Source organism: Carassius carassius, chromosome 10, assembly GCF_963082965.1.
Source record: "Carassius carassius chromosome 10, fCarCar2.1, whole genome shotgun sequence".
Classification (NCBI taxonomy): Eukaryota; Metazoa; Chordata; class Actinopteri; order Cypriniformes; family Cyprinidae; genus Carassius; species Carassius carassius.
This window is the reverse complement of record NC_081764.1, coordinates 24649748-24710695: the sequence shown is the minus strand read 5'-3', so window position 1 is coordinate 24710695 and position 60948 is coordinate 24649748. Positions and strand designations below refer to the sequence as shown.

General features: G+C 36.5%; 3 protein-coding genes across 4 annotated transcripts; 1 reads left to right on the top strand and 2 right to left on the bottom strand.

The window, feature by feature from the left end:
• Positions 1-327: 327 nt before the first annotated feature.
• Positions 328-15785, bottom strand: LOC132151341 (voltage-dependent calcium channel gamma-1 subunit-like). Its single transcript, XM_059559438.1, has 4 exons — positions 15292-15785; positions 8855-8929; positions 912-1049; positions 328-725 (listed from the first exon to the last, which is right to left on the bottom strand). Exons 1-4 carry the CDS (start codon positions 15524-15526, stop codon positions 496-498), a joined length of 678 nt encoding a protein of 225 aa, XP_059415421.1. The 5' UTR covers positions 15527-15785; the 3' UTR covers positions 328-495.
• Positions 15786-19742: 3957 nt separating this feature from the next.
• On the bottom strand, positions 19743-25774 carry LOC132151995 (26S proteasome non-ATPase regulatory subunit 12). The gene is made up of 11 exons (XM_059560597.1): positions 25566-25774; positions 25184-25243; positions 24949-25077; positions 24334-24441; positions 24105-24209; positions 22972-23121; positions 22698-22832; positions 22462-22574; positions 22185-22359; positions 20545-20622; positions 19743-20362 (listed from the first exon to the last, which is right to left on the bottom strand). Exons 1-11 carry the CDS (start codon positions 25671-25673, stop codon positions 20153-20155), a joined length of 1371 nt encoding a protein of 456 aa, XP_059416580.1. The 5' UTR covers positions 25674-25774; the 3' UTR covers positions 19743-20152.
• Positions 25775-29778: 4004 nt separating this feature from the next.
• On the top strand, positions 29779-45476 carry LOC132151993 (MICAL-like protein 1). 2 transcript variants are annotated; one of them, XM_059560596.1, is made up of 16 exons: positions 29779-30335; positions 32900-32948; positions 33654-33795; positions 34705-34805; positions 35552-35676; positions 35808-36361; positions 36492-36555; positions 36965-37356; positions 39147-39439; positions 40149-40283; positions 40543-40669; positions 41524-41614; positions 42877-42950; positions 43074-43188; positions 43330-43376; positions 45187-45476. In XM_059560596.1, exons 1-16 carry the CDS (start codon positions 30193-30195, stop codon positions 45309-45311), a joined length of 2577 nt encoding a protein of 858 aa, XP_059416579.1. In that variant the 5' UTR covers positions 29779-30192; the 3' UTR covers positions 45312-45476. The 2 variants fall into 2 exon arrangements, with proteins under 2 accessions (XP_059416579.1, XP_059416578.1); XM_059560595.1 differs by having other exon boundaries at positions 39105-39439; positions 45187-45475.
• Positions 45477-60948: the final 15472 nt, after the last annotated feature.

Here is a 60948-nt window from a genome sequence, read left to right as displayed (position 1 = left end):
AAATTAGTGCAGATGAACTTATCCAAATACATCATCATCACAATATTAGTTAGATGTTAATAATCTTTTCAATCTTTCAATATGCTCACAATCACAATTCTTCTGCAATCCTTCTCCATTTAAACCATCCCAGTATCGCAAACTTTCACTGTATGTCTGTTAATGAACAGCATAATTACAGAAAAGTTATTGCAACATAAATCCAGCTGCACTCTTTGTATTACATTTCAAAGATTTAATACATTGCGATGTGAAATGTTGCATATATGTAAATAATAATAATATAATGATCAAAAAGCTTGGCTACTTGCTGGCATGGTCTGATGTAAAAGGGTGTGTTACACACCTACATTCTTCAGTGCCAGTTTGCAAGGGAAAAAGGGAAGTTACTGAGCTAATTTTAGACCTCTGCTTGTCAAGCTCTGACATTGCATCAAAGAGGTCTAGATATATTTTCAGACAATGGTTTAGTGGCTGGCATCTGGAATTCCTGCTCTATATCTGTTCGGGCTCAGCATCCATGCAGGTTTCCCAGGGATTTCTAGGCATCTGTGGCATGGAGACTATCAACAGACCTATTCCACTGAGGAAGAGCAGGACAAAAGCTGTACACGCACACGCAAAAGACCAGGAATAGTAATACTCGATCCAGATAGTGTCCTCACTTTCTATCATCCTCTTGACTGACTGACGCATTACCTCTACTGAGATGATAGCACACAGACCTGAGGACAGAAAAGATAAGAAAACATGTACAGTGGCCTCAAAAGTATTTTCTTTTTTCCTTTGTGAAATGCAAAGTGTATTTGTGGTATCTTTCCTTTTTTTTAACACAACATTTCAATAAGGTAATTTTCTAAAATGCAGTGTGTAAATTATTTGTAAGAGAAGGATTAGATGTTCCATCCTACCTGCAAAAGCAAAGAACATGCCAGCAGGCTTGTACAGATAGTCCTTTCCCTTTCTGAGGGAACCCAACACACACAATGTGCCCAGAATCATGAAGACAAGACTGAAGATGGCTATGGCAGCTGCTGAGATGTTGTATTCTGAGTAGAGAAATCAGCAAGAGCTAAATCAAAATGAAAATGATTTTCAAATATATGATAATAAATCATGCTTCAGAACTTGCTCTTAGATGTCTTCATAAACATTTTTATAACAATTTAGTTTGTGGATAAATGTCCACAGGGCCGCTGCTGGCAAAACGGGTGCCCTAAGCAGAATTGTATTGTTGTGCCCCCTCCCCAAATTATTATGGAAGTTAAAAAAAACAGCTACTTTAGGGGTCAGAATATAACTTTAATAAAACATAAAAGTAAACAACTAAATTGTAATTCAATTGTATTTTTTAATAATTACAATTGTAGATATACAGTTTCCTTTGGCTATAATTTTACTAATACAGTTGTCTGATTGATTTTATAGTGTCAAGTATTCAGAAATGACACAAAAGACAATTTAACTTAAATAAAACCAAGGATTAGTCTTTGTAAGGGTTGTGATGTCCATGTTTTTGTTGAAGAAATTATAGAGGCTAGCTTTTCTATCACAAAAAGGTGGCCACAAATTAAAGATAAAGTGGATATTTGAATTAAATGTTTGGTCAATATTAAACAAGTATTTGATCATAAGTGTAAAAAAATTATCAGGCCTTTTAGCACCCTTTGTAGGCATTTGTAATAATAGCCTATTTGATGTACATAAATAGTTTATTTTGTATTACATTATGTATTTTATAGCATTTTAAAAGGTTTTTGTTCGCTTAGGTCTGTTTTTATTACCACAAAAATATTATCTGAATGCTTCATAAATTATTATTTGAAGGGATTTGAAGTATCAAAGCCATTGTTAATTTGTAGTTACCGTTGCAACAAGAACCATGTTTTGTTTAGTTTTTTTCGTAGTAAAATAATTGTTAATTTTCGGAAGGGAACAACATGGAAACTCAGAGAATATTAAGGCAGATGCAGCAGTGATATTACTATTGTAATGGCTACAAACACTATAGTATTTATGGTAGTCCTGTTTGGTAGGGTGAGTACGGTAGTTTCTAGCCTACAGTACGTGTCCTTTATGAATGGGCTGGCATTAGCTTTTGAGTAATGGCAGGTGCATGCTGATTGCCAGATGGGTGGTGGTGATTTCTTTCTTGGAGACTGCAATGATGGTTTGTGCCAGCTTCGGAAAACAGTTGTCGTAGCTGTTGTTAGATGTTAAGGATGGTTTGTGCCAGAGTTGGAAAACTTGTCTAGCTGGTACTAGGAGCTGGCCTGTGTCACTGTTTTGAATGACTGTTTTTGTCTAGTGTAAAATATTGCACATTTACACATGATATATTGGGGGTTGTTGAGTCCTTATGGTATCAACTTGCTACCAGCTAAGCCTATTTGTGTTTTAGAACTTTTGACGAGTTGTTAATAAATATTGGTTACTTAGATGACTTGATTGGAGAAATGTATTGCTAGTCGACGAGTGTGGAACAAGAGACTTTAGTGAAACTGCTTTGGATATAAAGACTGTTGTTGTACAACTGACTTCCAAACGATGGAGCAAGAGCTTGCTGCATTGCGGGAAAGACTGGATATGGAAAAAGCAGCGATGGATGAACTTAAACAACAGAATGAAGCATTGACTGCTCAGTTACAACAAGTAACAACAACCGATCCTATGGAAACTTCACATTCTCCTTCAGATGTAGGCCAGGCTTATTCAGCAGCCTCACCGACCTCCACAAGTAAAGTTACAAAATCTGTTGAAGTGATTTATATGCCTAAAGATAAAAAGATGTTAATATTTTCCGGTGATCCAGGTACTATCTCCTATTATGATTGGATTGACAAAGTGCAGAATTCTATGAATTATTGACAATATAGAGAAAGAGAACAGGCAGCATTTTTGTATGATCATCTGGAGGGGGGAGATAAGATATAGCACACCTGAGGTACGCAGGAGCCCTACATTAATACTAGAGGTTTTAAAGGAGGCATATGGCCATCCCTATTCTCTGACTGCTTCTCAAAAGCGTTTTTTTTTTGACAGAAAACAGAAGGCGGGTGAGGGGTTGCAGAAATTTTCTTATTCACTGTTATCTTTGGCAGGGGATATAAATCGTTGTAATGGAGGAGTGGAGTTGTGTGGGGAGCAGACGATAAGAAATCAGTTAGCAGAGAACGTAAGAGACCCCTCACTTCGTCGAGAATTAAAACGATTAATTAGACAAGATCCAAATATTAAATTCTCAGTGTTGCGGAGAGAGTCTATGCTGTTTTGGGAAGAAGATAATGTGCCTGATAGAGCTTCCTATAATTTAGCACCAGAAGATACAGCAGTTGAATGCTCTGGTATTACTACAGCAAATAAGTCAGTTAACCCTGATTCCTTTCTTCTGGAACTTAGAGATGCAATGAGGAAGCAGGAGGAGAAATTAGAGGGGCTTGCAGGTAGCACGGCTTCAAGTTTCTGAAGGGAGGTGGGGGCGTAGGCCAAGACAAGAACCCAGGTATGATTCAGCAGGAAGACCTATTTGTTTTAGATGTCAGGGAGTAGGGCATATTGCACGTTTTTGCTCAAATGTCTATACTGTTGGTGACGATGGTCACCAAGTAACCCCATCTGAGGTTGCTAGGGGGACAGTTGTCCAAACTACTATGCAACAGGGAAACGAATTCCCTCTGTAGTTAAGAGCCAGACTATGGGAAGGGAACAGTTGGGCTCAGGTGATTTCACCCATTCATGGGAAAAAGTATTCCATGCACTTACAGGACCTACTCCAGTTATGGATGTGTATATGGGGGGAGTATGTGTTCCATCTATGATAGATACAGGCTCTATGGTCACCATCATAACCGAGAGTTTTTTTAAGGAACATTTTGAGTGCAAAGGGGAGGATGTTCTAAAAGAATCTGGGTGGTTGTCTTTAAAAGCAGCAAATAGGCCTTTCTATATCGTATTTGGGTTATTTGGAACTTGATGTTAAAATTATGGATAAGGTCTTGCCACAGCGTGCCATTTTGGTGGTGAGAGATCCAACAGATCCTATTACAAAACTAAAGAGAAAATCTGTTCCAGGATTGGTGGGCATGAACATAATAAAAGATTGCAGTGAAATTCTGTCTGATTCTTTTAATGTAATGTCACCTGGACCATGTGCTCAAGTGTACCAGGGCTTTGCAAAAGTGATGGCCCCTTCACCTGTACTGGTACCGGCAGGTTCTATGTGTTTGGTTCCTGCTACAGGTTTCCAGAATACTCATGGTTCAGATTATATCGCTTTGGTGGGAGGGTTGGAGGTAGATGAAGGGATTTTACCTGGGTCCCTAATGGTATCTCCAGGTTTGGTGAAGGTGCATGGCGGCCAGTTAGCTGTTCCTATTGTAAATGCTGGTGCTTTAGATATCAATTTGGCCCCTCATACACGCCTGGCACGCTTGCATGTAGCTGAGGTAGTAGCAGGATGTTCAAAGTCTATTTCTTTTCAGAATATATGTCCTGGGAGGTTCAGATTTCATTAGGTTCTGAAGAGGCTTTGGTTTTGAGTCAAGAGGCTGGCTCTAGCTTTACACAGGACTTTCAATTTGAATGCCCTTTTTTGGAACATCAGCAGATAGCTCAGGTTAAAGCATTACTGAATAATTATGCTGATGTGTTTGCTTTCAGTGATAATGATTTTGGGCGCACCTCTATTATACAGCATGAGATACCAGTCACTGATGATGTTCCAGTTCATCAGTGTTATCGCCGTCTTCCACCAAGCCAATATGAAGAGGTGAAGGATCATATTAGACTTAGCTTTTGGAGCAAGGTATTATTAGTGAGAGCTGTAGTCCGTATTCCTCACCTTTGGTTATTGTTAAGAAAAAAATGGCAATATGCGGATGTGTATTGACTACCGCCAGTTAAATTTAAAGACAATAAATGATGCATATCCACTCCCTAGGATAGAGGAGTCACTTGATGCACTTAGCGGGGCCAAGTGGTTTTCAACCTTGGACCTAGCTAGTGGTTATAATCAAGTGGAGGTTGCTGAGAAGGAAAGACAAAAGACTGCTTTTTGTACACCATTTAGTCTATATCAGTTTAATCGTATGCCTTTTGGGCTTTGCTACACCCGGAACATTTCAGCGACTTATGGAGAGAATTTTAGGTGATCAGCACTTTCAGTCTTTGCTTCTCTATTTAGATGATGTGGTTGTGTTCTCATCATCTTTTGAACAACATCTTAGTCGTCTCAGGTTAGTTCTTTCACATTTTAGGGAGTGTGGCCTAAAAGTGAAATGGAGTAAATGTTCGCTTTTTCAATGCCAAGTGTCCTATTTAGGACATGTGATATCTGCTGAAGGGGTTGCAACAGATCCTGAGAAAACCTGTGTAGTATCCCAATGGCCACGACCAGGTAAAGTAACAGAATTTGGATCTTTTTTGGGTTTTGCCGGATATTACAGGCGATTTGTAAAAACAAATTCTCAGCTGGCAGCACCCCTGCATGCCCTTGCAGTATTGGCTACACCAAAGGCAGGTAAATCTAAGACCACTAGAGTGCCACTTGGTGAACTGTGGGGTTCTGAGTGTGAATCGGCTTTACAGGTATTAAAAGAGAAGCTAGTTACAGCCCCGGTACTTGGCTATGCAGATTTTACAAAGCCCTTCTATTTGGAAATTGATGCTAGCCATCATGGGTTGGGAGCAATATTTTCCCAAAAAGGGAAAGATGGAAGAAGACCGATTGCATATGCAAGTCGTGGGTTAAGGCCATCCGAGCGGAACATGGAGAATTATAGTGCCATGAAGCTAGAGCTGTTATTATTGAAATGGGCAGTCACAGATAAGTTTCGTGACTATTTGTTAGGCCACAAATGTATAGTGTTTACGGGATAATAATCCGCTGAGTCATCTGCAGACTGCCAAGTTTGGTGCCATTGAGCAGAGGTGGGTTTCAGACCTGGCTAGATTTGATTTTGAAATTCATTATAGGCCAGGGCGTCAAAATGGGGGGGCAGATGCATTGTCACGACAAACCCAGTTAATGGCTAAACCTGCATTTGGGGGGAGTTTTTTTAATCACACTCCTGAGAAGGGTCATACAATGATGATTAATGAGCAGACAACCACATGTAGCTTCCCTGTGTTTTCTCAGGCAGATTGGGCAGCTCAGCAGCATGCCGACCCCATTATTGCAAGGTTTCGTGTGTATTGGAGTCAGAAAGTAAAACCTGGTAGATTAGTGAGGGCTAAAGAGGATGGTAAGGTCTTGGAACTTCTACGACAATGGGAGAAGTTGGTAGAGGAGGAAGGAGTCTTGTATAGCCAATTTGTGGATGCTAAACAAGGCCAGATTACAGGTGCTCCTACTTCAGAGTCTGAAGGAGGAAGTCCTTCTTGGGTTACATGATGAACATGGGCATCAGGGTGTAGAACGCACTTTTAAGCTGGTCAGAGCCAGATGTTATTGGCCAGGAATGTTTCAAGATATTGAAACTTATTGTAAGCAATGTGAGCGATGTATTGTGGCAAAAGCCCCAGTGCCAAAGTTAGTGACTGAAACAGGCAGTTTGTTAGCTACAAGACCCTTTGAAGTGGTAGCTATGGATTTCACTGTTCTAGAACCTTCTAGTGATGGTAAGGAGAATGTCTTGATTTTCACTGATGTGTTTTCAAAATTTGTGGTTGCGGTACCTACCCGGGACCAAAAGGCAGTGACTGTGGCAAAATCCCTTGTTAGGGAGTGGATTCACAAGTATGGGGTCCCCCAACGAATTCATTCGGATCAGGGGAGATGTTTTGAGGCAGAGGTTGTCCGAAACTTGTGTAAAATGTATGGGATTAAGCAGAGTCAAACTACCCCCTTATCATCCGCAGGGCAATGGTCAATGCGAGAGGTTCAATCGAACCCTGCATAATTTGTTAAGAACTCTCTCACCATTGAAGAAAAGAAGATGGGTTGAATATTTACCAGAGGAGGTTTTTGCTTATAATACAAAAGAACATGCAAGTACTGGTTATAGCCCATATTTTTTGGTTTTTGGACAGTCGTCAAAGTTACCAGTTGACATTTTGTTTGGGGTAAGCAAGGCAGATTTTATAGAGACGGTTGATGAATGGATGGTGGGGCATCAGGAGAGATTTAAAGAGGCTTATCAAAAATCAAGGGGGCAGATGGAACATGCTGATGAAGTTAGAAAGAGATATATTGGTCCTCCTTCACTACAGATTTCTTTGCAGGTGGGTCAATTGGTTTATCGTAGGAACCACAATTTTTTAGGAAGGCATAAGATTCAGGATTTGTGGATGCCTACGCCCTATAAAGTGATAGCTCAGCCAGATGACACTAAAGCGGTGTATACAGTTGCTCCTGTGGATGAGTCTTGCCCACCAAAGAATGTTCATAGAACAGAATTGAAGCCGTGTGGCCAGGGGTAGTAGGGGCGGTTCATCAGGATGTCAAGAGTTATAGTGAGGTAGTCTCTGATAGTGAATTGAATGAAGCATGGGTTGTTAGGGAAGAGGCCCCAACTGAATCCTTGCTGAGGGTGGGAAATCAATCAGAACCAGAGTTATGTAGTAAATCAGATGTTGATTCAGTGGAGCAAGTTGGTTCAGAAGAATCTCGAATGTTTGAAGTCACTCAAGTACCTCCAGTTCAATTGCAGCATTCTAGTAGATCAACAGCAGGGAGGCATTCTAACCCATTTAATCTACCCAGATCTGTTGTCTCTAATGGAGAAGATAGGGGGGTTTTAGAGTAGACCATTGCTTATAAAGGACACTAGGCTTTTGACATCATATGAAAAAGTGTGGGGATTGTAGTTTAAGTAGGTGGTTAATAAATAAAATTATAAGATCATCGGGACGATGATCAGTGTTGGGGGTGGTGAATGTAATGGCTACAAACACTATAGTATTTATGGTAGTCCTGTTTGGTAGGGTGAGTATGGTAGTTTCTAGCCTACGTGTCCTTTATGAATGGGCTGGCATTAGCTTTTGAGTAATGGCAGGTGCATGCTGATTGCCAGATGGGTGGTGGTGATTTCTTTCTTGGAGACTGCAATGATGGTTTGTGCCAGCTTTGGAAAACAGTTGTCGTAGCTGTTGTTAGATGGCAAGGATGGTTTGTGCCAGAGTTGGAAAACTTGTCTAGTTGGTACTAGGAGCTGGCCTGTGTCACAGTTGGCCTGTATTGGTTACTTGGATGACTTGATTGGAGAAATGTATTGCTTGACATTGATAGGCTTTACACTATCACTGACATTAAAACACGTTATTAACTTAATGTTATCAAATCCAAAAAAGTTTAACAGGATCATAAACGTAGGCTACCTAAAAGTGACGCAAGGGACTCATCTTGGACTTTTTCTTTTTCTTATCTCGGCGCCGGGCTTCTGTTGTCTTTGCCCAGGTATAGTTGTCCAATGTCCATCAGTTATGATCATTTTCAGTCTACCGCAAACATGAGGTGAGAGTTAGAGCGCGCACGGCTGCAGGAATGGCGTGTCGCGTGTCTTGTCTGTCTTCACCACAAAACACATTTTTTATGATTACGTATATATTTATGTTCATGTTTACATGCTTATTTACGTATACGTATATGTTAATATACATAATAATAATAGCTTTTTTTTTGTTTGTTTTTTTTTCTTTTTTTGAGCAAGTGGGATGGTGCCCCCTTGGGAGCTGGGGCCCTACGCAAACTGCGTAGGAAGCAGCGCTACTGAATGTCTATTATACCTATGATTCTTTCCCATGTCATCACCCAAAGTACATATCACAATAGTAATAGTGCACCACAGCATTCTCCAACCAATAAACTACAATGTAAAGTCAGTTCGGGCTAGTACTGGTTTGACTATGAACTCACCTCTTTGAGTTTTAACTTCAAAGATCTCAGAATCTTCCCCAGGTGTGAAGTGTCTGAAGTAAGAGCAGTTGATTTCTGAAAAAGAAAAAAGAATAAAAAATAAGGTTTTTCCTATTTATTATCATGGAAAACTTCATTTATTTTTAATAATTCAACTCAAATTGTGTGACTCGTGTATTAAATAAATTCAATGCACACAGACTGAAGTTGTTTAAGTCTTTTGAGATAGTGAATTGGTGGGTTTTTGTTAAATGTGAGCCAAAATCATCTTCATGAAACTACTTCAGTCTGTGTGCACTGAATTTATTTAATACACAAGTTTCACAATTTGAGTTGAATTACTGAAATAAATGAACTTTTCCATGACATTCTAATTTATTGAGATACACCTATTTTGAAGAAACATGATTTAAGAATGTTTAAGTTAAAATATATTTTGTATTCTGGAAAAAAAAAATATAGCTAAAAAACTTGCTGATCAGTGTCTAATTATTAGAATGGGGCTATACAGCCCCTCACAAGAATTCTTGTGTGAGTCACCTGTTTCCTTAAGTGTCAACTGCAGAGTATTTTTTTTACAACCCATGTAATTTCACAAGCAGCTAAATATAAAAGCTGAGTTATTTGACAGCTGTTAGTCTCAGAGTTTGCTCCATGGCACTGTCATGTGTGACAAAGAATGAACATATGAGGCAACAGAAGACAAAGATTAAATGCTTTAATGAGACAATCGATGTTTAAAAAGGGAAAACAGGTTTGTAACAAAATCTTCCAGTCTGGTGTTGTTCTCCTGGAATGGTATTGCTTTATTTTAAGAAATGACTAATGAGATGTAGGTCTGGTTTCACAACTATATTTTTCCATGATGACTGACAAAATATGTAATCCACCGTGGCATATTGAGATACTATTTCACGTTGTGCCAAATAAAAAACAAACGGTAGAATCAACTGCCACGTATTGATGTGATGATGGGCACAAAACAGCCTCTCAGGCACATATCACTTGTGTATATAATTTTTTAAATATGACACAGAGCAAAGCTAATTGCAGCCTTATTTTGAATAGTCAGGCACTCCCTGAATCTGTCATAGATCTAAAATGGGATGACTGTAAAAGGTTTTTGTCTTTCAAACCTGCCCGTCAGTTTGTACCACCACATCCTGTCATGTTCAAATAAAATCAATGCCTCTTTTTGATCTGCATTTCAAGGCAGCACCAATAAACTAGAGAGAAGAAGAAGCATTCCCGTCAAGTAATTCATATATATTTACTAATACTACAGGTATAGACCAGAAAAATCTTGATATGTTCTGAAACATATGTCACTGTTAGCATAATATAAGTTTAAATTTTTCCCTATAGAGTTCCCTGATGATTTGGGCCACCGTCAAAAGAGGGCCAATAGGTGTGTCTGTTTTGAGAAAAAGGTGGTAGGCATCTATACTGTTCTCTCAGATGTGACCGTCAGTCACAGTAGTGGAACTGTACCACACTTAAATTCAGAGTGTCTCCCCACTTGAGACAGCTGATTATTTACACAGCCTAATTATAGTTTGTACTGACTACATTTACGAGGGCAGTCACACACGTTCTCACACAGCTGCTATGTTTTAACATATTAAACAAAAATAAATGTAATTTTTAAATTCAAGTTTGGGGCAAATAATACAACCCGAATTCCAGAAAAGTTGGGACGTTTTTTAAATTTTAATAAAATGAAAACTAAAAGACTTTCAAATCACATGAGCCAATATTTTATTCACAATAGAACATAGATAACATAGCAAATGTTTAAACTGAGAAAGTTTTCAATTTTATGCACAAAATGAGCTCATTTCGATTTTGATTTCTGCTACAGGTCTCAAAATAGTTGGGACGGGGCATGTTTACCATGGTGTAGCATCTCCTTTTCGTTTCAAAACAGTTTAAAGACGTCTGGGCATTGATGCTATGAGTTGCTGGAGTTTTGCTGTTGGAATTTGGTCCCATTCTTGCCTTATATAGATTTCCAGCAGCTGAAGAGTTCGTGGTCGTCTTTGACGTATTTTTTGTTTAATGATGCACCAAATGTTCTCTATAGGTGAAAGATCTGGACTGCAGGCAGGCCAGGTTAGCACCCGGACTCTTCTACGACGAAGCCATGCTGTTGTTATAGCTGCAGTATGTGGTTTTGCATTGTCCTGCTGAAATAAACAAGGCCTTCCCTGAAATAGACGTTGTTTGGAGGGAAGCATATGTTGCTCTAAAACCTTTATATTCCTTTCAGCATTTACAGAGCCTTCCAAAACATGCAAGCTGCCCATACCGTATGCACTTATGCACACCCATACCATCAGAGATGCTGGCTTTTGAACTGAACGCTGATAACATGCTGGAAGGTCTCCCTCCTCTTTAGCCCGGAGGACACGGCGTCCGTGATTTCCAACAAGAATGTCAAATTTGGACTCGTCTGACCATAAAACACTATTCCACTTTGAAATAGTCCATTTTAAATGAGCCTTGGCCCACAGGACACGACGGCGCTTCTGGACCATGTTCACATATGGCTTCCTTTTTGCATGATAGAGCTTTAGTTGGCATCTGCTGATGGCACGGCAGATTGTGTTTACCGACAGTGGTTTCTGAAAGTATTCCTGGGCCCATTTAGTAATGTCATTGACACAATCATGCCGATGAGTGATGCAGTGTCGTCTGAGAGCCCGAAGACCACGGGCATCCAATAAAGGTCTCCGGCCTTGTCCCTTACGCACAGAGATTTCTCCAGTTTCTCTGAATCTTTTGATGATGTTATGCACTGTAGATGAGGAGATTTGCAAAGCCTTTGCAATTTGACGTTGAGGAACATTGTTTTTTTCAGTCTTTCACAGATTGGAGAGCCTCTCCCCATCTTTACTTCTGAGAGACTCTGCTTCTCTAAGACAAAGCTTTTATAGCTAATCATGTTACAGACCTGATATCAATTAACTTAATTAATCACTAGATGTTCTCCCAGCTGAATCTTTTCAAAACTGCTTGCTTTTTTAGCCATTTGTTGCCCCCGTGCCAACTTTTTTGAGACCTGTAGCAGGCATTAAATTTTAAATGAGCTAATTAAGTGGATAAAAGTGTAAAATTTCTCAGTTTAAACATTTGCTACGTTATCTATGTTCTATTGTGAATAAAATATTGGCTCATGTGATTGAAATTCCTTTAGTTTTCATTTTATTAAAATTTAAAAAACGTCCCAACTTTTCCGGAATTCGGGTTGTAATAATAATAATAATAATTACAATTTACAGATCAGCTTACTTAATATGGTTAGTGTTAGGTGTCGCGGCTTTGGGGATATGAAGGCAGCATAAATTTATGATTTTAATAATTGAATTGTAAATGTAATTCATCTGTTTAATTATAACATAATCATTATTATTATGTTGTTATTATGGCTGTATGTAGAGTATGAATAGCATCTAACAATATAATTAGTGCAAAGAAAATACTGCTATTTCTATTTGTGTAAACGGTATCTGTCAATATTTGCACTATAAATACAAACATATATATATATATATATATATATATATATATATATATATATATATATATATATATATATTTAAAACTCTCTCTCTCTCTCTCTATATATATATATATATATATATATATATATATATATATATATATACGTGTATATATATATATATATATATATATATATATATATATATATATATATATATATATATATATATATATATATATATATATATTAGTGCTGTCAATCGATTAAAAACTTTAACTAGATTAATCACACATTTTTTCTGTGATTAATCGCAATTAATCGCAATAAAAAAGAGAGGTTTTTGTACGTTTTTAATATATTTTTTAATGTAATAATTTCACAGTTAAATTTAAATACTTGTTTAAATGACATCTTTTTATGAATGAAGGCCAGTATTACTGATATTAATACAGCTACTGATTTTTTTTTTTTTTTTTACATTTATTATTAGGCTTCAAAAATATAACAGTTTTTAGTTTAAGTAAACTTAAAACAATGCTAACATAAACCCATAATAAATGTCATGTTTACTCCTGCCCTTCCTGTCTTAACAGTTAGGAAATGTACAGAAATTTAATAAAGTTATCAAAGTTATATGCAGTCTGCACTGCATAAACTATAAATTAAATAGTTAATCCTTATTAAAGCTACAAAAGTTATTTAGTCAAGAGCAGCGAGTCATTTTCTCTGTTCCCTTTGTTCTTTAACTTTACTGACGGGAAGCTTTATTGGCTGCTGTCCCTTTAAGAGCAGACAGACACGCGGATCTCACCGTTTATATACTGTCTATGGATCTCGCCTCATTCTCTCACAACTCTTTTTGTTCATTTCAGACTTTATATAAATCATTTAAGATTGCTCTTATGAGGACAATCGACAAAACTGGCACTTTGGGATGTTTATTGTTTGTTCAAGCGCTTAAGAGAACTGGATTCTGGCGCCCTGTCTATGCATTGTGTGTGTGTGTGTGTGTGTGTGTGTATGTGTCACTTAAGGGCATTCACAGACAGCGCATTCTCTTTTGTCTTGCCGCGCTTGAAATGTTTAAAAGCATTTAAATGAATAAGAGCGTGATCATATAATGTAAAGCTAGCCAACGGATGGCAGAAAATACGGATGCTGCGTTAATTGCGTTAAATATTTTGACGCGTTAAACCAGACAAAAATTAATCGCATGCGTTAACGCGTTAACGTTGACAGCACTAATATATATATATATATATATATATATATATATATATATATATATATATATATATATATATATATATATATATTTAACCTCTATCATCAGGGCTTTGTCACTTCCTGTCTGTCAGGTTTAGAGTCACTAATAGTCCACACCTTTTAGGCACTTCCTGTCATTCTGCTTACAGCTTTCCCACTTTAGCAGTGATTTGTTGAAGTTGTCATAGCACCTAAATAAGTCCCACAAACAGGGAAATCCCAGAAGATCTGCAGACCAGCCATGAGCCTGAGCCTAAAAGACTAAGGAACTCTCTGTGTAAAGACTCTCCAATTACACAATCATTGGAAGGAGGAAGGTGCTAAATTTGGGCAAAGTTTGAAGGGGAAAAAAAATATTTTGCTTTAAATAATTAACTTGTGGTTAATTATTTTTCTTCAAAATAATAGCAAAGTCATCAAAACTATGAAAAATAAAAGAATGGTTGTGTGGGAATAATGTATAGACTAAATCTCTTACATATAAAAACGTATCTACTTTTTAAAATAAAAATATTATATTTTGGCATCTTCAAAGTAGCCATCCTTTCCCTAGATTACAGCTCCGCACATTCATTCTCTTAACAAACTTATTATTAATTTTCTAATTATTCAATAAATGACTGAAGAAATTGCCATGTATGCAAGGCATGCTATCCATGCCTTTTTATCAGTTATGTCAATTTTTATGTTCATTTTCTACAAATATAATCACCATCATCATCATTACATTTCGTCCATGTAAAATACAGACCTTTAGATCATCAGCTTTTAAGATAGGGATAAATTATAGAGATAAAGTGTCAACTCTAATCCTATTATGATCCTGTACAATTCTGTCTAACAATTATGTATAATTCTTCCCTAACACTTTGACAAATAATTAGTTAATCATTTTCATTAATAACATTTACAAACATTTTTATTATATAATACCTAAAGCCATTATTAGACAGTTAGGAAGAATTAGAAATATGATTAACTTGATATATTTTTATGTTCATATATAATCATGTACATGCATACATAGTGCTTTGTTAAACATTATATAATAGTTGTTAATGAGAGTAAATGAGAGCCTTACCAATACTTTTTCTTTAGGAATACATTCGTATTTGCACTTGTTCTTTTCCATTTCACAGTATAACATTTTTCATTTGCCATATTGTTTGACATGTATCTTTTGCTAACTGCTTTGGTTATTGGTATTAAACATTATATACTGTGTTGTAAAGTAAAAAACTATTTCACACTTTAGGGATCTGGAGGTAGGGACTAAATAACCAGATAGATTAAAGATGAACTAATAGCCTTATCTAATAAGACACTCTCCTATTATTTTAAAGTTACCACAAAAATGTAGCATGAAGCAATACACCTTACAATTTTATGTTAACATATGCTCTTAAATTTTTACTTTTGAATAAACTTTTGAAAATGTTTTGATTTAAACCATTTAGATTTCAATCAGATGTCTCCAGTTTCACTTTAACTAGCCTCGATGCTTTAAAAAGAAATGTTTCACCTGCTTTACCACAAAAAGTGAAGACAACAACAACAATAATAATAAACAAAATTACATTAACATTATGCAGAGTCTTTATGATATCGAGCAAGAGAACCAGAAAGTCCTGTTTATCTGATAAACATTTTTCGCTTTGTCACTTACCCCCCGGTAAGCTGATAGGTCCACAGCCTTTACCAATAAATTCCTCATCCTCAATATAGATGTGTTTCTTACAAAGTTTCCAAAGGCCAAAGTGGGCTGCCTCACATGTTGTGTTTACGTTCTCCACTCGAGGACTCAACACGGCCCAGTGGTCTGTCACCACTGCTGTTAACATGCACACTGAGCCTACCATTATCACAAAAAACAAGATTTTTGTCTTGGTTTCCTTCTGCATTTTGTCCAGTATCCACGGCTTATGGACAAATAAAATGAAAAATTACACAAGATTATCTCTTACACTCAGTATAAGAATCACTAACAGTATAGAACAGAGACCTGGCCCAGTTCGTTCTTGATTCTTAAGGTCTCTGTGCAGCACTTTGCTTGTGCATGGATAAAATGAACCAAATGCCAGTGTCCTAGTATTTATGCCGAGTGGTCAGACTCAAACCACAGCTGTTGGAGCTCGTCAGTAAAGCTGATGACCAAATGGACTTGTCTCACATGAGGTCTTTGGCGGCTGAGTTGGGCTTCTATATATGTGTGCTGTGAGTCTAATATTTGGCTGTTGACAGATCAGGTTTAATCTGCCATTACTAGGGCGTGACAATTGCATGACAAGAATTAATCATTAGGTATAAGTGGGACTGAATATAATGTGAGAGGCAAACTGGAATAAATTTAACTCTTAACAAACTTAAAAAAAGTATATTATAAGTCTAGAAAAGCTTATAAGTTAAACAGCCATTCAATTCTATAAGAGCTTTCAAAATAGTCTCAATCAGGGCTCGACATTAAGCCTTGACATGTGCTTGTCCTTCGTATAAGTAAATCAGTCATTTACATGTCAGAGTAAAAAAATTACTTGTCCGGGGCAAAATAGTTTTTTTTTTTTTTTGGCATAAATATAATCCAATCTGAAGCAATGGTCTCATCGGTGCACTGTGAGGTCGTACTTTAATCAGCATATTTGTGATATTTGCCTTAAATTGACTTCTAGGACACTTTTTAACTTTATAAAGGGCAATATTTTCCTAACCTTACTAAATGTATGTGTCATCATTTACATCAAGTTCTTACATTTTATTAAAGAGTTCATATGGCGTTGCTAAAAATATATATGATTTTGTGTATTTGGTGTAATGCAATGTGTTTATTTGGTTTAAGGTTGAAAAAAAATGTTATTTTCCACATAATGTACATTATTGTCGCTCCTCTATGCCCCACCTTTCTGAAACGCGTAGATTTTTACAAAGCTCATCATTCTGAAAAGGGAGGTGTACACTGATTGGTCAGCTATCCAGTGCATAGAGATTGGCCGAATGCCTCGAGGGTGTCAGGTCAAGTCACCTTTATTTATATAGAGCTTTAAACAAAAAAGATTGCGTCAAAGCAACTGAATAACATTAATTGGGAAAACAGTGTGTCAATAATGCAAAATGACAGTTAAGGCAGTTCATCGAATTCAATGATGTCATCATCTCAGTTCAGTTTAAATAGTATTTGTGCAATCATTTACAACCAAGTCAACGATATCGCTGTAAATGCAGTGTCCCCAACTGAGCAAGCCAGAGGCACCAAAGGAACCAAAACTCCATCTGTGACAGAATGGAGAAAAAACCTTGGGAGTTTAGTACCTAAACTCTGGAATAAACTACCTAACATTGTTCGGTAGGCAGACACACTCTTGCAGTTTAAATCTAGATAAAAGACCCATCTCTTTAACCTGGCTTACACATAACACACTAACATGCTTCTAATATCCAAGTCCGTTAAAGGATTTTTAGGCTGCATTACTTAGATAAACCGTAACCAGGAACACTTCCCATAACACCCAATGTACTTGCTACATCATTAGAAGAATGGCATCTATGCTAATATAAGTCTGTTTCTCTCTTATTCCAAGGTCACTGTAGCCACCAGTTCCAGTCTGTATACAGATCAGAGGGTCACTGCAGTCACCTGGATCCAGTACGTATCCAGCCCAAATGGTGGATCAGCACCTAGAAAGGACCTCTACAGCCCTGAAAGACAGCGGAGACCAGGACAACTAGAGCCCCAGATACAGATCCCCTTTAAAGACGTTAACGGAAATGTTACGCCCCTTAACATATGGTTATGCTGTGTGTTCGACGAGACAAAACAGATAAAACGTATTACAAATGAGGCATATGTTGCATACAGTGGGGACAAAATTACTGTTTATAATGACTTATACTGTCTTTTTGCACGTTGCATTGCATATCGCGCCACGTAAACATAAAAACATGTCTGCATTTGTGATCTGAGAAATGACAAACAAGCTCTCACAGTTACTCTACACTGCTCAAAACTCACCTTTGAATTGTCAGTCAAATCATACTTACAGGCTGTGTATCAAAAGCACCACACTGTCCTTGCAAAGTTTGAATTGTCTCACTTTATAGAAACAGACACCCAAATGATTCTGTAATTGCAGGTACATTTGGTGTCCGAAGTCATTATTTTTTTCTGCTTTTTTCAAAAATGTATATTTTCAATTATTTTAATACTGTGTTACTCATTGTTATGAATTACAAGATGTTACAGTCCATAACAATATAATTAGCAAAAAGTGCCTTAAAGGCAAACTATGTAATTAGTTTTTTATTAAAATATCCAAAAACCACTAGAACAGTATTATATATTTTGCACATCCATGTGTCCATAGTGTCATTGTGTTGCCTGCCAGTTACATCATAACCCCTCGATTTCCTGTTTTGTTTGTAGAAATCAGAATCAGAATCAGCTTTATTCACCAGGTGTGCGCAAACAGACAAGGATTTTTTTTTTTTTTTTTAAGTTGCTCCTGGTACATTCATACATACATACATACACATCTAACATGAGAACAGAAAAAAAACATTTAAATAATAGGACTTAGCAATAAATGTGTATGAATCTGGAACAGTAGATTGATTTATGTACATATTTGTGCATTTTTACTCTATATAGTAGAGTAACTGTATAAATAAAGAGATGTATATGTATTTACATAATACTTGACAAAGGCAATAATTAAAGATGTAGAATGATTTACGTAAATGAATTACAAAACACAAGTAACGATTCATGTGTTAGCTGTTTAAGCTGGAGATGGAATGGGGGGAAAACTGTTTTTATGCCTAGATGGTCTGCCTGAGGGGAGAAGTGCAAACAGGTTGTGTCTGGGGTGAGTGGGGTCTTTGAAGATGTTGCCTGAAGGTAGGTGCACACCAATAATCCTTTCTGCTGCCCTAACAGTCCATTGCAGTCTTCTTAAATCTGATTTGCTGGCTGACCCAAACCAGACAGTTATAGAAGAGCATAGAACAGACTCAATAATAGCAGAGTAAAACCGTGTCATTTGTGCCCGTGGGAGGTTGAACTTTTTCAGCTGATGAAGGAAGTACAACCTCTGCTGGGCCTTTTTCACAATGGAGTCAATGTGAATGGCCCCATTTCAGGTCCTGAGAGATGGTTGTGCCCAGGAACCTGCATGACTCCACTGCAGCCACAGTGCTGTTCATGATGGTGAGTCGGGGGAGAGCAGTGTGGTTTCTCCTGAAGTCCACGATCATCTCCACAATTTTGAGTGTGTTCAGCTTCAGGTTGTTGTGATGGCACCAGACAGCCAGCTGCTCAACCTCCTGTCTATAAGCAGACTCGTCTCCGTCCTGGATGAGACCGATGACTGCCTTGTCTCAACGGTTCAGGCTGCTGGTGGTGGTGTAATGGTGTGTGGGATATTTTCTTGGCACACTTGGGGCCCCTTAGTACCAATTGAGCATCATTTAAACTTTATGACTACAGTGTACCCATCTTCTGATGGCTACTTCCAGCAGGATAATGCATCATGTCACAAAGCTCAAATCATGACAATGAGTTCACATTATTCAAATGGCCTCCACAGTCACCAGATCTCAATCCAGTAGAGCAGCTTTGGGATGTGGTGGAACAGGAGATTCGTATCATGGATGTGCAACCGACAAATCTGCAGCAACTGTAATGCTATCATGTCAATATGAACCAAAATCTCAGAGTAATGTTTCCAACACCTTGTTGAATCTAGATTAAGGCAGCTCTGAAGGCAAAAGGGGGTCCAACCTGGTACTAGCAAGGTGTACCTAATAAAGTGGCCAGTAAGTCTGTGTGTGTGTATATGTATACATATGTATACATGAACATTTTATCTCTTTTTATTTTTTAGATGACCCATTTAGAATTTAAAAATAACTTAATACACAATTTTTTAGGTTTTATTTTCATAACCATGTAAATTGAACCTTCCAATTTAAATGATGCAGATATATTTAAATGTGGAAGCTTACACAATCTAATTCAAAAGGTCTATCAAGTAAATCAAGAAAGTATCATTTGCCATAAAAATAATAAACAAACCATACATGTTGCCTGTAATTTCCCTGAATGGTAAATTAACAAACCCAAAATTATTTCCAAAAAAGTTTAATGTGGATGCTGTAGCAACATCTGAATACCAATATTATTATGCTTATTTTTTCCAATAATGTTTAAATGTAATACAAGGCATTTACTTAATGCAAAGGGGGGTGGGGTGTCACTGAAGTTGGAAGGTTTCATGTGGAGTTCAGAGTGATTTTTTTTTTTACTTAACTACAGCCAGAGGTCACGAACATAAAACATACAAGAATCTTAAGTGCCGTTTAAAACTTGTCATGGAAACCACAGACTAACATTGTTCTCGGTCTGAGTACAGGCCACATCGCTGTCAATAACAGAATTTAAACAAAAGCATTAACAACAAAGTTTATTTAACATTCGTGTAATCAAATGTTTAAAGGTGAAAAAAAGGAAAACAAATGTAAGGACTCCCTGACAGGCTCTACTGGAGGTTGTGGATCATCTCTTCTTTGGCAATGAGATGAGTAGTTTTGTTGACCAGAGACATGAGAGAGTTCAGTTTTTGAGACCAGTCATTCAGAAGATCGTTAGGATCCTTAGGCCGCTGGAAATTAATGATACCAGCGAGGCGGTCTACTTTTGCATAGATGGTCTTATTGACCACCAGGTTAGATAAGAACTCTTCTGATTCCTACAAGAAGAACAGACATTTAAGCTGAATACTACTACATTTGTTGAAATGTTTTACATTTTGATGAGCTATTATTGAGAGAGAAAGGGAGATTAGGAAAAACATGAAAGTCTTGATAAAAAAAGGAAGACGAAAACAACAAGCATCACATGAGCGATACATTATTTCATTACAGAACTCACATCAATAGAGAGGTCAAGCAGTGCCGCCATTCTCCCCATTGTGATGCTTGTGTAATACTTTGCCATTATTCTGATGTTCTGGTAACAGAGACATACAGTTATCAATTAGCAGTGGAATGAAACTGACAACAAAAATAGTTCAAAACAGAACCTCAAAAACACAATAAGATTAGTTCATTTCTAGTTCTATTTCTCTTTCTTACTAAAAATTTATTACACTTAAATTAAGACCTTAAAATAATAATATTATTCTAAATCCCAGTGTTTTGATTCTCATTAGGGGTGTCGCGATATACCGGTATGGACGACAACTGTGATATTCAAAGCAACAATTATCGATATTGTGTTAATTTAGTGTGTGACAATATACTGGTATTAGCAATAACCACAATATATTTAAAATGAACAGTTCTCTTATGATAAGACCACTTGTAAATACTCCAGCGCCAGTACTTGGTTGAGCTCCCAGGTTGCAGTATTGTGCCATAACGCCTGTCTGCATTTGTGCATTTGACACCTGATGCAGCAAGATGCAGCACTTTTACAGCCGCTCAGAGAGCCGTGTTCAGAGTAAGTTGCCATTATTCTACTAGTCATAGAATGGGAAACGTTATATTAACCTGTTATCAGTGGTTTTCTGTGTTCATATATTTAAGTAAAGGGTGATTATTTTAATAAGTACCACGTTTTCTTTACTCGTCTTGTTTTTTGTATTTGCAATCAATACGGCCTGTGTAATAACACTATTTTTTCAAATCTATTAGCAGTTACACATTTAAAACTGTTCTTAAGAAACTGAGCGACCACATTTCTACATTAAACTTTGTAAAATGTTAAGCTGGTCACAGTGCCATGCACTTAATCCCTCCTCTGAAGTCATTCTCAATAATTCTTATTTAGAAAGCCAGAGTCTTTTGCCCTGCGTTTATCAGTATCCATATGTTCGTTTGGTGAAAAAGAAAAACTCAAAGTAAAAAAATAATTTGACTGATATCTTTTTTTTACCCCCCAAGGTTTCTATAGATATCATATATCGATACCGTGAATTCTTATGGCCACAATAACCGTGATATGAAAAATCGTGACAGCCCTAATTCTCATAAAAAGTTACTGCATGTCTTTAGAAGATTTATATAAGGGCCTTTCGCACCACTGGAACCTTTTCCTAGTCCCAGAACTAATTATGGAACTACCTACTTTTGGGCATTTTCACACCTCGCGAACTAGGTGCGATTTTATTACCGGACGGCCTTTTTTGAGAACCAAATTAGCTCCTACTCCAGAGCAGGATCTAACCAGCACAACTGGTACTACTCGTGACACAAGTAGACATTGATTGGCCAGACGCATTCGAAAGCACCCTCACCCGTCATGATTTAAAATGCTGTGTAACATACTGTAAATATTGTGTCAACTTATTTCGCAAGTACGGTGAACAGAGATAAATGTACAGACGCTGAATCACAGGCACTTGTAGCAAACGTAGCACTGCCAGTTTTCGTTGGAGATTCTTCGTCCTCCTTTGTTCTTTCAATTGCTTTACGTATATGTCAACATTCCATGTCCATTATTGTGAAACCCGCGAGACAACAAAAACACAGCTCACTTAAGCAACTTAAGCAAAAATAAGACCAACTCACATGTTCCACCACTCTGTTTTTAAGATCTTTCCATCTCTTTTCTCCTTCTTCCGAGCTGGTGAAGACATCAGTGTCCGGAGTTCCCATGGAACCCTCCCTTAGTTCCTTTCCATAATCCTCCACCACAGATGACCAGCGCATCAGCTCCATGGTGGTGAATTGTTTCAGGAGATCCCTGCAAGAGAGGGATATATTCTTCTACTTAACATGTATGTGACTCAGCAATTAACCAGCCGTTACTCTTGCAGAAACTCGCAGTATTTTTTGGCTCGCTTACTTGTATTTGGGTATTTCCTCCAGTTTCTTGTCAATGCTGATTCTATGAACTAAATCAGACTGTTCATTGTCATAGGGTGCCAAAATCACATAGAGCACCACACTCTTCAGAGCCTGAAAGATACATTTTCAGACATTTTCAGTTTTAAAAAGCAAAGTTTCTTTGTATTACTAAAGTAAACAGCATATCTAAAAAGAATAAGCAAGACAATAATTACAATGCAAATAAAAATGTACCTGCTGCCATTTGGAGGCATCTTCCAGGATACAGGGAGTGTCATATATGGCTCTGTAATGTTTACATATGGACAAGTAGGAGCCCTCGTGCTGATCAACTTGAATCATCAGATTATAATATTTCAGTTTCAAATCCTAATCATTAAAGAAAAATCAAATGGTTATATAAATGGAAAAACTGATCACACCTCCCACAAAGATTATAAACTGACAAAAAAAGATCAGAGAAAACAGAAGACTAGAATAGATGTTTCTTCAGAAAGAGAATGACAACCTCAGTGCCCTCCTCCTGGAAGAATTTAGTGTTGATCTTTTTGCTAATGATCTGTGTTCGAATGTAGTCCTTGACAGCAATGCACAGCCTCATCTGCTCCAGAATGAACTCCGTCTTCTCCTTCTTCTCCATTGATCCATATGTCTCCACCTGCAGAGAGTTCAGGTTCAAGTTTATTGCCACATCAGCTTCACAGGCTATTTCATGGACAAGATTATACATTAAAAAACAAACAACTATAAAACAAAGTAATACACATCAATTTCTATAAAAGATACTTTTGAAAGAAATTGTAAAAGTTTTTCTGGGTGCATCTTATAAAACAAGTCCTTAAGAGTTTGTCCCGATAATAACCTTTGTCTCATGACATTAAATATTGGACAGACCAAAAGCACATGTTTGAACGTCAAGTGATTCCTGCAATATTGACATTTTGGTGCTTCTTCACCAATCAATAAATGTCCATGAGTTAATCTAGTATGTCCAACACAACACATTGTATACACAACTTGGTCATGCCTGGATTTAAAAGAACAAATATATCTTGTTCCTAAAAACATAATTTATTTATATATATAAAAAAACTGCAGAGAGTTAAACTGCAGAGAAATGTCTATTCAAACCAAGTGTGAATGCGCCAGGTTAAAGGAAACAAATTCAGGCTGAGACAGTAAATGGATTTTACACTTTTTAACATTAACAATGATTTCGTACAAAGATTACGTCATGATTAACATACGTTTATGGTGGAGGACATTTCAAATATCAGGCAAGCTCTTGTTTATCAGTAAATGTGATAAAATAAAATTAAAATTAACTTATTGATCTATTTTATACTTAAAAAGAAACCACAATCTAACATTTACACACGCTTTTGAATTTGAGTTCATGAAGTATCAGAAAAAATTACATTTTTACACTATATTATTTATACACTTTCATGTGACATTTTAAGCTCTGATCTGTGAAACACGTTATCATGAATTATAACTAAATTTTTAAATAAGAGCTATAGTTGAAATGAAATAAAACATTAGATAAAAAAGTTAAACCTGAAAAAGAACATTAGAAATGTTTCATAATGAATATTCATTTAATTTTAATAGCACAATGATGAGCCCGTTAACACTCACCTGCAGTTCCTGCAGAATGGATGCAGCCTCTTTCACATCTCCATTTTGCTCTTTGATTTGGGCCAATGTTTTAGTGAGCCTAGCACGCTCAATCTCCACATATATCTACAATACATTGATATGCAACATAAATAAAGTGCAAAGCCAATCATTGCATCAGAAGACTGAGCTAACTCATTAGAAATAGATCTGCTATACAGATTAAGCTAAAGAGAGTGCAAGTGGAGACCTTTCCAGCGGTGACGGTGCGTAGCGTGTCAATGAGTCGGAGTTTGATTGACAGGTCACTCATAGCATCAGCATATGCATAACATTCCTGTACCATCTTTGCAACAGCCTGGAAAGGAAAATTAAGAGAAAGTTATAACCACCTATTTCAACCTCGGAAACCAATAAAAAAAAAAAAAAAAAAAAAAAAGATATAAAAAAAAATTAGAGATCAATAATTTTACTTGCTGATTATTCTACTGCAAGTGACATGAATAATGGCAAGAATGATCTGATATTCTTAGAAGCATCAGAGGAAATGGAAATTCCCACTGAAAGTCACTAATGATCTGGATTTAATGTGTTCTTCATAACCTTCATCTTCACTGCATCACTTAACCAAAAATGTCCAGCAATTGTTTTAATATTTCATATATAAATGTAACATCAATATAACTGTATATAAAAATGTCATCTAATATCTCTGCATATTCTCCAATACTACTCAAAGAATCGAACACATCACGAAGATGTGTTTTTAAACTGACAGGATGGTACAGGTGGTCAAAGGATATTTTTATTAAACATCATGAGCTCAGTCACTGGGTCCATAATGTGCTTTAAACAGTATTCCTACCTGTTTCAACTGGCTCCTTCTCTTAGACAGTAGCATGATGTTTTCATTCAAGGCATCCCAGTCTTTAGCTTCATAGCATAACTGAACTATAGCCACCAAGATCCTGGAGGTGGACACCATGTCTGAAGCCTGGACAGAAGTGACACATGCAAATGATGCAGAACATTTTAAGAGCTAATTAATTCAACCTAACGTTACCATTAAACAGATGAAATGATCAAAGTGAGACACATACAGTTCTTGTTTGCTTCTCGAGTGACAGTAGACTCTCAATGGCCTCCTGTAGTCTGCCATCCTTAAAAACAAAAACAGAAGATGGTGTTTTATTGTTTTTCTGTCGCATGTTAAAGCTTAAGCTCAAATCACTGTGCATTTCTCTGGAATTGCTTATCAGAGATGAAATATGAATGGTGAAGTATCTATGGCTAAAAAGTCAAATGTCTACTTAGACCTCAGTTTCCTGAGAGGTTTATGTATGCACGATAAAAGGATATATTTAATTAAATGCACTAGAGAGGTTCATAATAAGCATATCATTCATATAGTTTAATTCTGGAATTATTTGATGAATCTTAGCTTTAGCACGCAGCATGACTCAGCCGCTCATTTACACTTACTCTGGCCATTTTCTCGCACTCAGGCAGACGCTGATCTACAGTAGCAGTGTAGTCAACCTCCATCTTCACCATCCGTCCATCTGATCGTTCAGCTCTGTCCTCAGACATTATTACTGCTTGCTTATAATAGGAAGAATTCACTGTGAATGTGATAACTGCAATCTGTACAGCTAGCTATAAATCTTCTTCTATTTCTTTATATGGAGTTTGTTTGGCGGTTGGCAAACCAGCAATTCATTCATTACCGCCACCAACTGGACAGGAGTGTGGAGTGTTGAAATATATATGTATTTTTATTTTTAAACTGTCCTTATGGGTCGTATTTAAATATTCTAAATTCAAAAATTAAATAAAAAATAACAATAATAATCGTACAAGTTTGGAAGCTGAAGCAGTATTCCTGAAGTGCCCATATTCTACAAGACTGAAGTGTAAATAAAGGAATGACAGAAAAATAAAATTTTATTAAAATTGAAATTACATTTTAGGCTGCATCCACACCACTAATTATATAAGTTCAAGATAAGCATAATATATATGGCTGTATCCTGAAAATGTTGTAATCCTATAAATATCAACCACTGACACAGCACCAATGATCTGTACAATCTGTGGCCTGCGATTGTTATTGGAAATGCAGACCAACATGACAGTTACTGAGTGCATCTTTAATACAATTTGCCAGTTAATTCTGGTCATTGTGTTATTATGCCATATTTTATGAGGTACAGTGCCAGTATTTTATCATCCCTCATTATGTAAAGGCCAATTATTTAATAGGCTGGACTCACCTTCACTAAGAGTTACATTCACAAATACATTTTTCATAACCAAAAGAGTTTATAATAGTGCCCTTTTGGCAATTCATATAGATAATAACAATAATACAAATCTCTTGAGCAAATTAAAACTCTAGCACAGGCACAATAACCAATGAATTCATATTCAGTGTTTATCATATGTACAGACATGCATATATACAAATACACACACAAAAACTGAGTAACAGCCAATACTATAACCTTTTGAATATATTGAATAAAATATACCAGTTTAAGATTATTATTGTTTGACTTTATTGGATACAGTCAAAAAGCTCAAGATGAAGTGGGACAAACCAAAATGTGCAAATTTTAAGTAAGATAATAGTTCATCTAAAATTTCTAGTAATAATGTGCAATTTGAACCTCTAAAACTAAAATAATAATAATAATAATAATAATAATAACTAAGTGTACCACATTTGTTAAATGTGCCAGTGTCACCTTCTAGTGGTTGGTTATTTGAATCACATGTATGTGTATGTTCTGTACAGTATGTTTCAAGGAGGAGACAGCTACAGATGAACTAGTAAAAACGGGCCTTGTTCAAGGGGGAAGATGTTAGACTTCTTTTGATAATGAATGATTTTGTTAATTAATCTTTCTAACAAAGTCTACAAGACATATTGTAGCACCCAGCCAATATCATTGCTCCCCCACCTACAAGCCAAGATTGTGGTCTTGCATGCCATTGACAAATTACCTTCTGAACACTGACTGTCAGGTCCCTTCTTTTATAGGCCGTGACTACAGCTAAGATGTTCTTATACCGTATATAAATCCCTATTTAGAATAGACTGGTGCAATTCTTTTATTTATTTATAGCCTAAGGGCACCTACTTTAGAGTACCTATAATAGCCTTCGTTCTAGTATCTGCTGGTGGAGGTCTTTTAGAACCTCGGGAAGTTTAAAGAATTTTTTTTTAAGTGTGGAATGGGTTAGAAATGTAGATGGCATACAAAATGTAGAAGAAAGGGGGGAGCAATTGTATTAAATACCCACAACCGGTGAAGACTGGTTCCCCTCAAGGGAATTTTTTTTTTTTTTTTTGCATCACTACTATTGTCTTGGAGGAGTTTCGGTTCCTTCCTGGCCAATGTCAAACTGAAACTCTAATTGAAACTAATGTAGCACTTATTTCACTGAAACTGTATTATCCTTTCTAGTGTTGATTCATTATATTTTTTTTTCTTAGTATTTGGTGCCCTTTGTATCCCCAGTAAAGATCACGAGCTCACTGCCTTAAAAGGCAGAATGATATAAATTGTATTGTTGTCTTTGTCGTAGTTTTTTATTAGTGCTAATTACAATACAGACTGTGTCAAAGCAGCTTTACAGTGCCATACAAGAAAATAGTTTGTCAATAATGCAAGAGGACAATAGTAAACAGTGACATCAGAGGGTCTGTTAGAATTTGTTGAAGCATCTAAAATATATTTTGGTCCAAAAATAACAAAAACAACGACTTCATTCATCATTGTCTTCTCTTCCGGGTCTGCTGTGAGCACGTTCACTGCAGTGTAGTGATGTCTGGTTCAGGAACGAATCATTCGATTTAACCGGATCTTCTTGAACCAGTTCACCAAATTGAACTGAATCATTTGAAATGGTCCGCGTCTCCAATAAACATTAATCCACAAATGACTTAAGCTGTTAACTTTTTTTTAACGTGGCTGACACTCCCTCTGAGTTCAAACAAACCAATATCCCGGAGTAATTCATTTACTCAAACAGTACACTGACTGAACTGCTGTGAAGAGAGACAGTATCATCAGCTCCTCGGTTCTCGAATTGGACGCATCAGACAGAAACAGTTCTTTACTCGAGAACGAGTCAATCTTTCGTTCGTAATCTGGCTCGGCTCGGTGTTCATCTTCAGTTCTCTCTTCACATCACTGTATCTTCAATGAAGTATGGAGGGACAGAAAGCTCTCAGGCTAAATCTAAAATATCTTAAACTGTGTTCCGAAGATGAACGAAGGTCTTATGGGTTTGGAACGACATGAGGGTGAGTCATTAATGACATAATTAAAATTTTGGGCTGAACTAACCCTTTAAGCAAGCCAGAGGCAAAAGCGGCAAAGAACCAAAGCTCCATCGGTAACAGAATGGAGGAAAAACCTTGGGAGAAACCAGGCTCAGTTGGGGGGCCAGTTCTCTTCTGACCAGACGAAACCAGCAGTTCAATTCCAGGCTGCAGCAAAGTCAGATTGGCAGAATTATCTGTTTCCTGTGGTCTTGTCCTGGTGGTCGTCTGTGACAAGGTCTTTACAGGGGATCTGTATCTGGGGCTCTAGTTGTCCTGGTCTTCGCTGTCTTTCAGGGCTGTAGAGGTCCTCTCTATGGTGCTGATCCACCATCTGGTCTGGATACGTACTGGATCCGGGTGACTGTAGTGACCCTCTGATCTGGATACAGACTGGATCTGGTGGCTAAGGTGACCTCGGAATAAGAGAGAAACAGACAAATATTAGCGTAGATGCCATTCTTCAAACTATGTAGCAAGTACATTGGGTGTTATGGGAAGTGTTCCCGATTCCGGTTTACCCAATTAATGCAGCCTAAATGCTGCTGCTGCTTTTATAATTGTATTAATCGATTTAAACATTAGTCTAAGTGTTGAATCCATTCTTTAAAAAGGAAAAGTGATACAATAAATAAATTATGTAGGCAATTGATGTACTTTAATGTAATGGTTGTACTAAAAAATAAATAAATAAATAAATAAACAAACATTTTAAACATAGCTCCTTTAGGCTTTTTGCCACTGGATAGTGTACATTCATTTATTTTACAGTCTATGTTATCTCTGCGTCAGTCCCAGCTCTTTGACTCATAATATGTACCGTAAGTCAGTCACCGCCGCATTCGCTCACTTCATTCCTTGCGCCCCAACAGCCATGCACTATGCAGAGATAATGAATGAGTGAACGGTTAGTCTATGGTTTGAACTACTGATCTGCAAAAGAAGTGGTTTGAACTGTTTGGTAACCAATAATTATGTTAAGACCTTTTTAAAAAATTATTTTCTTGGAAAAAAATGTTTTGTATTGTTTCTTAAACGATATTTTATATTTTTTGGGTTCATTTCACTCATTGTTTATACCAGCACGGGTGAAAAAAAAATCATAATTAAAAAATCTGTTTTCAAATTTTGTTAGTTTAGTTTTTGACGGGACATAGTTTAAGAATGAACGTCTGGAAAAAACGATTAGATTGTATTATTTTTGTGTAAATAATAATCATAATAATACTACAAAAACAAAACAAAACAAAAAACTAAATAAAAACATTTGTCATCAACACTATACAATTAAATAAATAATTTTTGTAAGGTTTGTTTTGTATTTATTTTGGGCAAGACTTTTATTTTGGCAAGGAAATTCTTCGTTGTAGGCGTCTAGACGTGTCTGTCCACCAAATTCGTCAGTACACGGCACGCTAATCCTAAAATAATATTTAACAGTTAGGCTTAATATCCTGCGTTTGTCTAAGTCTCGTCTTTGAAATTGAACGCCGCAAATCGGATATCATTGATGTCTCATTTTAAAAGACGGACAATCAAGCCTTTAACTGAAGTTGGAGTTTGACTCGTATGTGCTGATTTTTTCTTTTTCTTTGGAGTAGCCTACGGTCAATTCCGTACTCTGACTTTGATCGAATGGGATCGTTTAAAATTCAGACAGCAGGATCTAACTGTACCGAACAGAGACATGTGGAAGAGGGTCTCTCATGAACTTTTTGGTCTTCGTGTGTATTGCAGGAGCAGGACTAGTCTATAGGTGTGGATTTTGGAATCTCGACCATGGGCTCTCTGAAAGCTTTACAGGTTTGGTGCAGAAACCAGTGTGAAAGTTACAGTAATGTGGACATTACAAACATGTCTTCATCCTTCAGAGATGGACTGGCCTTCTGTGCCATCATCCACAGACACAGACCTGATCTCATGTGAGCACTTTTCTGACACTTCTTTCATTTGTTTACATTTTCTACTTCTCTGAAGATTGCATAACCCATAAAATGCCATCATCTTAACGATCTTAAGTCAGGACAGCTTTAACTAATGGAAACACTGCTTCCTTAGTTTACACAATAAGTGGAAATGCAGGTTGTGTTGTGTGCTATTGTTAGGTGTGACTTGAAATAAACAGGAAGTGACACGCAGTTTGATTCTCATCGGGAATATTTTAGCCCAAATTGAAATGCAGTCATCATTTACAAACGTTATACCAATTTCTTTATACATCTGTAAATCGTACGATAAAATAATTTTTATTTTAGTTGAAAAGTTATTATGAACGTAATGAAGAATTTAAACAATTATACTGTGACGACTTCTGTATTTCAATATGTGAATTTTAATAGAAAAGAAAGATTTATTAATAAAAAAATAAACTTGTAATATAATAATACAGTTTACTTCAACTCTAAGAAATAACAGCAGATAAAGGCTTAATAATAATTAAAAGGAAGAATTAATTTGTCTGTGAAGTTCACCACAGTGAAATAAAATGAGAGTTTTGGTACTTTTTAGTGAACCAGTTTAATTTTAACTGTATTCTAGTGTGATTCTAAACACTGACAAAACTAGTTTTTGTATGCAACATTGGATAGCTAGCTTTTAGAAAAGAATACCCCTTTAAATTAGAAATACCACCCATCTCAGACTGAAGCTAAATTAGAAATTGGCCCGTCATATTCCCTATATAGAGTTTTCGGACACTATATGATTTCAGACTGGGTGAATGAAGGTTGGTTTAACAATAAGAACCATCGCAGCACACATCAGTGTGGTCCAGACATTTACCTGGGTTAACCAGGTTTACTTTGATAATGTGGTGCTCAACGTATCCAACCTTTTTTGTTTTCCAACTTCATGTTTTGCTGTCACTATACACAAAGCCACAGATTGAATCACTTGTTCTAGATTCTTCAGGCCATAGATCATTATCTGTTGAGTAGATCACATGTTGTATGTAATGCTGTGATGGACATGTTGGGTCATGCTGGAGACACTCACACTCAGTCAGTCCTGAGTCACTCCGAGTTCAAGAAAACTAGTCAGTATACTTATGAAAAAGAATCTTGATTGGCCCTCTAGAAGCTTGTGTTCTGAGCGTTGCTTCATTGTGCCATCCCAAAGAGGCACAAAATCACGTTCACAGACTTTTAAATTAAATGTTCCCTCCTGGTGGAATGACCTGCCCAACTCAATCATCTTCAAGAATCGGCTAAAAACACATCTCTTCCATCTTTTTTTGACCCTCCAACTCTAGCACTCTTTTTTATAATTCCATTCTTTTAAAAATAAAAGCTTGTCCCTTTTAGATTTACACTCTATTCATTTACTGCTTGTTTTCTTAAAAAAAAAAAAAAAAAATAAACTAGCTTTTCTGATCTTTTTTGTATTCTATCTATTGGTTTTCTTTTTGTTTATTATACAATTAACAAAAGCAAAAGAAAGTCCTCTAACACTAGCTTGCTCAATTATTTTTCTATTCTATATATTTTCTTTTAATTTATTATATAATTAATTAATAAAAAAAACTTGCTATGTGTTAAGCGAACTGAGACTTCTTATAGCACTTGTATATCATTGCTTTCTTGTTGATTTTGATTGCTTCCATTGTACTCATCTTTAAGTTGCTTTAGATAAAAGCGTCTGCTAAATGTAAAAAGATTGAAGTTTTGTTCTAGTTCATACAGTTCCTTTTTTAAGATTAGAAAAAAAAGTGTGAATTGGGATCAGATTACACTCACAATAAAATATACTGTAGAGCTGCTTAAATATAGATGCCAGACAGTTGCTGATTTCTGCAACAGCTGTTCTTTACTTGTCTCACAAACACAGATTAAGTGTTCCTCAAAATCAACCAAACACACCAAACTTTGCAAAAAACCTGGTATAATTAAATACTTTGTTAAAAAAGTATGAATTCACTTTTGAAAGGATCATTTGTGTTTTGTCCTCAATTGTACAGGTGTGAACTTATTGTTTCACACTTGATGTAACTACTAGACCATTCACTGCCATTTAGTTTCTCTGCATGCTGCTAAAACATAAAATGAGGGATTAGGTGAATAAAAAAGCATTTTTGTAAATGAACAAACACACTTTTCTGATACATCGGAGCATGTTGCCAAACACTCTGTGTGTCTCATTCTTTAAGCTTGCTTTTTCTGTGTTTGCAGTGAACTGGTGATTTATGGATAGACAGCAAATTAGAAAACAACATACACAGCACTGATACAAAACTGAAGACATTCTTTTGACTGGAAGTAATGCCACGATAATTATTATGATCTAATCATCAGTGGCAGTGCTGCCTTGTATGATTTGATTAATTTTCTGATCTCTGATTCACTGACAATTTCCACCTAAAAAAAAATTACCTAAAAAAAAAATAATAAATAATAAAATCATATATTTTTAATAAACTTTGTGATGTTTGTATTTCATGACTCTGGACTTCTGATATTGCTAAACATATTTTTATTTCTTTGTCCCCTAGAGATTTTGATTCCCTCTTAAAAGAAAATGTCTTTGAGAATAACCGTCTGGTGAGTATCACACAAACCACTGACCAAAAATAATTAGATATAGAGGGTTTAAATATAATTTATACTGTTAATATGTACCATTAGCCAGAATAAACAGTTAACTGCTGACAGTTCTTAAAGTGTGCTCTGGATTTAGAAGGAATCTTTTTCAGTACTGCTCTTGAAAGAGGAAGTTTTTGCAGAAAAACACCTGTATGTTTGTGTCAGTCACATGACAGAGTAATGCTACTTTTTGTTATTTGAGCTAGGTATCGTTTTAGTCTGTTGTGACTTTGCATATACAGCAATGTAAATTTGTATACAGACTATCTTTGGTGCAGATGTCTAGTTTTTACTGTGTAGAAAAAAAATGTCCTTGTTGTGTTTAAATTCTCATTAAACCATTTTAAATGTAAGCTGACATTGACTATATCTCCAAAATATAAATACATATACTGTGGAGCAATAGACTTACAGCTGGTGTAGATACTGGTAAAGTATTCTTTTATAATAATCATGTGGTTGTTATTATTGATAAAATAGATGTTTATTACGGTCATCAATTTTAAAAAGCTTATGGGCAACATCGTAATGAAAAATGAGACATTTAGGACTGCTATATGTTTTTTTTTTTTTTTTTTTTAGTATTATAGTTTGTGTCATAATTGTGTTTTTTGTGTATTGTATTTGGTTGATTATGCTCTGCTGATATGTGATGTTTCCAAGGCGTTTGAGGTTGCTGAGAGTGAGTTGGGTATTCCATCCTTGCTGGATCCAGAAGACATGGTGTCCATGAGCGTGCCTGACAGATTGAGCATCATCACCTATGTATCTCAGTATTATAACTACTTCACCAACAACTCTCATAGTGAGTATTGAACACTGCAAATAGATATGCTGACTTAAACTAACATTTTATTTACACACACAGAGATACAACCGCAATGCCTTTAGGGCCTTTTTTATCATCTCTCCCAAAGCATATATATAAAAAACTTACTGCACATTCTGTGTGTAGTGTAAGTCACATACAAATTACTCTTATGAGCCAATCTATTAGGATTAGATTCAAGTCCATTTTGTAGAAATCTTAGCAGCAGATGTGAAACGACTGCAGAGGTTTTTTTTCTGCAGTATGTTTCTGTATGCAGTGCATCATGTCATGTCACAGAACACTGCAAGTGTGACTGAAAGTGCAAGTGATTTTCTAAGGTATTGTAATACATGATTCATTTAAGCAGTATCACATTGCAGTTAACATCATAAATGGGAAAAATAAGAGAGCAAAAAAAGAAATCCACTTGGACAATGAAAACAGAAAGAACGGTTCTTGGTGACATCAAATTTCCAAACTTGATTGCGTTAAATAAGAAGGATTTGGTTTGCACTATGCCTCACACTGGGTTGCAGTTGTTAGGATTCATAGATTTCTCATTGGTTTGCATGTTTTGGTTTGCACTGATTTACACTGTATTAAACATTGGGTGGTGCAAGTAAACAAACCAGCTTTGCTGTTTGAGCAAATTACGTGTCCAGATTTTTTTGCTTATTTTTTTTTTTTTATGTTTAGGTTTATGAACCAGTGCCTTAAAAAAAAAAAAAAAAAAATCAAGTTTGTACTGCCTTTTGGCTTAGCTATATCTCTGGTGTAATTGACAGTATGTCCCCAGTGCTGTCAAAAGAACTCAAATTGTATTGTATATGCCTTGAATTAGTACATTTAATGTAGAAACACATGCTGCACTCATGCTACCAAATGTTTTTATCCTTTATTTAGCTATCTCCACAAAAATAAAGAGCCCTGGTGGTCCTGGTCACATCAAACCAGCCATAAAGAGACCATTTGCTCCTTTAGAGGGATGTGATGCTCAGACTGAGGTAAAGACAACAGTGTTTCTTTTGTTTTTTTTAATCTTAATATCTGGATAGCTGTAGACTTAACAACACTCTGTATGTGCAAAGACAAATTCTCCAAAAATTCACACTTTTAACCACATTTAATGATTTGCAGTTGCACCATAAGTAGAGTGGAATTTATTATTACACAAGATGGAGAGCAGTGAGATCTCATTTTGGCCTGATCCCATGTATTCAGAGAAAAATACTCTGCCACTGCCATTTGCTCTAATTCATTTATGAAATCAGCAGTCAGAGCTAAATCACATGTTTGGTTTGTGGTAGACATTGTGAGCTGTCTGAGTTCAGAGAATTTTGCTTCTCCAGAAATGTTCTCTTATGCTCCTTGTACCTCCCTTTCACTGACAGAATTCTCCTCCTTTTCTTTATTGTCCTTTATCCTTTCTGTTTCTCTCTCTGACTATGTTTCTATCCAAATTCATGATGTCAGTAAAATTAGTTTCTCAATGTGTTACTTTAGACGTAAGCATTTGTATTGTCATCCTGTATTTTCTAAGTAAACCATTTTTTTTTTTACATTGATCTCTTGTTAAATAAATTTGTACTAATTTTCTAATGCCATGATGTTAAGTATGTATGTCTTGTATACATATTCATATGTATTCAATCTGAAATACGGATCCATTAGTGGATCTTACCATCCTTTCAATGTTTTTATTTTATTTTTGTTACCTTCCTTACTCATCCTGGTTCTTGGTGCTGCGTAGTCTGGTGCAGATAGCCAACCAAAACGCAGTACTCTGAGCAGCACCTGTTCAGTCTGTGGAAAGCATGTTCACCTGGTTCAGAGGATCCTCGTTGATGGCAAACTTTATCATCGGAACTGCTTCAGGTGACTGATCAACTGCCTAGCATAACATCTGCATCTGCATTGTTCTATTATTTAAAGCTTAAAAATAACATTACTTTTTATTCCCTTTGCTGTCATCACTGTTTTTGTGAGAATGTCTGCTTTTATCTCAGATGTAGGGAATGCAGCAGAACTTTACTTCCTGGGTCTTACAAGTTTACAGAGGATCCTGGATCATTAGTGTGCACACACCACTTCACCAGATCTGCCATTAATCAGAATGGTCGTTCAGATATGAGTAATCAACTAGACAAATTAAATTCAACAAGCCAAGAAGACCCAAACAATAGGAGTTTAGAATCTAAAGCATCACACAGCAATGCTGAGATCACCCCGGAGAGAGAGGAAATTAAAGAAATAGAAACGGCATCAAGTAAGAAACCAGATAGCAGATCAAAAGTTGAGACAGAACATGAAGCACCTGGTTCTTCTAGTCCACCAAATCCTTTTGAAGAATCTGAAGAGGTGGATCAGGACACACGACAAGAAGACCACAAGCCAGCCACTGATGTAGCCAGTGGTGATGGTCCAGCAACTTTGGTGAAGAGTACTGCAGCAGAAGGTCGACCGGTTCCAGCACCTAGACGGGTATTTGAGCCCACCCCTGCTCCTAGGCCTGTACCCAGGCCACGCCCACCCAGACCCTCTGAAAGCCCCATTGTCAATGGTGAGCACTGATGTTGATCTTGATTGCATTCATAAAACTGTCTAACAATACACTGGCCATACTATTACATGTTGTTTCCATGTTTTATATTTGTTAAATGTTTTTAACTATCTTTTAATTGTGGTTCTAGGAGATCCTGACACTCCAATTTCTCCAACTCCTGTGCCAAGAGAAAGACTGCACTCACCTGCTCGGTAAGACATCTCCTTTACTGTATCTCTTATTACGCATTATTCAGGTTTTGGTTCTTGTTCATGTACACTACTGTTCAAAAGTTTGGAATAATTAGGATTTTTATGTTGTTGAAAGAAGTCCCTTATGCTTACCAAGACTGCATTTTTTCAAAAGAACATAATGTATTTGAAATAGAAAATCTTTTGTAAAAGTATGTCTTTACTGTCACTTTTGTTCTTAATCTTACAAAACTGTTTTTAACATTCATAATAATAAAAAAAAACTCATTTTCATAAAATAAATCCAGCCCTAGTGAGCATAAGATACTTTTTTTTTTAAGACATAAAACTAAATTATTCCAAACTAGTTTTGACCAGTAGTGTATTTCTGTGATTTCCTCTCAGTGGTTGAAATGCATTCCTTTCCCAGCTCTAGCAAGGCTAATGACACTCCTACACCAAAAGAACCACCCTGGCTGGCTCTTGTCCAATCAGAAACAAAGAAGAAAGCAGCACCTCGCCCACCCACAGGTATGGCTATACCTCCCTGCACTGGTTCATCTCCTTCTCAAAAGGAGGAGGAATCAAGACCATCGTCTCCTCCAAATCCCTTTGATAATGATGAGGAAGAAGAGCCAGAAACATGTCCTGAAGATCCCCCTGGTCCTGTGGTGGCTAGTCATCCTTGGTATAGGATCACTCAGGCTGCTGAAATCACATCTGGGGACACAAGAAGACCAAGTCCTGCCCCTTCTGAAAGTCCCATAAGTGTCCGAAGGAAGAAGCGTCCAGCACCAAAAGCACCGAATTCTACTACATCAGGTTAATGGCTTACAGTGTCTGACATCATACATTTTGCTTTGCATAAATTAAGAGCTGGGGAAGACTAAATTTGAATTGTCCACCGTGCCCCCTACCAACATTATTGGCTACAATTATTCCTGTATTTCTGCTGTATGTAGGTGTTCCAACTTGTTTTAATTAACAGAAACTGGGAATATTTATATATTAAATTAATTCACTAACAGTTATTTCGGTAATCGAGTAGTCATTCGATTATTCTAATGATTAATCAAGTAATCTGATTTTTTTTTGGTGATAATAAAATGGACCTAAGCAAACAACAAATTGTCAACTGCCACCGGGGCCAACGGTAGTGCACGTGACGTCACACACGCTATAACAAGCATAATACGAAGTTTTGTATACAAGTGTAGAAAGAGCAGGAAAATATGGTTTATTCTGACATAACAAATTTGAACTCTGTGTCAGTACCTTATAAACTGGACGAGGCAGTTTACTGTCGGGGATTTGTCATGTCGTGTCGTGCCACCAGTGTCGGGTCTACGTGGTGGCCAGGGGTGGCACCCCCACCCCCCCCACCCCCTGAAATATGGCTGGACACCCCAGGTGCCCCCCTGCCAGATGTCTTGCGATAGGCTTGTTTTTAGTAAATTTCTAATTTAGTCGGATCCTGTCACGTGTAGGCAGATGTCTAGGGCTGCTTTCTTCTCCTCTTTATACTTAATTTTAGCCGATTTCTATAGCGTGATTTTAATGACAATGTCTAGAGTGCATGATGTTACGTGATCATTAATCTCTCCACTTGCAAGCAGATTGATATTAAAATATCAAATGCAAGTAATCATGTTTTTATTTAGCAAAAGACAAAACAAAACAACATAAAATACATAATGTAATAAAACAATATAATCATAATTTATGTATTATATCAAATGCCTGCAGAGGGCACCAGTGGCCTGGTGATTGGTGTAGGTTTATAAACGTTTTACCTTATAAATCTGATAGAATGGTGCACATTGTTTCCAGATGAATGTTATAAGCAACTAGGACTCACAGTGTATGCAAAGATGGAGTTTGAGATGATAACTGTTTGTGTGGAGCAGCATTTACTGTCAATGGACCCACTCAGTGATGCACGCAACCTATACACTTAAAAACAAAACGCATAAAACCATAGCACACATTTTTAATTTTTTAATTTAATCACAGCTTTGAGAATTCACAATAGCACTAAGTTTTATTATTATTTTTAAATTGTTTAAATATTTCATGCAGCCTTAGAAAATTGTCTAATAATGCTTTTCATAGATTCTCATATGTGGAATTTTGCTGGTTAATCGACATGGGCAATATGCAATCAAGGTGTTTTTTTTTTTTTTATAATCGAGTACTACATTTTAATCAAGGAATCATGACAGTCCTAATTAAAAATTCATCTTAAAATTCATCACAGTTTATGTAGTAATTCATGAAGTTTCAAGAAATGTATGATCTTAATCAATAAAAACTATAGATATTGAGGGGTAAAAATAGAAAAGCATTGGATTTTTATATGGCTGTACTGATGTAAGCATTTTCATTTAGAGTTAGAATATTTGAATATATTAATAATAATTTATTATAAAGACTTTTAACTCATCCTAAAGCCCTCTCAAATCTTTGAGGACCTATGGTTGTTACAGTATATTGTAGTTGACTAACTATTCACTTGTATTTATTTTTTGTTATATATTTTTCTGGGTTGTCTCTTTCCTGCTGTTCTATAGCTTTTCTTTCATCTCCGACTTCTTCTCCTGCTTCTTCTATAGCTCTGAGCACAGAGAGCCTCTCCTCCTCTTCCTCAGACCACAGTGCAGCCCCCCAGCAACCTGCTGCTGATGAACAGGACCGTTTGTTTACCAAAAGTGTGTCTGAACCATCAATCAACGCTCCTGCTTCTGCCCTGTCCCAAAAAACTAAGCTTCAACCTCACTGTTCTCCAAACCTGCCTCCTCCACCACCACCTACCAACACCAGCTCAGCACCAGCTACTCCACAAACCAGTCGCAGTGTGAGACCACCACCGCCCCCTTATTCACAGACACCCAGCACTCCAGGCAAGGTTAGATTTACTGTCAAGATCACACTTGCTGTTTAAAAATTTGAATCAGTCAAGATATGTTAATGCTTTCCTGTTCTTTTCACCAACAAAGCATCTACTTGATCAAAAATACAGTCAAAACTATTTTAATTCAGATAACGGTTTAATTTCACATAGTTTTTTGTTTTGTAAAATGCAGCTCTTATGTGTACAACTACTTACCTATGCCACTGGTTCAGCATTGCTAATTCAAAGGCGAACTCGAAAGTGGTACTATAGAACTAATAATGGATACTTAGCATGTTTTTATGTAGTTATTGATAAATGGCAAAGAAAGTGTTCTTACCTTTGTTGTGACTCTCATAATTGTTAGGCAGTAATGACATTTTTAATTGCTTTCGAAATTAGCTGAGAAATATAACAAATTTTAGTAGCAAAATATTTAAAGGGGTCATAAAATGAAGAATCAAGATTATGTATATGTACACTACAGACATAAGAGGTTACGTTACATTAAAAACATACACCAAGTTTCATAAAAAACATGATGTAAAGGAGGCTTTGAATACAGTGCGATGAAGTTAGCCAATCACAGCACCTTTTCTGACCTTTTAAGAGATTTAATCTCAAGTTTTCACATCTTAGATCCAGGGAAGTCCAGGTGCTTTCCTTTCTTACTTTCTTTGTTCAGTATCTTTGATTAATGCTCTCTCATCACTGTCATCTTCAGCGCACTTGTAAAGAGAATCCATTTAATCGGAAGACAACCACCACTGTAAGTTCTTCTGTATCCAGACCCCCAAAAGGGCCCCGTCCTGCACGACCTCCTGCTCCTGGATATGGATTTCCTCTCATTAAACGCAAAGTGAGGCACAGACAACAGCCTCTTGCTACTTTTATTATTACTATTTTAATTATCATGAATATGAACATGGTTTTGAATATGGAAAATAGCAATGATATTTTTATTGCATTTTTAAAAATGTATTAGTTTATTTACAGCATCAGAATGAAATTAGTTTGGTAGTAACCATTCAACTTTATCATCAGACATTTGTCTCTTACCACCCATATATTAGTGAGTGCATGCTTTTAATTTCCTGTATTTGTATTGTATTTGGTAGGTACAGTCAGACCAGTATATCCCAGTTGAAGACATCCATGTAGAGATGAGTGACCTGGAGAAACGGTTGGATGAATTAGAGCAGAAAGGGGTGGATCTAGAGAAGAGCTTACGAGAATGTTCAAACGGTAAGAGAACTGCATGCTACAGAAAAACTTCCAACATTGACTGTGCTGATGTGATATGAATTATTCAAGGATCTGCTAATGATGATCCAGTGTCATTTAGTGTCCTGGATTGGCTCAATTTACAGTAAATGCTGTTTCACACAAACTCCATCTCTTTTATAATTTAAACAACATTTAAACACAAGGCACACCAATAATCTTCCTATGTTTGTAATAAGAATTGTTTACAAATTTGTTATCAACAAAAGAGAAGCTTTATGGCCTACCAGTGTTTTTTTTTTTCAGACAAAAAAGCTCTATAGTTTTAACGTTTGAAAGAAAAAGAAATTAGGACTGTCATAAATATAGTAATTTAACTTTTTTCTGAAAAATTTAATTAAATAAATTAAATTAAATCATAATATTTATGATATATTTGTTTGATTTTAACCATTTAAATAATAATAAAATATTTTTTAAATATTTTCTTTAATAATTTATTTATTATTATTATTGTATGTTCATTAAATGGTGATAAAAAGAAGTTTTTTTCTTGAAAGGGTGGACTGAATGTGATTAATCAGTGCTGTTTTTAGTGAAATTGTTTGTTGTTGTCATCTTTCATCTTCTGAACAGTAACTGCATTCAGCCAGGTTATCTAAAAGTTTCTTATTTTTGGCTCAACTAAAGAGAGTAGCAGTTCATGTGGTTTATGGAAGCTGATCAGCCTGAGACTGAGCCCCAAAACTAACAACTCAAAACATGGGCAAATCTTTATAAAATACTCTTTGTTTCAACCAGTGCAGTGTGCATGATCTTGGGCATGGCTGCTTTTAAATTACTTGACTGAGTGACTCTGTGTTTTGTCATTTCAGACGATGAGGAGGAACATCTACTTGTTGACTGGTTCACTCTGATTCACGAAAAGCATTTACTGGTACGGAGAGAGGCTGAACTGGTCTACATGTAAGTGCATTTTTAGCATACATTTAAAATGCTGTAACATCGATAACAACATACTATATTATTGACCTACTATTGCACACTGGCTCTTAAACTGTGAGGCCTCCCCTGTGTATGGTATGGTATTCATTTGCAACCTCCCCAGAAAAAAACATACGATAGAAAACAATCTCAAACTTACATTTAGAATTGAATAATATACCTATCATTAAATAAAGTTGGAACATCAGTTTATAGAGAGAATTTAGAGGCAGTCTCAATTTATCTTTAAATGCATGAATCTCTTTCTGGGGAAAAAAATCACTTTTATTTGCAAATCCTAGATGAATGAGATGAGATGTTTGAGTTTGCATGGTTTTAACAGTTTATGCATTAGGCTCCTCTGTTATTTAATTTAGTTTAATAAAAAAAAAAAAATTAGCTAAGAATGCATGTCTTCTCTTCAAAACATTTTCCATCTTAAATCCCCAAATGCTCTGTCAGTGTGTCTATCCATATATCTGATGTCCCTATTCATTTAATAGATTACAGCATCTGGTGCCAAAGTGGCAGTAAGCGTTTAGTTTCAGTTTGTGTGGCTCATGTAGAAGTCGGGAGCTCTGACCGCTCTAGAAAGTAAAAATGCCAGGAGACTAGAAAAGACACGAAAGCAAAAGAAAAAAACTTTTGGACTCTGAACGCACACAAACTAAGCAACCAACACTTTGCTGGTTAGAGATTTATGTAAGCCATTATGAAGTAAATTTGATTCTCATAAGATACAAGTACATAAGATTCCATGACGATCAAGCTTGTAATAGTTCTCAGTTTCCTCATCTCAAAACATATGGAAGTATGCAGGATAGCAGTCAAATGTAGTCTTTTAGCAGACTTTGTTTTATATATATATATGTATTATATATATATATATGTATTATATATATATATATGTATATGTAGAATTTTTATACACACCAAATTTTTACTTTGACATCATTTAAATTTAAAATGTATAATTTTTTTTATGCAATCCACACTACTGCCAGATTGCTGCTCACAGTTTGAGAACCACTGCCATAGCAAGGTGCTAAAAGCTTACAGTCATGGCTCTTGCCAGTTCTTGTCCACAGAGCTTATAATATTATTAAAATTATTATAATAATATACTGTATGTCAGCTTGATGTTTTCAGGACCTCTGCACAGAACAATGGAGGACAGTTGGGTTTAAGTTAAATGTGAAACAGGAATAATCTGTGTCTGAGTATTATCTGTATCTGGATTTTAGAGCCAAGCAGCAGAACTTGGAGGAGAGGCAGGCTGATGTGGAATATGAGCTTAGATGTTTACTTAACAAGCCAGGTATGAAACAACACAAAATCCTTGTCAGTTAATCCTCCTCCTTTCTTTCAAATTACAGCCGTTCTTTATTCAATCTCTCCTTTATCTCTCTCTCACTTTCCCAACGGCTTACATCTGTGATAGAGAAAGAATGGACAGCTGAAGACAAAGACAGGGAAAAGCAATTGATGGCAGAACTTGTCACTATAATTGAGCAGAGGAACCAGATTGTTAACAGCATAGATCTGGACAGACAGAGGTAATCAGTCAATGCAAATGCACTCTGCTTCATTCTCTGCTGAGCTGTTTTTTTGTACATTTGAGATGAAATAGAAAGTCATTTTGTCATCAGTATCAAGTTTGCCTCAGTTTTTGAGGAGTTCATCAATTTCTACTTTAGGGAGGAGGAGGAGGACAAACAAGTAGCTGCTATGCTAAAGAAAAAAGGTCAGTGTAATTTCTCTTTTCACTGACTCTGATTTCTCATTCATAATACATCTTGCTGTACTGATTGCAATTTTCTTGGCCGATTCCGATTTGCGATGTTTTTGTTAGTGTGATCTGCCAATACCGATTTTTTCTGAATCAGATTTTTTCCCCCCTAAGAACTATAATTAACAGCATATACAAACAAAAATCTACTTTTCTTCAACGCAAAGTTTTGTTTTAATAAAAACACAAGTTAAAAATCAGTAATAAAATAAGAACAAATAAAAAAAATGCAAACAACAGCACAAATAAATGCAATAGAATAAAGCTATGAAACTATGCTTTCTTTGTCTTCTGTTCTTTTGATTAACATTACAGACAGCTGCTGGAATATTGGACAGCGGTCCCTTTGACACAACATGCCTTCTCTTTTTCAACAATTGACCATATGCACGGAGCGCAATTTAGAACTTCCGGATAAAGATAAGCCAGCTCGTAATCTTCCGGTGAAGCTCATTTTATATGTGCTTTACATAGGTAGAGACTCTGACAGATAGCTCTCCTGACTCATTTTTATCAGAAACTGAGAAACAAAACAATTGCAACACCGTAAATAATAATAGTGGAATTAACATACAGTTTCATGTTACTAAAGAACATTTTTATATGCAGAGTCTGGTAATCCCAGGAAAGTACCTAATAGGCTAATCTCTTAAATGAAATCGTAATGGTATTCTCGATAATCAATCTCTTACCCTCATAGTCATGAATAAATGTTTTTTATTTAATAAAAATGTAAAGCATTTATTTCTCAGCTTTGTGCAGTAAAATTTACATTATTAAAGGTTCACTTTCTAATTGATGAAGACAACAAAGCAATGTGAGTTTTTAAGATGAAACTGACTTAACCCTTCTAACCACGAGATGGCATCTGAGGTTTACTCATTGGCTGCAGCTGCCATTTCAACACCCTAGTTGTTTTCACGTCAATAAATATGAAGTACTTTATAGCAAGTGCAGGAAGTCACAAAGTCACTTGTCATTTAAAGAGATAAATAAGGCCAGAAAACAGCCTATAATGCTGAATTATTTAAATACCTATTTAATTAAAAATATATTTTTAAAAGTTAAGATTTAATTTTAAAACGACATTGTGTAAGTTTCATCCAAAACAGACTTGTTGCTGCTGCTGTAGTTTTGTTAATCTAAATCACTTAATGCACATCTCTATTTTGACATCGGCTCATCAGATGACTCATTTCTTTGCCACTGTCAATCATAGCAATGACTTGCGGCATGATTTAATGGATACTTTTGCGTAACTTTAAAATTTACATTTATCATTACTGAAACGGTATACGTGGATATTTGGTCCTCTTAGACAAACAAAACTTTTCTCCAAATTGGATTATGATGGATTATGTAGAGAAACCCAACAAAGGGCGCTCCCTTTACGGCACAGTACAGTTGACCGGAAATAACTGAGCTGGCTTATGAAAGACCAGGAAGTAATCGTGCATATTGTAAATTTAACGTTCCAAAACTATGTTTAACTGCATACTCACCAAGACGGGCATTTTAACATAATTTTTTATATGTATTTGAATGTTTTAGCGCAGTTATAGCCATTCATTTTGGTATTTGTGGCTCACAAACAGTTTGAGACTGAGTGGGAACAAAACGGATTGGCTTGAAATTGGAAAGAAGTTAGATTGATTGGCCGGTCACCGAACCAGGCCGGTCACGAGGAAAATCGTCCGATCTTGATCCCTTGCCGATCGATCGGTGCATCTGTACATCTTGCTTTGATTCTTGTATTTCTTTTCAGAGTTCCATGGACCGGCCGAACAGAAGAAGAAAGCAGGAAAGTTTAAGCCAATTAAGGTTTTGAAGAGACTGAGCATCAAAAATGAAGGAGTAAAGGACAACAGTCCCGGAAAAGAGAACAGTTAAAGGGTAAACTTAGTGAAGGAAAGAAAAAAGAAAAAAAGGATGTACGACATGTCTTATTAACACTTTAAAATATATTGCTATAAAACAGAACCAGTTATGTTAAATTTGTCTTTGAGGTAGTAGCAGCTGAACTGATATACTGCACTACTGCAGCTTATAAAAAAAAAAAAAAAAAAAAAAAAAAAAAAAAATTTGACTTGGAGAAAATCTTAAAAGGCTCAGCCGATACATAATATTACTTTAATTTCGACATTTTGAAGTAAAAGAAAACTGATACTGAATGTGATTGACATTACATTGAGAGTCCTAAATTACCCTGACAAAGTTTAACACATACCTTTCTTTTAAACTCATGGTTACAGTCATAGGAAGCTCAACGAGAAGCCCATTAGATGGTAATTTAATCTTGTTCTCTTATTTTATATTTATTTATAAATGGCATGGAGGTACTGTGTTTCTGTCCATATTGAATCGAAAAAGAACTTGTAGTGAAACTTTTCATGCCCCATCCAGGTCTTACATCTGATAAATTAAAGAAGCATCGTTGAGATGAATGCAGAAATGAATTAACAGACTTGCAGTTTAAGATATTGTTGAGGAGAGAGTGAAGCATTTTCATCTCATGAATGCGTTTGAATGATTTTATGATTAACAGTGATTTGTAGATTTTTGTCTGCCTGGGTATGGTTGCACTAGCTGTTTAATAAAAAATAAAAAAGCCTAGTTTTGAACGAATGTTAAGTTACAATTTACGCAGTATTAAATATTTGAGAGTTGCACCATTAAACTTAGTTCAAACGTAACTGTACGTATAAATATATACTAAAAAGCCTTCAATCATGAGTACAGACTGGAACATAGCAGATTTTTAAACCAAGCTCATTTTACCTAACAGATTACAGTGTTTTAGACAGGTGTGTTTGTGTTGACACTCGTTTACATTTTAAAAAAGAGAATTTAATGTGAGTAACTGACTTGCAGCTTTTCATCACAAAACCAGATCTAAACAGCGCACCTCTGTGCATCGTTCTGTGGCAAAAAAAAATCTAAATGTCATTTGTTAGTGTTGCACCATTATTTATTGCTCATTTTATTTATGTTATTTATAATGTTATTCACAGAGTAGTGTTAGAAACCATAATTTAGCACTAGTCACATGAGGCAAAAAAGGGTTAGAATCAACCTTAAGAGGTTAAACTGAAAATCACACTTTTGGTCATGAATTTGAAAGATGTTGAATAATTTAATATAATTTTCTTATTATGCAACAATGCATTACTTATTCAGATAGCTTACTATTTACAAGTGTGGACTTTATGTTCCAGTTTAAGCAAGAATTTATGAACGGCTGGTGCAACCCTGCCCTGGACCACATTTTAATACACACATTATTTTTTAATATGATTAACATTGATTAATACACTGCCTGGCCAAAGATTGATGCCACATGCTCCCAGAATCATTGTGGAATATGGCCACTGGATACATCATCTGACATATTTAAGAAATTAGAAGCTACACACTGCATCAGTTGGGGTTAAAATAATTGTTGTCAAATAAAACACGGCAGAAACTGTTAATCCTATACCATACCAACTTAATTTGTTAAGCACTTTACAAAAACCAAAGTTGACCAAAGTGCTGTACAGAAAAAGAAATAAATAAATAAAAATAGAATAGATAAAATAAACATAAGTACCATTTATAACCACACAATAAAAGCATTCAAAGTAACAAATTGAATCAAGTAAATAAAGTCGACTTCTTACTAGGTGTCAAAAGCCAAAGAGAAAAGATGGGTTTTAAGAAGGGTTTTAAAAACAGATAAAGAAGAGGCCTGCTTAACATGCAAAGGCAGATCATTCCATAGTTTAGGGGCAGACACAGCAAAGGCTCTCACTCACAAGCTCTTATCGATGCTGCTGTCAGTTGTTTGCAGTCTCTGCTATTTTGCTGTTGTTGTTTCGTCTGTTTAGTTTCGTTTTCTACTGTGAAATAACGGCTCGGCATTCTAACGGTTTGTGCTTCCCTGAGATTTTTCTACCTCCCATTAAAACAGTAAGTAAAACAATGCGACAACAAAAAATATCCATCTGATTATGCTTTCATTAACAACTACACCTATCCTGACCCTAAACCTACCCTTACAGTAATGCAAATACAGTAATTATGTGTTGTTCAGCGTGAGAAAGTTGATACAATATTGATGTGCACATGCGCAGTAACCCCTGGTAGGATGAAATGTCAGGACACTTGGACAGTGTTGCCATCTCTGATTACTGCAAAAAATAATTCAATGCGCATGTGTGACCTGCACGTACAAAGTATGCAAGGTTATAAAATGCTGTCCCTCGCGTATGCATAAAAAGTGAAGTATACTTTGGGCTTAACTGTAACAACAGACACACACTTTAGAGACTCTGGCAGGAAGATTGTGCGATGTTAAGGTTTAATTTACAAATGGTTTGTTTTTACTGTAGAATGTTAAATGTTGTGAGTTGGGCCTTAATTACTGTAAACCCAAGCGGGGTGTATTTCTGAAGGAGTGCCTTTAATCTGTTTAATTTATGCATATGTCCTTGCATTGGCTGTCAAGTGTCTTTGAATATTTTGTTGACATTTCAGTCTGTGTGTCTTCTCCAAGTATTTGGATGTTTATTTGTATTAATCAGATGTCAGTATTGTGCTTGTTTCGTCAGAGTGTATGTGTGCCTGATCAACTCCAGGGCTTTTGGTTTTCTCTGAAACGATCTGTGCTTAGGATAGAGGTTATCAAATATAAACCACTTGATAAAAGAAAACCTTCAGAAGTTTTGACTTTTTTTTTGAAAGTATATTTTAATACTCAAACATGTCTGAAGTTTATATTTTCACCCTCTCTTTCTCGATCTTTTTATTTATAATTACATTCATTTGCAATCAAGTCAATGAAAAAAACCTTGGGAGAAACCAGGCTCAGTTGGGGGGCCACTTCTCATCTGACCAGACCAGCAGTTCAATTCCAGGCTGCAGCAAAGTCAGATTGTGCAGAAGAATCATCTGTTTCTTGTGGTCTTGTCCTGGTGGTCATCTGAGACAAGGTCTTTACAGGGGATCTGTATCTGGGGCTCTAGTTGTCCTGGTCTCCGCTGTCTTTCAGGGATGTAGAGGTCCTTTCTAGGTGCTGATCCACCATCTGGTCTGGATACGTACTGGATCCGGGTGACTGCAGTGACCCTCTGATCTGGATACAGACTGGATCTGGTGGATACGGTGACCTCGGAATAAGAGAGAAACAGACTAATATTAGCATAGATGCCATTCTTCTAATGATGTAGCAAGTACATCGGGTGTTATGGGAAGTGTTCCCAGTTCCGGTTTACCTAATTAATGCAGCCTAAAAATCCTTTAACGGATTTGGATATTAAAAGCATATTAGTATGTTATGTGTAAGCCAGGTTAAAGAGATGGGTCTTTAATCTAAATTTAAACTGCAAGAGTGTGTCTGCCTCCCAAACAATGTTAGGTAGGTTATTCCAGAGTTTAGGCACCAAATAGGAAAAGGATCTGCCGCCCGAAGTTGATTTTGATATTCTAGGTATTATCAAATTGCCTGAGTTTTGAGAACGTAGCGGACGTAGAGGATTATAATGTAAAAGGAGCTCATTCAAATACTGAGGTGCTAAACCATTCAGGGCTTTATAAGTAATAAGCAATATTTTAAAATCTATACGATGTTTGATAGGGAGCCAGTGCAGTGTTGATAGGACCGGGCTAATATGGTCATACTTCCTGGTTCTAGTAAGAACTCTTGCTGCTGCATTTTGTGTTCTAGGTTATTGCATGCAGAATTTTTAGATCCTTTAATTAACACCTCTGTTTTTTCAGAATTTAGCAGTAAGAAATTACTCATCATCCAGTTTTTTATATCGACTATGCATTCCATTAGTTTTTCAAATTGGTGTGTTTCACCAGGCCGCGAAGAAATATAGAGCTGAGTATCATCAGCATAACAGTGAAAGCTAACACCATGTTTCCTGATGATATCTCCCAAGGGTAACATATAAAGCGTGAAGAGTAGCGGCCCTAGTACTGAGCCTTGAGGTACTCCATACTGCACTTGTGATAGATATGATACCTCTTTATTCACTGCTACGAACTGATGGCGGTCATATAAGTACGATTTAAACCATGCTAATGCACTTCCATTAATGCCAACAAAGTGTTCAAGTCTATGCAAAAGAATGTTGTGGTCAGTTGTGTCAAACGTAGCACTAAGATCCAATAGAACTAATAGAGAGATACAACCACGATCAGACGATAAGAGCAGGTCATTTGTAACTCTAGAGCAGTCTCAGTACTATGATACGGTCTAAATCCTGACTGGAAATCCTCACATATACCATTTTTCTCTAAGAAGGAATATAATTGTGAGGATACCACCTTTTCTAGTATCTTGGACAGAAAAGGGAGATTCGAGATTGGTCTATAATTAACTAGTTCTTTGGGGTCAAGTTGTGTTTTTTTGATGAGAGGCTTAATAACAGCCAGTTTGAAGGTTTTGGGGACATATCCCAATGACAATGAGGAATTAATAGTAGTCAGAAGAGGATCTATGACTTTTGGAAGCACCTCTTTTAGGAGCTTAGATGGTATAGGGTCTAACATACATGTTGTTGGTTTAGATGATTTAATAAGTTTATACAATTCTTCCTCTCCTATGGTAGAGAAGGAGTGGAACTGTTCCTCAGGGGGTCTATATTGCACTGTCTGATGCAAAACTGTAGCTGACAGCTGAATGGTTACAATTTTATCTCTAATAGTATAGATTTTAGAAGTAAAGTAGTTCATAGTCATTACTGCTGTGATTTTGGGAAATGTCAACACTTTTTGAGGCTTTATTTTTCATTAATTTACCCACAGTATTTATCTGCAGCCAGAACTAACTCGGATGTAAAATCACCAAACTCTTTGATAAAGTCTGTATGGTGCCCTGTATACAGTAGCCAGTACAAACATAACAAGGGATTTATCATTAACCTTTGTTTCTCTGGATAATGTTATATGAAGCACCATTACTTCAACTTGAAGCCTGCCCTCTGAAAAATCCTGAAAACGTTGTTATAAATTGAAGCAACACCTCCCCCTTTGCCTTTTAGACGCGGCTCATGTTTATAACAGTAATCTTGGGTGGTGGACTCATGTGCCATTTTAAGTCGTGCAGCTTCTACTAACAAGCTGATTATTTGAGTCAGGTGTATTTGATTAGGGACTCAATCAATCATTTCTACAGCACATTTAAAAATATCAGGTTGCCTACACTGTAAGAAAAAATAAATCCTGTAAAAAAAACGGTAAAATTCCATCAACTGGGGTGCCAGAAAAATATCGTAAAATAACAGGCCCTTTAAATAATAGTAATTTTCCGTAATTAAAAAATACTAAAAATTCTGTTAATAAAAGTTTTTTGCTGAGATTTTACATGAGATTCGGTATTTTCTTCAGCTTTTAAATGTTCAATAAGTAGCTTTACTTAAATACTGTGGAAAGTTAAATAAAAACCATGAAATTATCATTAAATTTCAACACTGCTTTTATTAAAATAAACAGCCATAAGTGCAAAACAGTGTTTTATTCAGTTATTCCCCCATCTGCAAGAATACACCAATATAGTTTGTTCAGAATTGCAATTATATGTGTATATTTGCCCAGGGCATGCTTGTGGTGGACGTTTGCTATAAAGACATGTGAGAGTGTGTGCGTGTGATGTGTGTGTGAGGATGCATGTGTGAGAATGTGTACACGAGGATGTGTGCGTGAGATTGGGTGCGAGAGTGTGAGAGGATGCATGTGTGAGAATGTGTACACGAGGATGTGTGCGTGAGATTGGGTGCGAGAGTGTGAGAGGATGTGTATGTAAGAGTGTGAGGATGGGTGTGTGTATGTGAGAGCGAGTGAGAGGATGCATGTTTGAGAGGATGTGTATGTGAGAGTGTGAGGATGCATGTGTGAGAGGACGTGTGTGAGGATGGGTGTGTGTATGTGAGAGCAAGTGTGAGGATGCATGTGTGAGAGGATGTGTGTGAGGATGGGTGTGTATGTAAGAGCGAGTGTGAGGATGCATGTGTGAGAGGATGTGTACAGTATGTGAGAGTGTGTGAGTGTGAGGATGTGAGAGAGAGAGAGAGAGAGTGTGTGTGTTTAAGAGTTCTGTAAAAAAATATTGTGAAAAGTCATCACAAAAACATGTTGCTCGAATGATTTTAAAAAGATGGAGTCCACAACAAATGTAAACTCTAAATATAGCTGCAAGCAGCAATTATGGGGCCAGCACTACACAGTTTTCTGTTTGTCTCTAATTCCGAGGTCACGTCCTTTTGCCAAGTGCATTACTAACACGAGACTACATAATGGCACACACGTGTCCTGCTCACTCCATAGTCCCCACTCTAAGGGGATAAGGATGATTACTTCCATTTGGAATTTGCCCAGGAACCATTCGGTACTGATACTAGTACCCCGGCACACCCCTACCCAGAACTGAGTCTGTTTTTTTCTCCATTCTGTCACCGATGGAGTTTTGGATCCTTGCTACTGTCGCCTCTGGCTTGCTTAGTTGGGGACACTTAATATCCAGCGATATCGTTGACTTGATTCCACAGATACTACTTAAACTGAACTGAGCTGGATGATGACATCACTGAATTCAATGATGAACTAGCTTTAACTGAAAATTGAGTGTTTACTATTGTCATTTTTCTTTATTGACACACTATTTTCCTAATTAATGCTGTACAGTTGCTTTGACACAATCTGTTTTGTTAAAATCACTATATAAATGAAGGTGACTTGACTAGAAGCAAGCTCCAACTGCAGAAATTAGTAATTGATGCCATATTAGGATGATTTTAATCAAAACGGCTGAAAAATCATAAAATACAACCTCTAGTAATATGATTTATTGGCTCATCACGTTTGTCCAATAGGTGGCGCTGTTATCAAATCAATGTGATGTGTTCTGTGTGAGTTGACAATGGCACACACAAAGTTTGGTTGTCAGTATGTCAAAGCAAGCATTGCAGAGATACTGCCTCAAGTGTCATTCTGGCATCATGCCTCAAATATGTTGCTGTGGTATGGGAAATCAGTTTTGTCTATCAACATAAAATCCATAACTTTTTGTCAGCATGGTCTGAAGATGATATGATTCGATTTTGGTGAAAATCGGACCAACAGTCAGAAATCCGGAGTTGAAAAAAGTAGTTAAAAAAAAAAAATCAAAATGGCAGACAGGAAGTTTGGCTGACTATAATAATAATAATAATTCATTACATTTATAAAGCACTTTTCTGCTTTTCTAAGCACTCAAAAGTGCTCTGCATTGTGAAGGGTATCTCCTCGTCCACCACCAGTGTGCAGCGTCCACCTGCGCCAGAACGCCCACCACACACCAGCTTATTGGTGGAGAGGAGACAGAGTGATGAAGCCAGTCAGCATATATGGCGATTGTTAGGAGACCATGATGATCAGAGGCCAGTGGGCATATTTGGCCAGGATGCCAAGGTCACACCTCTACACTTTTCGAAAGTCATCCTGGGATTTTTCATGACCACAGAGAGTCAGGACCTCAGTTTAACATCTCATCTGAAGTACAGTCCTTTTTTACAGTATAGTGTACCCGCCAGTATTCTGGGTGTTAGGACTGTTTTTATACAGTCTATGGTTAGGACCCACACAGACCACGGCGTGAGCACCCCCTGCTGGCCTCACTAGCACCTCTTCCAGCAGCAACCTAGTTTTCCCAGGAGGTCTCCCATCCAGGTACTGACCAGGCTCAGCCCTGCTTAGCTTCAGTGGGTAACCAGACTTGGGCTGCATTGCTATATGGCTGCTATCCATATCATATGGCAACATTGATATCACTGTTCTCAGCATGACCCGATGAATCTATTAATACCAGTCTCATTACAATAGGCAAAACTCACAGAAAGCTATAAGCATTTGTTTAAAATTTCATTATACCTTTCGACCACAAGGTGGCACTGTCTCAAAACATTTTGAGTACTATCAGGTCATGATCTCGATGTTACATACGAAGTTTCATAATGGTACACCAATGCATTCGTAAAATATAGCATTTTAAACCATAATAATGTATTGTAGTAAATGGCAGTAAAGTAATGTAGGTAAATCTAGTGCAACTTGAATTGCACAAACCATATGGAATGTTGTAGCTTTTATTCTGATTTTGGCCACTTCCCATGTGGTCCTAAATCACTTATCTGAGTCTGAAGTTTTGCAACTGGATTGCATGAATTTTAATGACTTCAAACTTGTATATCTAGACTGACAACTGCCACAATTTTGTGCTCATGGGAGAGTTCGAAGGAAGGTGTGTACTAAAGGTTAAAGCATACAAACAGCTTTAGTATTTATTTAAAAACTGATTAAAATAAATAAATAAATATATATATATATATATATATATATATATTGCACTATGCCACGAAGCTCGGTAAAGTTGGCAACATATTCACAGATTTGAATTTACCTGATCAATAACTCCTGAGCTAAACGTTCTTAAAAAAACAAATGACACAGTTTTCTAATAACAGTATCGTAGACACGTAGAACACACAGAGTGGAAAAAATCCAACCAAAACTTAAATTGATTTCCAGAAATCAAATATAAAAAGAGAAATAAACTGAAGTTCTTACACTAAACACTAGCTCTAGATAAACCGTGAAGAATAAATACATTGTGCAAATGGATGCTGGCTTTGTTCAAACAAAATAATAATAATAATAATATCAATAATTTTGGCGGGAAAAGCACCATTGGAAACATTTATAGTTTACAGTTTTCTGTTAATATACTTCAAAATATAATTTATTCCTGTGGTGGCAAAGTTGAATTTTTTATCAATATATGTTGTAACCTTCTATACAGTGTACTGTATGGTTGTAACCACGTCTTTACCATCACCCTTTTAAATGAATTTAACATATCCTTGCTGAATAAAAGTATTAGTATTATTAGTGGCCTATATGTATTATCAATATTCAATATGAATTCTCAAATCAAGTCAACTCACCCAGTTATTTATATATTAAGTTCTTTATACAATACAGATTGTGTTAAAGCAGCTTTACATTGTTAAACAGGAAAATAGTTTCCCGATAATTCAAACAAAATTCAGTTGAGCTGTAAAAAGGTGACAAAAGTAAACCGTCATTATTTCAGTAAAAGTAAAAGACTCAGTGATATCATCATCATCCAGCTCAGTTCAGTTCTCTTTAAATAGTGTCTGTGCAGTGTCCCCAACTAAGCAAGCCGAAGGCAACAGAAATGGAGAAAAAAACCTTGGGAGAAACCAGACTAAGTCAGGGGTCCATTTCTCCTCTGACCAGGCGAACCAACATGGTGTTTTCATTGTGGTATTTGAGGTTTTGTGCTAATGGCCCTTTAGTTGATGAGGTTTTCACTAACGATCTGTCTTTGGGGCTCATCTAGTTGACATGGTCTCCACTGACATTCAGTCATCTCTAGGTGCTGATCCACCATCTGGACTGGATCCGGTTCACTGCAGTGACCATCTGATCTGGATACAGACTTGATCTGGGTGGCTAAAGTGATCTCGGAATACAAATGAGACACTGATATTAGTGCAAGTACATTGGGTGATATTGACATTGTTATTGTTAGTGAACACCTTCAGAATGAGACATGGCCATTTTGATACTAATTTAACAGACACTTCAAACATTACAATTATTTCCAGCCTAGGACTGCATTTTGTGGATTTAAAAAATACCCCCTTGGATGTCTATATTTATGTTTATTCCCTTATATATGAATTTATTTTAAAGCCCCTCACAAAAAATAATATGTATATTCATATTGTAATGTGGAAATTGGCTGAAGTCATACCTTATGTTTGAAGTACTGCTTAGCATAGCTCTTTACCTGTAGAACTGTCCTAGTGCCAATTAGTTTGGCAATCTTTGTCCACCTGTGGCCAAACTGCGCCTACAAAACATAAACATCCTCTTCAACCCACTGAGTTTGTAGTCCAGAACTCTTCACCAATGTCCATCAGACATTCTAAAATGAAATACTGTACTTATATACACAGAGGTACACACACTATCATTCAAAAATTTGGGTTTGGTAAGATTTTTTATGTTTTTTTTTTTCCTACTATTGTTCACCATTGCTACTTGATCAAAAATACAGCAAAGCAGACAGTGCGAAAACAGACAGTGAGATATGTTAAAATGTATTCCTGTTACAGCACAGCAGAGCTTAAATTTTCCACTTTTACTTCAAAACAAAGGGTCTGTAACAATGTAAAAGTCTTTACTGTCATGTTTAATCAATTTTGTGTGTTCCTACTGGAACAGTGTTTAAAAAGCTTACATACACCAAACTTTGGAATGGTAGAGTAGGTGTTTACATATTCCTGAACATAAACGGTTAAAAAAAGGGAGCTCACTTTTTAACTTTAGTCTTCTCATTGGTTCATGCCACCTTTGGTGCTTTTTTACTGGCAAAATAATACCTTTTTCTTTTAAGAAAAACAAACCACATGCATTAAATTAATGATCACATCCATGTATCATTATGAGACGTGAAAACCAAACGTGAAAAAAATTACGTGAGTTAATTAGTGTGACGTGTAAAGTATACTGCTGTTTGTCTTCCAAGCAGACTGTATTGATCATGGAGAATCTCAGCACTGCTCAGGTCGCTGTTAAGAGAGCAGACAAATAAAAAAGACATTATTTTGTTAATCCTTTGATGGAGCTTATAATGTGTCAGCTTTGATAAACAGCCTTTTAATGAAGTGTCCTTTCTTTTGCGAGGCATCCATTGTCTGGTCACCCTTATGGACTCTTAGACCGCTCCTTTTACCTGTAAAGGATTCTCAAGTGATTTTACCTTCATCAAAGTCTTACCTGTACCATTTCAAGTCTCCAGTGATCTATACTCGGGCTATATTTCCTACTAGGGCTGGGTATCGATTCAGATGTTCCAGATCGATTAGATTTCGATTCACAAGCTCTCAAATCGATTCGATAACGATTCAATAACGATTCGATATCAATTCTCGATTCGATTTCAATTCTTTTTTCTATACTCGATTCTCAATTCAAGTCAATGAATATAGATTTAATACTAATACTATATTTATAAAAAAGAACAGTGAACATAAGTTTACAATTGGGTAATTAATAAAAGGAAATTAAGAGCCACAAACCTGTATATTAAACTCTTTTATTTTAGGTACACTTGGGTACATTAAAACAGAACCCATCTCTAATTTTCAAATGCATACAATTATGTTAAATAAATACAATTTTGATGCAAGATGAAAAATGCTTTGTTCTTGTCCACAACACTATCGTTAATGTTAATCTTACGTTCAATGTTTGTGGAAATAAATATGAAAAAAAAATTGATTCATGGCCTTTGAGAATCGATTTTGAATCGACCTCATGGCCTTTGAGAATCGATTTTGAATCGACCACATTTTAAAAAACGATTAATCGAAAAATCTTTTTTTTTTTTGCCCAGTCCCATTTCCTACACTTGGTTTTGAGTCTCCAATGATCTATAATACTCACTTTCAAGTCTGAAGCGATCTCTTGTATTCACCTCAAGTCTCCAGCAATCTCCTGTACTTAACTAATTTCTCCAGCGATCTCATGTTCTAACCTCAATTCTCCAGCGGCCTCCTGTACTCACCTCAAGTCTCCAGCGATCTCCTGTACTCAACTAATTTCTCCAGCAGTCTTATGTACTCACCTCAATTCGCCACCGGTCTCCTGTACTCACCTCAATTCTCCAGCGATCTCTTGTACTCAACTCTTTTCTCCAGTGGTCTCCTGTACTCACCACAATTCTCCAGCGATCTCCTGTACTCACCACAATTCTCCAGCGGTCTCCTGTACTCAACTCAATTCTCCAGCGATCTCCTGTACTCAACTCAATTCTCCAGCGATCTCCTGTACTCACCTCAATTCTCCAGCGGTCTCCTGTACTCACCTCAATTCTCCAGCGGTCTCCTGTACTCACCTCAATTCTCCAGCGGTCTCCTGTACTCACCTCAATTCTCCAGCGGTCTCCTGTACTCACCTCAATTCTCCAGCGGTCTCCTGTACTCACCTCAATTCTCCAGCGATTTCCTGTACTCACCTCAATTCTCCAGCGATTTCCTGTACTCACCTCAATTCTCCAGCGGTCTCCTGTACTCACCTCAATTCTCCAGCGGTCTCCTGTACTCACCTCAATTCTCCAGCGGTCTCCTGTACTCACCTCAATTCTCCAGCGATTTCCTGTACTCACCTCAATTCTCCAGCGGTCTCCTGTACTCACCTCAATTCTCCAGCGGTCTCCTGTACTCACCTCAATTCTCCAGTGGTCTCCTGTACTCACCTCAATTCTCCAGCGATCTCCTGTACTCACCTCAATTCTCCAGCGATCTCCTGTACTCACCATAATTCTCCAGCGATCTCCTGTACTCACCTCAATTTTCCAGCGATCTCCTGTATTCAACTTAATTCTCCAGCTGTCTTCTGTACTCACCTCAAGTCTCCAGCAGTCTCCTGTACTCACCTCATTTCGCCAGCGATCTCCTGTACTCACCTGTCTCTCTCCTGCTTACTATTGCACTGGACTGTTTATTTGAGCAGTTCACACTTGATTGAGTTTACCTGCCTCAGTTTATCAGCTTGATTACTTCCTTGTTCATCCTTGATTTATTCTCCTACTGTGCCTTCCCTTGTACCATTTCCGATATCTGCATATATCCAGCTGTCAATAAATACACTTTGGGTTTGATTAAACCTTCTTGTTGCAATGCTATTAGTAAAAGAGGTTGTTATTGCTGATGAATATTTAGTATATGCTAAACTGCCACATACTCAACATAAAAAAACACTACATTTTGAGCAAATAAATATTCATAATTTTTAATTATTGTTTTTTATTTAGAAAAAGTCAATTATTTTTTGTTTTTATACATAGAATTATATAACTTATTTTAATATTACACATAATTATACATGTAGGCCTACTATTTAATACTAATTACTATTAAATTAATCATTATTATTTTAGTTTTCTCTACTATTCTTATTCTTTATTGGTTCTTATTATTTGTCTTCTTCCATATGCAGCTGTATCAGGTGGCTGACCACTTTATTTTCTCCCATTGGTAGTCACTACATATCAGTGTATTTGCAAATATATTATTATTGCTGTTGTTTTTATTTCTCATGCACCACAGCACAGGAGGTGTTAGCCTTCTTCTAGCTCCAAGTTCAGCACAACATCTCCAAAACAAGTGTTAGTCTCCCCCGAGAAGCTGAATTGGACCCCAACCGTCACCCACCGGGCGAAGCATTCACTATTGATCTTCACTGTCAGTGAGAGATATAAAGCAGGTATTCGCTATGGTAAGAGTGACTCAGCTGAGCAAGGGTGAGTGAGAGCATCACACCACCTGATGCCATGATTTGTTGCTACAGATATGGTGTGGAGGGACACCACTCAACATCACCATCCAAGACAGCGATCCCACAGGAAACTGAACACAGGAGCCCATCCATCACCCACTGAGGTGCTTCATCAAGCTCTGTGATCAGTTGAAGCTGTAATGCAAAGACTACCAATTCTCTGAGATGTTGGCTTCTGAACATCCTGCTTTTGTATTATTATACATATACTTATTAATAAGTCACTAAAGTCTATTGGGTTCAGAGTATTTTTTTTACTAGGGCTGTCAATGGTTTCAATTTTTTATCTAATTAATTACACAGTATCGCAATTAAATAATCCAATTAATCACATATTAATCGCATATTAATCAAATTTGGCAGAGAAATTACCCACAAAAGATCATTTAAAGCCATTATTGTATCACATGAGAAAATTTTTATTATTATCGTTTTTATAATATGTAAACTAGATGTTTTTATTTTTTTGTTTTTTTAATGAAATTAAACTTTAAAAAAGAAACTAAAACTGCCAGTAGGTGACAGTAAAATGGCTTAATGAATAAGTCATTGAGTCAATTATTCATTTCATTTGTTCAAACGGATGATTCAGGAATTAAGTAAATCTTTTTGAATGGGTAATTGGTTCACCTCATTCGTTCAATATGCGGATTCATTCAGAAATTGTGTGTTTTTATGTGCTTGGAGACACACAACACATGTGATGTGGCTTTAATAGGTAACATTTGTGTTGGTAAAATGAGAACTGACCAATGTTATATTATCTTTAAAATAAAACACAATATTCACTTTTTACTTAACTGCTGTATTAAATCAATTGTGAAACCACTTTTGCACTCCTGTGATATCTTCCATCGTGTAACTATGAGATAATTTTAATTATTTTTTTGCATAATATCTTACATTTTTTGTACACATAACTGCATTTATGGACTATGTAGTTATTGTCCTGTATCACGTTTGTCAAATGTATAAAACTGTATTAAATGACGTAAACATATTTTCATTTCTTTATTTTTCCATAACTAAATAACTAATTTAATATGTTACAGTTCTTGCTGTGATCGGGCATGACATTACATCGTACAGAGAATTTAGAATGCAAAATCTTCTCATTTATGTCACGGTGTCTGGTCTGTGTTTCCCTGGGTGTCCACTAGTTGTCTCACTTCCCCAAAGGCACCTCACCGCAGGCACTACAATTCCCACAAAGCCTTGTCCCTTCATCACAGTAATTGCACTTAGGTGTCTTCACTTTCATAGTCATTATCCTGCCTATTTATACCGGTCTGTTTTCTGTCTGTGTCATGGAGTCCTTATTTTCCATCACCTGGTTTCCTTGCGGTCCTTGTATTTTCGAGTTAGTTTGTTTTTGGACTGATTTTTGGATATGACCCCCTGCTTGTTTGATTCAGATTTTTGGATTAACCAATAAACTTCACTGCTCTTGGATCTCTCGTCTCCTGTGTCCCAGTCGTTACAGAAGGACTCCATCCAATCAGATCCAGCGGTATGGAATTTTGTCTCCATTCCCCAGCCAGCATGGAGGAGCGGAGGAGAAGATTCATGAAATTAACCACCCTCCGTCAAAGGGGAATGAGGTGGGTGGCAGGGGCGGACCGGGACAGTAAATCAGGCCGGGAATTTGACTCCACCCCAGGCCACCTCTGATGCTGCAGTCACCACCACCCAATTCATGTGTCCACCAGACTGCTAAACTCTTTGGCTCTTTCAGTTGTTTGAATTGGGTGATACTTAAAATATAAAATCAAAAACCTTAGACTGTGGACGGGCAAAATAATCAAATGGAGTATCAAGACATTCACTGTGTCTATCATCTTTCCCTGAATCCCCCGCTCTCTCACTCTGCACATTTGAGTTTCTCTGCAATATGAAATAAGCACTTTCAATAATCTATATTAATTATGCAGCCATCAATTGTATGTCACAATAATCACAGTCCTACTACTGATGAACTACATATTGTAGGCTAGAAATGGAAAAATCAAAATTTCGGCTTAATTTTAGCAATAAAAAAAATACTGTAACCCATATGTAATACAGTGTGCTAGTTTGAAGTTCTATTATTATATACATTTGTAATATTATTTTTAATAGATTTTATCTATTGTAAGTC

What these genes read in the sequence shown, in the direction of transcription:
- LOC132151341 (XM_059559438.1), bottom strand. Translation starts at nt 15,526, where the DNA reads ATGCAGAAGGAAACCAAGACAAAAATCTTGTTTTTTGTGATAATGGTA. An exon ending in ACCTATCAGCTTACCGGGGG is followed by an intron (nt 8,930 to 15,291) that starts GTAAGTGACAAA and finishes TTTCTTTTTCAG; the next exon opens with AAATCAACTGCTCTTACTTC. An exon ending in CATGTTCTTTGCTTTTGCAG is followed by an intron (nt 726 to 911) that starts GTAGGATGGAAC and finishes TTCTGTCCTCAG; the next exon opens with GTCTGTGTGCTATCATCTCA.
- LOC132151995 (XM_059560597.1), bottom strand. Translation starts at nt 25,673, where the DNA reads ATGTCTGAGGACAGAGCTGAACGATCAGATGGACGGATGGTGAAGATG. An exon ending in GAAGGAGCCAGTTGAAACAG is followed by an intron (nt 24,442 to 24,948) that starts GTAGGAATACTG and finishes TTTCCTTTCCAG; the next exon opens with GCTGTTGCAAAGATGGTACA. An exon ending in TCCAGGAGGAGGGCACTGAG is followed by an intron (nt 22,833 to 22,971) that starts GTTGTCATTCTC and finishes TTTAATGATTAG; the next exon opens with GATTTGAAACTGAAATATTA.
- LOC132151993 (XM_059560595.1), top strand. Translation starts at nt 30,193, where the DNA reads ATGGGCTCTCTGAAAGCTTTACAGGTTTGGTGCAGAAACCAGTGTGAA. An exon ending in AGACTGCACTCACCTGCTCG is followed by an intron (nt 36,556 to 36,964) that starts GTAAGACATCTC and finishes TTCCTTTCCCAG; the next exon opens with CTCTAGCAAGGCTAATGACA. An exon ending in CTTACGAGAATGTTCAAACG is followed by an intron (nt 40,670 to 41,523) that starts GTAAGAGAACTG and finishes TTGTCATTTCAG; the next exon opens with ACGATGAGGAGGAACATCTA.